Source organism: Phoca vitulina, unplaced genomic scaffold, assembly GCF_004348235.1.
Source record: "Phoca vitulina isolate PV1807 unplaced genomic scaffold, GSC_HSeal_1.0 scaffold2, whole genome shotgun sequence".
NCBI lineage: Eukaryota > Metazoa > Chordata > Mammalia > Carnivora > Phocidae > Phoca > Phoca vitulina.
Window position 1 is genome coordinate 28,965,936 of NW_022589705.1, and position 72,089 is coordinate 29,038,024.

Sequence of the window (72,089 nt, forward strand, 5' to 3'; positions counted from 1 at the left end):
ATTTCACAGCAGTGAGAGCAAAACTATTCACAGCAGTACCATATGCTCCCCACCATCAGGAGCGGCGGTACTGGTCACTGGACTTGGCAGGCAAACCAACTGAATGGAAATTCTGAAGACCACAGTAGGAGTTTTCTCTTTGTGGGTTTTGGATGGTAAAATCTTCAATCTGTTCCACAGGCAGAAATCAGAGTGAAAAATAATTCTACACAAATTGTGTGTGTGTGTGTGTGTGTGTGTGAGAGAGAGAGACAGAGAGAGAGAACGAGAACATGACTACGTGTTGCTTCTGGAAAAGTTAAAGGAGAAGCAGAGGCTGGGCCTTTATCTAGGACTATCCTACAGAGGTAGGGGATCAGACCTGGAGTGCAAAAGGAGAGAAGACTGAGAGAGGGAAAGATGGAGAAGGATTATTTTTAGTATAAATTCTATGTTTTCTGTTTTTTTGTCTAAGAAAAAGAGTTAGATTGAGAAGAATTTCCCAAATGCCAAGACCATTTAATAGCAGAATTACAACTGACGATAAATGCAGCACTTTTTAAAGCTTGTCCTTTCTCTGTTATTAACTTTGTTCTTTCGGTTGTGCCAGAGAAAGCACAAGAGACAGAAATTGGCAGAAATATGGGTCTGAAGAACAGAAATTCAACTCAAATGAAAATACCGTGAAAACCTCTAGCAAAAAAAAAAAAAAAAAAAAAGTCTTTAGTTTAATAGCACAACTCTCATCATCAAGAAAAGGTTTATTTGAATTAAAAGTAAAATTTAGGATGCTCTATTATCTAATCATTAGTCATTCTGGGCACGTATGGGCTATTTTCTATTTCCAAAGTGGTTTGCAATCATTAGTTAATCCACTCAGCATGCTTAGTCTAAATTGTGTTATATGCATATAATAGATAAGGACGGTTGTTGGGGAGAGGCCGCCCGGCACAGCGGGCCGAGGAACAGACCCGGAAGTCAGGGGCCCGTGTGTTCTCAGCAGAACCGGCCCCCCCCCCGCCCCCGCCCCCGCCCCCGCCCCCGACCGCCTCCCCGGGCTCCTCTGCCGCAGGAGCCGGGCCTCTGCCCCCGGACTTCAAAACAACGGTTACGCTTGTCTAAAACATAAATACGTTTATTATATAAGATATCTTTTCCAACAATTGTTGGAAGGCCTGGAGTTTTAATTTCCCTCTGGCATCCTGTGGGGCCAGTGGTCCTCCTAGCGAAAATCGATTTTAAAGGGCCAGTCTCTCCGAAATCTCTCCGTCGAGGGACGTCCACGCGGTTAGATGCTAACCAGGATCCTTTCCACGTGAGGACACTGGCCTGAGAGTTTAGATGCATTGGACCAAATCAGCGGTACAATTTCACATTCTTTTTCTTTTCTTTTGGCCATCGATAATGTTGGTCTGTATTGTTACCTGAGGCTTGCCAACTTCAGTTTTTCTCTTGATGAGAAGAAGGCTCTAAGCGAGATGTGGCTTTTAAGTATTCTGATGTTAAGGTTTCCCAAAGATGAACCAAGGCTTGTGCCCAGCAGAGCTTGTCCACGTCGTGCCCGGATTACAACTGCCTAGCTTTCCTTTATTTTTGTTTGCTCCCACCCGATCCGGACACACTAATATGTGGCTCCGACACTGTATTCCACATGTTTAATTAGCCTCTACATGACATGCAGGGATGTGTGGCTTCTTACCCACGTTCTTCATTTTCTCTCCGTTTTAACTCACAGTCTCTGGGGGCTTTTGGGTTTGTTTTTCTTGTTTGTTTGTTTGTTTTCATTCTTTTTTTTTTTTTTAAGATTTTATTTATTTATTTGACAGAGAGAGACACAGCAAGAGAGGGAACACAAGCAGGGGGAGTGGGAGAGGGAGAAGCAGGCTTCCCGCCGAGCAGGGAGCCCGATGCGGGGCTCGATCCCAGGACCCTGGGATCATGACCTGAGCCGAAGGCAGATGCTTAATGACTGAGCCACCCAGGTGCCCCTGTTTTCATTCTTTTAATGGTAAGAGTCTATCCAGACTGCACTTACCTAACTGCTTCAGGTTTTAGATTTTCTCTGGATGCTACAAATTTAGTTTGGTCTATAAACCCATTAAATTAATTCTGTGCCACCTTACACTGTGTATAACACAGTTGTCACTCAATCAATGGATGCACATGCTAAAATATTACTTAAACTCATGTTAAGGAGTTGCCTTTTGTAAAGCTTCAGGAGTTTTTAATTGCATTTAAAATGTTCATAATTTCACAGTTTCTTTCTAAATAGTTTGCTTGGTAAGATTTTGATTTTTTGAAAGATGTCTAATAAGTCTTAACTGTGTCCTGATAATGAAAACAAAAACATGACCAGGACTCAGCATGACTTCGTTATTTCATTTGGAGACTATTCAGAAATTCTTTACTTGTGCTAACTGATTACCAGTGACAATGGCCCCCAAAACGCCCCCACAGAGCACATGGCCAGCCGTGGGTGATTCACTATGGCGTCACTGGGAGAGATTACGAAGCCCGGGGTTGTGAGGGTGCCAGTCCGTGCCTTCTCAGTGAGAAAGCATGCAGGCTGCCCAGAGTGTTAATCTGGCCACAAAATGGGAGACGGCTAAGTCTGCCTGGAATGTCTGGCTGCTGGTTGGCAGACGCAGCCCTTTCTTCACCTTGGATCTGCTGGGCTAAGGATGCTTTCATAGTAATTTTCCAATGTCTTCCTTGATCAGTAGACTGCAGCATTTTATCATTTTGTAGATTTTGTTTTCTTCATGGGTTATTACTTCCACTGAACTGCACTTAACATCTATTAGCTTAGGTCCCCAGAAGATCAAAGTCCCTCTGTATCTGATTATTCTGCTCTTTGCAATTTGTGTCTCCCCCTCACTCCATCCCCCCCCCCACCAATCCAGGAGCCTTGCACATTTACAGATTTGGTTTCAGTGTCTTCCCCTAAATCGTTTATAGACATAAAAGCATCATAAAGAGGGCATTGTGTCTTTAGAAAGAGAATAAGAGAGAAAAAAAGTGAAGACAGCAGTAGTAATTCTTGCATTATTTCTTTCTAAATATGCATCATTTAAAACTCATGTGTAAAATATTTTAAAACTCATGTTTAAATATTTTTCTTTTTGAACCCGGGTGGGCAAGGGAGAAAGAAGTGCTAATGTCATAGAATTATGCTAATGGTATAGAAGTCAAATTCCTGTTGAAATTTATTCTTTTTCTAAATCACTCACTCTACCCCCCCTCCTTTTTTTTCCAAAGCCCTGTCCAGTCTCCCCACGTTTTTAGTTAAAAACATTTGCATTGTCTTTTTTAGGAACCTGTCCACTGGGCCAACATTCCATTCATTTTATGGTTTACTGTTAGCCTTAATGACTAGGTTCTAATGGAGGATTTTAATTCCTTTCTGAACATCTAGTAAATAAGAATCATCCTCTAAATTTGGTCTCATAGCTGTGATGTACCAAAGATCCTCTATCACATGTCAACCCAGTCTCAACAATAGACCAAAGCTGGCACAGTCGGGGCATTTGCACTGGCCCTAAAAAGAATATTTTTAGAAACCATGCAAGAGGCCTAGTACACACCTATCAGCAGACATGAAGTGGGTGCTTGTGAGTGGAGACAGGTATTAAAAACTCAAACTACATCTGGCAGCCAAAAAAAAAAAAAAAACCTCTAAGGAGATTTAAATCTGAAGAAATTATTGAAATAAATGCCAGGAGCTTTTTTTGTAAGGATATCCCCTTGTCAGAAATGCTTAACTTTGTTCTCCATGGTGAACAGAAGAAGCTGAAACAAGAGGGAGAAGAAAAAGTGTGAGCTAGAGCAAGGCTTTTTGAACTTGAATGTGTTTAACAGAACATAGGAGGACTCTGTTAAAATGAAGACTCTGATTCAGTAGGACTGCGGTGGAACCTGAGAGTTTAACATGCTCCCAAGTGATTCAGATGCTGCTGAGCCAGGGACCACTCTTTAGCAAAGAAGTAGAGGCTTTCTATGTGCCCCACAGCTAGCCTGACACTGCAGAAGGCCCCCCTCGTTTTACCTTGCACAAGAGACCCTCTCTTTGCGAGACGTTAGTCTCTGAGGGTGGATGCTTAGGCGTCCTAGATCAATGGATCTCAAACTTTTCTGTGTACTTTAATTCTCTAGGAACTTTAAAATCCCCAATGCCTGGGCCACACCCCTTATCAATTAAATCAGAATCGCCAGGAATAGTACCCAAGCATCAGTATTTTTAAAAATTCTCCAGATGATTCCAAGGTACAGTCAAGTTTGAGAACCAGTGGCTTGAACAAAATACATTAACTAGCATAAACCAACATGTGTCAGCTGCTTCCATATAAATATCAGGTATTGTGATAAATATATACATTTTTAAAATGGAATCATCAAGTAAACCCCTCTTACAGATCAGGAAACAGGCAGAGATTATGTAGCTAAACAGCTGATGGAACTACTATTAGAAAGGCAAAAAGAGCAATGTCATCTGGAAGTAAGCGTTTGGTGGAAGAGCGGAGAACTTGCTCATTAATGAACATTTGTGTGTGAATCCAAGGTTTTATTTGTATTTTTGACTTTTACCCAACAGTTGGTGGTGCCATGTTTAAAATTCCATCCCCCTCTCTTGCTTCACACCCACCCTCAAAGACCCAAGCCTGTTCCAGACTCTTGAGCTGAGGTTAATTGCCTTCAGTTGCTGGCTCCTGGAGCCTTGACTCCCAGTAGGCTTTGTTTTGTCTCATTTCAGAGATTACTGTGGTCTCTCTTACCCCTAACTGGGCAGCAGGGGGAGCTATGGCTACCAGAAAAAACAGTCTGTGAAACTACCCCAAAACGATAGGACTTTTATGTTATTTCCTAAAAGAAAAATCTCCTAGCAGTTCCTCATGCGAAAGCTAATGCCTACTGCCCCAAACCCCAGAGGATAGGCAAATAGCCCATTTGGGCATGCTAACAGCAGAAAAGTCAGAGGAGTGCTCACGAGGTCCAGAGACAACTGAGAGGAGACTATAATAGTTAGTGTAGTCAAAGATGGCTGATCAGTCCAGAAAGGAGCCATTAACAATCAATGGCATTTTCCTGAATGATGTTCCTCATTCAGAGAAGGCTGAACAACTATAATGTGTAAAATATAAACGAGCTTTTTTTTTCAACTCTGATCAATGATTTGAATAGAAATTTTTGTATCCGTGTTCCTGACTTTAAATGGCTATCTATTAGGTCAATATAGTTTCATTTAACTCAGGTTGTACCTATGTTAGAGGACATGGGTTGATGAGGAGTTGGAATTCCCAAAACAACACTCTCGTGTCAAGAGACTTTGAAGGAAATGTGAAAATCCTAGAGAGAGAAAATTCTCCCTCAGTTCACTGCAGGGCAGGGTACCAATTTACCCCAAACCATAGATTTAGAGAGGCTGATCCCAAGCCTGAGAGCCTTTTCAGAATTGCTTCGGCTCAGACCCTTAGATGATGATGAAGTGCCCAGAAGAGATTAAGGCCTGCTACTATGAACACATTAGGATGTCTAAGAAGAACTAGAAGCTAAATATACCAACTCATTCCATAAGAAACCCCTGCTCTCTTAACTAGTCTTTACCTGGCCTCTACTTCATCCTCCCTCCCCAACCCTGATATAGGAAATCACAAGGGAAAGGGTGATGGGTATCCAATGCCATATTCCATTCACAAAGACAATCTTTTTAGAATTCCTATTCTACTCTTAATTCTGGAGTGTTCATATGTCATCTCTGGGAAGAATTTAAGGATGATGGAACCGGAACATTTTCCATTAAACAGATTTTGACCATTATGATGCTAGGGACCTTCCATGTGTTGCCATGAGTTGATACAGTTCCTGGAAATTGCTATGTAAACTTCACGAAGGGCATCATGGTGTGTACAATCCATGTCTGTACCTGGTCTACACGGTCTGTACCTGGTCTGGAGTCTTGGAGTGTGATCTGTATGGCTTTGAGTCCCTGAAGCAATTGTTAGCAGAGCGATATGAAAATATATTCAGTGCTTAACCTTAATTTCACTCACTGTATTCTTCACAAATGTGTCCTAATTATGTGTGAGCTTGCTTCTCTTCTCCTGGATGCACTCCATCTAGTAAAGGAACCGGGCTATTGCAATGCAAGCAGACAGATTAGTAGTGGCACAAATGCATGCAAAAATACACAGACAGGTCTTTGCTCCATAGTCGAAGTCTCCCTGGTAATTGTCCTGTGTCCTTGAAATTGAGTTGCCAGTTTATGTACACCAGCTAAGGAGTCTGCTTCTCTTCACTGAGCTCTGTCTGAGAGCCCCTGTGTTACTTGACGAGCATGTGAGAGTTACATGCTCCACCCCTGTCCTGCTGAATCTACCTGGGATCATGAGCCAGAACAGGGACATTTGGAAACATATACAGTCCCCCTGCAGGAAAATATTTCACTTGAGGAAAGGAGAAGTGACAATCTTATTAAGAAAGCTGACTCTTTAAACAGGGTTTTTTTTTTTTTTTTTCTTAAAGGAAGGTAGTTTGAGAGACTTTCTGGCTACAGCACAGATCAGGCTCACCAGTTTGTGGGATCACACACCAAGGAGAGAAGGAGTATGGGTGGGTGGTCAGACCCGGAGCTGTCCTTCCTCTCTAGGAATAAAAATTGCAATTCTGCATGTTTTGTTTCCAGGTTAAAAAAAAAAAGTGGTGTGGGCAGTTTTTCCCTAATATCCTAATAGGCTGCCTGAGGCATATAAGCATGAACAATAAACCTTGTTAAATGATAATCTGAAAAGGAAAATTGAGACCTTATTCAAATGCGGTGGAGAAAACACACTCATACACTCCCTGCCACCTTGTCATAAGCAGAGAAAGGCTCTCTCCAGGGAAGCAGTGACAGATCAATGCATATTGGAGGGCCAACCAATATGGGAATTGGGAACATATTCAACTATACTGACCCTTTACCCCTGTGCCCCCAAATGCTGGGTCAAAAACTCTTTCAGGGGCATCACACAAAGAAGAGTTTTGTTTCTTCTTTCCTGGGCTTAGCCTCTCCCATCACACCCCACAGTGAACAAGTCTGAAGGGTCAGAGATAAACTAGGTTTCTTCAGGAATTGGCCCCCATCCCACTTTCATGGATACCGCTTTCTTTTCTCTTCTCCACTTGTGCTTTTTATTCATTGCTGGGTCTACCTCCTAGATAAAGAAATCCGGTTTCCCTAGGTGAATACCTACCGGGGTGGGCCAGATTTTCACAAGTTTAGACCAAAGAAATTCCTAAAGTCCCACTGAATTTGAAGTAAGCTCCCAAGTAGGGGCTTCCTTTCGAAAGCCTCCTCTCTGGCTTCACCTCAGATGCTTTTCTTTCTGAGAAATGATTCACTCTCCCGCTTTTGATGGTGCTCTGTTTAGCAGGTGTGACAGACGCTGTTGATTTGCTCACTCAACACCTCTTTCCAATCCCCTCCTTTCTTGCCCCCCTTCACCATGGAAGCAGGAAAAGCTCCACAGTACTTACCACTCACTTTCCCAGCCTCCCTTGGATCAGGCAGAGGGTGGGGGTGGGGTTTGCAGTTCTGTTGATGGGAGTCCAAGGCAGTCGTGGCACAGCTCCTGGGAAAGTGGTCTTTCTTCCTGACAAATGGTAGAAATAAAGCCAGCACCTACCCTTCTTACTTTTTTCCACTGAATGTGGGTGATGCTTGAAGGTATAGCTACTATCTGGCAATAAGGAAATACTAAGGATATCAGAGTGGAACGATGAAAGGACCTGGGTTCTTGGTGACTTGGTTGAGTTACCATAGCTCCATGCATCTTGTATGGATGTGTTAGATTATCTGTCTGCCAATTTCTTGTTAGGTTACAAAATATATATCTTGAAGCCAGAAATATCAGGTATTTTGTTACTTACAGATTAATATGTCCCTAAGTAGAATAAATAACATAAAAACCAAATCCAGATTAACCTTCCCTCCCCACCCCCAAAAAGCTTTATCCCACTAAGTTCCAAGCTCTGTGTTAGGGGAAGACGTTAACATGATCAGTCCTGGTGCCATGTTCTTATTTTTGCCATTTTACAGATAGGGCAACTAAAGGCTGGGGATCTAAAGCAGCCTTACCAAGGTCACACAGTAAGCCGCTAAAAGCTGGGGAATAGAGCCAAGAGCTCTATAATCCCAGGCGAGGCCTCCTCTGCTCTCTCTCCCCCTCAGCTGGGAAAATGTCAAAGGATTTATCAAAAACAGCCTGAAGCTAGATTAGGTATTTTAATACCCAAAGCACTTAATTACTAATACAGTTTAAGGTACATTAACCTAATTGGAAACTTTCTACATATGGCATAGGTTTTTTTTTCTTTCCCTGAAAAAAAAATTAATAGTATTTTTTTTCAAACTTTTCTACTAGTCCGCCTCATCTTTATGTGTTATTACTGGTCTTCAAAGTTAAAAAAAATCACAGCCAAGAGCTTAATTAATGTTATTTTCTTCTATAAAAGAACAAATAGTATAAAAAAATAAAGTGGGAGAAAAAATAAATATGAAATTGTACCTGATAATTGCATATCTCATCCACTTAGCATGCTGAGAAGTGGGCAGGACTCCATCATCCGAACCCAGGGGTCACCCTTGGCTGTTCTGCTCCCTCACATCCCTCCTCCAGTCCCTACCACATCCTGTTTTGTCTAGAATTTCTCGCCACCTCCAGTGAGGCCCTCAGGCCAGGCACTCCACGTTCTCCTCCGGATTACTGCAATGGCTATCCAGCCAGTCCCTAGTCTCATTCCAATCTGTTCCCCACACAGCAGTTGGAGAGATCCTTATAAAATGCAAACCAGATCAGTCAGCCCCCCATTTCAAACCCTTGAGTGGTACCCCATGGTCCTCAGGACAAGTCTAGACTCCCTGCTATGACTGCTTGCTGTGGCCCTCATTGCCTGTTTTATGTCTAATTCTCCAGTCTTCACTCGATGCTCTGGCCATATCAAACCACTTGCATTTCCCCAGACTGGCTATGCTTTTCCTCCTTTCCAAGCCCTTGCAGGAGCTGACCACTGCTGGGAACGTCCACTTCCTGCTCTTCCTTTCCCTTCCTCCCACCAGTTCCCAAGCTAACTCGTGATCATCTGCTGTCCAAGCACCATTTTCTCTGGAATCTTCTCTGGACCACCTCCTCCCCAGGCGAGGGTAAGGGCCTCTCTAATGTGTTCCCATAGCAACCTGGCATAAAACACACTGAGATAAGGCTGAAATTATTTGCTGGTGCGTCTGTCTTCCCCGGGGGGCATCTGGAGAGAAGAGACTATATTTTGTTCACCTTTGCTTCATCAGCACCTAGCACAGTGATGCTTACAAAATAGATGCTCAGTAAAAATAATTATGAAATGAACGAAAAAATAAGCAAACTCACCTTGCATCAAGGTTTTTTCCCCAGGTGGGCAGGAAGGATGACTTTACTGTTCATGAAGTCACAGAGAGCTTGTTCTCCCTGCGCTTAGTAAGGAAAGCATCCATGTTTAGTCAGGGTCTGGCCTCCAGCAGGCTGGGTGGCGGATTTTTAAATAAAGAATCCAAATAGAGAAACCTGGCAGATCTAGAAGCTGACCACCCTCTGAGAAGGAATGGATGTAGGATATTCTTGCAGATCCTCACAAGCCTCATGCAGGTTGAATGTGGGGCAGAGGGATTTTAGGGTTCTAACTGTACATGCAAAGTTTTGGATTCCTCTCTCTCCTTACCCCTCCCCCACCTCCCCACCACTCCTTTCTATTAATGCCATTATCCTGACGTTTTTAGGGACAAAACCAGAGATGTCTCCAGAATCCACCCCTCTTTTTAAGCCAGATAACTTCATAAATTATCCACACACAGAACCTGTAGAAGCTAAAGCTGACATTTCACACAAGAACATTATGTATGAAGAAACACTAAGTGGGGAATGGATGGCATTTCTCTGCACTCTCTCTTAATGTGCCTTGTTACCTCTAAGTAACAAAGTAGCCCGTGCCGTCTGCACGGATGTCAGCCTTCTGCCAGCAGTAGCTGAACCACAAATGGGTGGCCTGTGTGGAAATACCACGCCTCTTAGGACCTTCAGGGTCTGTGGCCTTTTTCATTACATGAGCATAACAGCCGATGAGGCCACCTTTGGTTCTCTCCATGCCTGTGGGTACGGCAGCTTGTGGGCATGGTAGCCTGTGGTCATCACACTTCTGAGAGGTCAACCTCAATGTCAGGAAAGCTGTACATGGAACTTCCAAAGAAACAGGCAAACTACCTTTCAGAGATCTATTATCTGGAGCTGGCTCTGCTCATAAGGGAAGAATCTGTATTAGAGTGAGTCAGTGTATACAGGAAGTAGACTGTCTATGTGTTTGGGACAGCCATCTTTGTGTGCTTAAATTATCCATAGTGGCTCCTGACTTGAGTTGCCACAGCCAACTTGGGACTGGACTTGTGGGTGTGGGAAGGTAGTCTCCTACAAATATCCCCAAAGACTGCGACATAATCAAAAGGACTATTTAGAAGGTCTTTAAAAGCAATACAGAAAAAAAAAAGGCCCTGGAAGTGAGAGCTTCAGGGGCACATAAAGTCCTCTCGTCTGGAACTTGGTGAGGTCTTAAATGTCAGTCAATCAATAAATATCGAGGGTTTGATATCTGTAGGGCATGACACTCTATGCTGTGGATGCTACAACGTGAATAACACAGTCCCTGTCTTCAAGGAGCTGTCCCTCTAATGCAGGGAATAAGAAATTTACTCAATAAGCTCATATATTAGTGGAAAAAAATTGCATCAGTGAAACAAATAAGAAGGAAGTCAGGAAAAGGGGAAATTACTACCAGCCAGGATTCCCTGGAAGACTCCCTGGAAGTCCAGCCAGTTGACCAGACTTTGCTGGAGAGATGGGGTTATCATGGGACTCATCTCCCTTCCTCCCCCCCCCCGCCCCGTGACACCCTCCCCACCCTCCACACACTTAGGACTGAGGTCTGAGTGGCCATCATGCTGACAGTCCCCTGGTAGACACTAAAGAACATGTGGAAACAATAACCAACTTTTACTAACTTACTTAATGGGACTTGGGGTCTCTGGGAACTCTATCTTTTCTTTTCTTTTTTTTTTTAATTTTTTTAAATTTTATTTATTTATTTGAAAGAGAGACAGAGCACAAGCAAGGGGAGAAGCAGAGGGAGAGGGAGAAGCAGACTCCCCACTGAGCAGGACCCTGGGATCATGACCTGAGCCAAAGGCAGATGCTTAACCATCTGAGCCAGCCAGGCGCTCCTATCTTTTATTTTCTTGTAGGACGAAAACATTACTCTTCTCCACTCCCACCTGAGGAAGAGTTTCAGTCTTCTGTCACATGAGGCTTTTCTGTCTCCCTGAAAATGTTTTCACGAAGGATACCTAGATGCTTCTTCTAAAGGACACTTGTAATACTTTCACATGCAAAGGATAAATTGATAATATCCTCATTGCAACCACTGAACAACGTAATTTGATTTCTTTTCCTATTAGCTTCTCCCTCCTCTCTGCTCTACAGTGCTTTTATCTTCTTCTCCTTCCCATTCTGACTGTGGAAACATTTAAACTTTTTGACCAACCTTGGGAGCCCTATGTACCCAAATCATAAGGCTTTGTTCTTCCTCCCTGGCTCCTCACAGGCCTCATACAAACCTGTTTGCATGTGAGCCTCCCTGCCTTCAAATCCCTTCCCACTCTCCCCTTCACTCCTCGGCCCAATTATTTCAAAAGTTTTGCCCCAATGGCAGAGGATTTTAACCTTTTGAATCTTACCGTAATACTCTCCTGCGTATAAGAACGGGAGCTTAAGGCAGCCTTTCTACTGTTCTTATTTTAACCAACATGAAGGACAGGGAAACAAGGTGCCAGAGTAAAGAGAGGTAGCAGCTTTTGGGGATTTTATGCAAATGGACTTTCTTCTCGGCTCCTATTGGCAGCATTCTTACAAGTTGTCTTTCCCAGTACTATAGTCAGTGGGTACATGTTGGACACATGAATTCACACACACACACACACACTCAGGTGCACACACACACGTGCATACACATTCTCGAACAGCCTTGCCAGGGTCAGAAGTTGAACTAGAATCAAGGATGAAACGCCCTTACTAGGAGGCCTAGTGCTGGGAGCTAAGGGGAAGCACCAAAGCAGCAGAACAGAACACTGAAGAGTATTTCCTTTGTTGTTTCTTATCTACTAGATCTCTTAATTTCTTCTCCTTTAAAGGGGGCTAACAAGAGTGCCTGTCTCATAGGTGACACAAATGAGCATCTGTAAAGCACTAAGAACAGGGCTTGGCACATCACCAGTACCTTAAGTGTTTAGTAAATACATAAGATAAACAAACATATAAGACCGGAGCCCAGCACATAGTACATCCTCTACATGTGATTGAAGAAGCTCTAGTCTTAGCTACTGCTTTAAAAACTCCATGGCCCCCTTAGAGGAGCCATCCGTTCGAGGTTCTTTCCATGAATGGCTGCTAGGTAGTTCTGGGTCCCCACTCACCACCTTCTCCATGTGCTGTAGCTTTAAGAAACCTTTTAGGGATTACTTATATTGAAGCAAGTACAATCTACATCACAAATGGGTAGCATTTCTCCATCCTGAAGTTGGGTTAAGACTTGAATGGTCTAGCCTATGAAAGTGTACAGACACCGGCTTTCTTCCTGAAGCCAATAGACCAGTGTGTTGCAAACTTTTTTTGATAGTGACCTACAGTAAGAAAAACATTTTCTGTTGTGACCCAGTACATAGGCACATGTGTTAATGGTTGACACAACAGCTCCTTAAAGCAATACTCTTGCTATAGAGAACACACTTGGATATTTTCTCTTCCTTCTGTTTCATTTTTTAAAATACTGTTTATGACCACTAAATTGATTTCAGAACCCACCAAAGGGTCATGATCTGTAGTTTGACAAACACCAAGTCAGACCAAAAGTATCTTTAGGAACAGGCTAATGATAAGAAATGGAATCCTATAAAAGACTCTAAAAGTTCTTTAATGGAAGAAAGATGGCTATTGATTTGGGCCTGTGTACCCATGTTTCATTCTCCTTGAGAATTTAAATTGCAAAGATAAATTCTCAGCTTCAGGTGTGTTTCTAAAAAAAAAAAAAATTGGCACTGCTTCACAAAGCAGAAGTAATGGCCCCCCGGGTGGCATTCTGGGACACATAGGTTTCTCCAGGACAAGTAATTATACTGAGGATTATCCAATTGAACTCTGAGTAGGCATCACCATGTAATGGCATATGGTAGAGACAGGGGTATCAACTACTTCTCTTTGGCCCTATTCCCGATTTGCACAAATCTTTGAAATTATACTGACACCTTACAATCGGCAAGTTCTTTCGGCAACCGATAGCAAAATAAATGGAGATGGGACCCCATTCCTACTGGACAAGTTGCCATGGCACTCTGGTTTCCTGTATACCAAACATCAGTGAAATGCATCACTGTATGTTTGTTATACTGTACTCCCGTACAGTACTTGGCAATTTACAAGTGTTTGAACGCATATTATCTCAACCTCATAATAGTCCTGTGAGGTATACTGGGCAGATATATTCATACATTGCATTTATGACTGCAATGCGTTTAAAATTTAATGGTTTACATTTTCATCATAAGGAGGGAGCATTTTGAAACATGTTGCTAGCTAATAACAAGAGGCAGAGCAATGTGGGAAGAACACTAGATTTGGCCTGAGAGACAGGAGTTAAGATTCACAGTGTGCTAATTACCGGGGGGGTGTGCCTTGGGGAAGGTCTCCTAGGCTCTAGCTTAGTGTTACATTTAGCAAGTAGAGAGGCATAAGCCATGCCCACAAGTGGAAGATTGATGTGGTGGAAAGTAACATGAACGTGAGTGTCAGAACTGGATTCACATCTTGTCTTTGACCCAAGCTGTGTCAACTCAGGCAAGCAGTGTAGCCTCTCTAAACTTTAGTATCTTCATCTGTAAAATAGGCATTATAGAGAAATATCACTGGCCAATTAAAACATCCTTCTAATTGATGCAACATACCTGCTTCCGAGTGCCTCCAATTTATTCCATCTCAGTGCCAATTTAAAAAAGTAAATCTAAGTCATTGCTTAACAACTTTACAGAGTTTTCCATTGCACTTCAGATGGACCGAAGTCTTTGCTTTGTGCTCCAAGTCCCCACATGATATGATCTCTGCCCATCTCTCCAGCCTTTCTTCATGCCTCCCTTTCCTTCTGTCCAAACATTTAGCCAGAACTGGTACTGTACTGAATTCTTTATGGCTCCAGGTATTTTGTTGTTTAGAGCCTGTGCCCACTGCTCTTTCTTGTGCTGGAAATGATCCTGCCCATCATGACCCTCATTCCACCCCTTCTCATCCTGTAGGTTTCAAGGTAAATGTCACTATGTTGAGAAAGACTTCCTGAACTCCTAGATCAGGTCAGGTCCTTATGTTCTTCAGGTCCTTACATTCTATAACATCATGGGAGCCTATTCTTGGTCTTTAGAGCTCACAGATGTAATTAAATAATTGATATAATTTTTTGTGTAATATGGGCTCTTCTCCCTGGAGTTTAAATTCCCGGAGGGCAAGAACTATGACTATCTGTTCATGACTATTACCTCAGGGAATGCCTTCTGGAGTTACACTTTTCTTCACTTGAATCCCTGCAGCTGGGAAATCTTGAAAAGTTACTTTCCCTCTCTGTGCCCCACTTCTCTGTAAAGGGGGGGTGGCAGAGGGTAGAGGATTAAAAGTATTTATTCCCATAGAACTATGTGAAGATAAAATGAGAAAACATATGATAAAGTGCTATAGTCCAGTGCTCAATACAGAATAATAGATGTTAACTATTGTAGGTGATAAATATGGGTGGAATTAACAAATTAGTTTATGAAATGAGATAAGCTTGTAAAGAAGCACATAGAAGGCCTGGAATAATAGTAGACAGTAATCGTGAGCACCATGCTTCCCTCAGTATTGAGAGAATCCCTCAGTGGGAGCTCTCATCAAAAGAGTTGAAGGAAATATTGAGTGGACAAAGTTACAAGGGGAAGATACAGGAATTTCTTATCAACCAAGTAGCCGACTCCTAAGCTGCTCGTTGGTCATTTTTTTCTTTAAGATTTTATTTATTTATTTATTTATTTTAGAGAGAGAGAAAGAGAGAGAGCAAGGAGGAGCAGAGGGAGGAAGAATCTGAAGCAGACCCCACACTGAGTGGGGAGCCCAACTTGGGGCTCAGTTCCACGCCCACAAGATCATGACCTCAGCTGAAACCAAGAGTCAGACACTTAACTGACTGAGCCACCCAGAAACTCTTCGTTGGTCATTTCTGAAGGAGATGATTTTAAGGACTCTTACCAGTGAGTGTAAATTCTAGCAATGGATTGGGAAAAGGTGAGCTGAGGGTTTGGGGCCAGGTTCGCAGTATGCATAGCAGTGAAAGGGGCACCCCGTGTGTGAAGGCATCAACAGCCGCGGGAGCTTCATTACTGATGCAAATGAGGACTTGGAACAGAAGCAGCAGGAAGACTTCAGGAGACCTTGGAAGACTAGAAGTAGGAAGTAGGAAGAAAAGAAACAAGCTCCTGAGGGAGTTTGAAGAGTAAGAAGTAGAGGTAGTAGAAAGTCTGACTCTCTGGCAGGATCCATAAAAAGAGAAAGAAGCTTCTTGTGATAAAATGCACAGAACGAGGAGGGTTGCTGGAGTGGGGGGTGGGGTGGGAGGGATGGGGTGACTGGGTGATGGACACTGGGGAGGGTATGTGTTCTGGTAAGCGCTGTGAATTGTGCAAGACTGTTGAATCTCAGATCTGTACCTCTGAAACAAATAATGCAATATATGTTAAGAAAGAAAAAAAGAAGAAGAAGAATGTAGCAGGAGGGGAAGAATGAAGGGGGGGAAATCGGAGGGGGAGAAGAACCATGAGAGACGATGGACTCTGAAAAACAAACTGAGGGTTCTAGAGGGGAGGGGGGTGGGGGGATGGGTTAGCCTGGTGATGGGTATTGAGGAGGGCACGTTCTGCATGGAGCACTGGGTGTTATGCACAAACAATGAATCATGGAACACTATATCTAAAACTAATGATGTAATGTATGGGGATTAACATAACAATAAAAAAATTTTAAAAAAAATCCACAGAACGAGGGATGAAACCTGTTTTGCCCAGACTACTGCAGACATTGCTTTGCAACATGAACCAGCAGCGAGTGTGTGTGGAAATTAAAAGAAAATGGGATAACTTGCACAGGTGTTAAGATGCTCTGAGCTTGCCTGGTGTATTGACATGGATAGGGTTTGACAGCTGGACTCATTGGGGGTTTGAGCTGAAGATCATGAAAGATCATAGCTCATCAAGGCAAGATGGAGAAGTGAAGGTAGAGCTGAAGAATTGCCAGGAGGGGTTGAATACAGACAACAGCATTAAGGAGGCAGCTGATGCCTAGATAAACAAACAAATAAATATATAAATAAATAAATTTTTGAAAGTCAGCTGAGAATACAGAAGAGATCAAGGGAAAAGATCTTTGATGTTATTGCCCAAGATTCAAGGTAAAAATGCACATATTTGCCTCAACCTTAGAGACTAAACAGAGGTGATTCTATGACACAGCTTTGGGCCTGGTAAGATTCATGTGTATTCTCTCCAACCAAATCTTCCTACCTCACAATTAGTTCTCATCTCCACCAAAAGTCCGCACTGGGGACTTGATTTCTCAAACGCAGAATACCATTTGGCAGCCGGAAAGGAAGGGGTTAAAGAAGCCTGGTTGTGACACAGCTGGGAGCCATTAACAATTAAGTTCTTGGACAGAAACCCAGCAGGAAGCTGACAAGGGCTGCAGAGACACAATGGCCTCTAAAAAGTAAAAACTTGATTCAGAAAAGAATGAGCTGCCTTTACCAGTGAACCTTCAGCAATATCCAAATCCCCTAATTAAAAATGAAAAGTAGATATTGGTTAAGAGTTTATATTATGCCTAGCTATAAATCAGAGTTCTTAATAAGGAAGATAATGAGTAAGTTCATAACTTCTAGAGATACATTTTTATTAAAAAAAGAAACCAAAAAACCATATGAGATACAGGAGTGATCCTGACCTGACCTCAAAATGGGTAAGTCAACATAAGGTGCCCTAGTGCCTTCAGCCATTTGCCTCTCAGTTCTGTTTCCATTTCGATGGCAAGAGGTTTGATTTTGGAGATAGAGTAGTAAATCTAGTACTTCAGGGTTATATGAGCTCAGAGTTCCCAGGCTCCATACTTTTCAGTTTACTTTCTCCCTGCCTCTGATCACCTTAAGACCCCATCTTCCTACTGATCTCTGTTATTTCTCTCTAACCCACCAGAATCCATACCAGACATTCATGGTTCCCTAATACTCTCTGATAAACTGAAATGCCCCAATTCATGACAAATTGGCAGAAACCTATGGGTTACTTCGGTCTCCCACCAATATTCTGTGAGAATCTTCTGAAAAATTCCAGCCAATCCTCATTTCTTCCTTCTCCTTGCTTGTATATTCCATCTCTACCATCCCTATTGATCCAATCGGATCATATTCAATTTGGCACTTTATTTCATGTTGCCTTTGAGCCATTCGGTTGTCTAATGTATAAAGTATTACCTTCTACTTAATGATTACAAACCGCTTGACAAGCGGGGGCATGCCTTGTGATTCATTTTGATCTTCTATACTGCTTCAATACAGTGCTATTTACACAAGAAAACTTAAAGGGTAGTAAGTCCTTTTAGAGCTGAACAGCATCTCCATGTCCCTGAAAACTGTCCAGGCTGCTTTAGAGGATACAAGGTAGAGAAGGAGCCAAAAAGTGTGCTATCAAAAACCCTTCTCTGAATAGGACCCTTAAGAAACATGTAATATAAAAAGTCAGATGAAAGGGTAACCAGCCAACATAATTGATACTGTTTACATAAGACTTGAGACAAAATGAATGTGAGCATGAGAAGCCTTTCCTTACTTGACCACCATCACCATCACGGCCAGCTAGCACACAGCATAGAGGATTCAAGCATATGCGCTGAACGAATGAGTAGATGAAAATAATTGGTCAAGAACCAATGGTAATGTTAGTAATTGGTTGGATTAATGAAGGAATATTTCCCAGGTAAGTTGGGAATTACATAATTTAATTTTGGGTAGAGTCAGGGAAGGAGACTGCTTAGGCAAAAGCTATGGCCTAAGAAATGGTAGGGAAGAGAAAGCAGTAGAACGCTTTTTCTTTTTAAGAGAGAGGGTTAAGGGATGATGCAGGAAGGGAGATCATGTGCCCCAGTGGTGAGCATTGGAGAGGTGAACATAGAAAGAGCTTGGGTAGAGAATAATTTAAGATGGTGGTGTCAGAAATTTGAGAGGCCATCAGGAAGTTATGGCAGTTAGGAGAGATTAACCCAAACAGATTATTTGAATAGTCTATCATGAACAGGAAGATATGGGGGGTGGGCAGAAATACAGGGGTGGTAGGGGCTTGCTTTGTCTACATGTCTACTTTTGACCCAATCATACAGACTTCTGTGATGTTAAACTCAAGCTGATAAGTCCCTGGAAGACTTAGAGGGCATTTTACTGCCCTCACTTGGAAGGTGAAGCCATTGAACGCAAATCCTAGAAATGTGTTACTTTGTTCCCTTAATAATAATAATAATGAATTTTCAGAGCTAGGAGTATACAAATTCAAGATGCCTGGACTGAGTTGAAAATACTCTCCAAAATGGACAGTTCAGATGATGATTGAACGTGGAAATCGGTGCTAATGAGACCAGTTTCTACCAACCCAAGGAGGTCATCTGACCAGTTTTCACAGCTCAATAAGAGCTGAAAATTTTAGACACATGGTCCCCTGATGATTAGGTCACTCATGAGCAAAGAACTAGATAAGAAGCCCCATTTCACTGGCACCGAGAATCATCCTCATCTTGTACCTCTTTGAAATATCAGCTGGAATTTTCTAAGTGGACATAAAAGAAGATGTAGTTATGCTGGGCACCATCAATTCATGACCAATGGTCAAGATACTCTGGAAGAGGCGTAAGTGGGGTTGATGCACACCACTTCTCGGATAAGATTTTTATCTTTTTTTTTTTTTTTTCTTTGAGAGATAGTCCCCAGTTTTAGCAGAATTTTTGGCTAGAAGGAAAAATACAACCTCACATCTCTATCAATTTTGATTTATATTCGTTTTTCTGTGTGAATATGACACACATTTGTCAAGGAAAATATTTCATAGCAGCATTTTTTTAATGCTGTAGGTAGAAATTGCCTGTGCTTTCTAATTAGACCCTATAAAAAGCCAGTTCCCACGTGCACAAAAGTTCCCTTGGGTTACCAATAGCAAGCCTCGTAGGAATGTCGGGAAATTCAGGCAGAATCGTTGGGGCCAATATCATGCCATCTGCTCAGCATCCTCAAAAATGCTGTTCCAGAAGGCAGTTCTTCGAGTTCTTAAGCGTCTTTTTTGACTTGACTCAGTGTGGCTGATAAAAATAACCTTCATATTTTGAATCACAATCCCATGCACACTTTCCTAAAAAAATTGGGCAAAAATTTGTCAGTCTCTCTAGTCTCACTCATTGTCTGTCTCACAAACTGTGCTTAGCTCTAAGAACCACTCTCCTCCTTTAATGGCTGTATATTAAGAGATGTTGTCATCTTGTTAAAGGGGGTGCCGGGTGGATGTCTCCGTTTGATCACCTGTCCTCTGTTTCTATGGACTTTGCATTTCAGCGATCTCTATTGTTTGAGCTATAAGCCCATAGCTGGTGAACAGAGTGCTTGCTGGTAGGGTGAGCGGAATGTCTTTAACTATTTATTATCACTTTCTGTAAACTCAACTCAAATATAGAAGGAGGCAAGCAGAAACCAAAAAGAAGTCTTCTTAAGATTCATAGTGTTTCCTCTGAAAAGAGCATATTCTTTATCAAGGACTGAGAAAGTGTCCTTTTCCCTTTTTCCTTCAGCATATGAAATATTTACTTGTTAGGCTGCTCTGAAATAACCATTTTCCATAGAGCTACAGTGGCCCGGCCCATCAGTGTGCTGGTTAATTAAGTGTGACCTAAACCAACTTGACTTGAGCTCTGCATTAAATGCACAAAACCCATTTGAGCTGACCAGCAGCAGAAGTGGTACTCAGAGAAATTGGAAAGGATTTCTCCCAAATGCTTTCTACTTACTTACAGCACTCAAGTAATGGTTGAAGATTAGCATATGACATGACAGATTACATTAAGTCATGTCTTTCCAGTGCTTTATGACAGCACTATCACATTAGCTTCTTAGCACTGGCACATCGAGGCATGCAAATGTTTTCAGACCCTCTTATTCAAATCTACAAGCTGACATGGCAGCCCTGATATGATTATTAGTCATTTGAGAGACTTTAATTCACGTCATCAGATAACAGGTTCTGCTAAAAGGTTAGAGAAACTGCTTTTAATGAAGCTCTCAAAAAAAGACCTTCAAAAACCCTGTTACTCACCAAGAGCCTGGTTTGACTTTATTGACAAGACCCCCCCCCAGAATGAACTTGAGTGGAATAACTAAATAGGCACCCAGACATCAGAAATATTGTCTACTTTTCAGAGAAGACCATGTGCGATGGTTGTGGTTTTCTCCTTTTTCACTGCACTCCCCTCCAGCCCATTCTAATTTGACCGTGGCCTCCAGTGCAGAGCACGGGCGACACTGAGACATTTTTAGAAGCTGATATCCGATATGAGTCGAACAGGCATAAAGATAATTATTCCTAGAACATTCATTACACTTTGGGCATAAGCACTGCTGTAGCTCACAGTAATGGGTTAATGGTGTCTGGCCAAGCATGGCATGACTAAGTGGTGATGTGATTGAAGATCATTGGAGTTTGTAATCCATAGTTTGTTTGCTGTAAATCCGTTTTGTAGTCAAATGTTTTGTTTTATAATGCGGCGATCTGCACTTAAACCCCCATAGAAACCCTCTTTTCAGAAGGCTTTTGCATATATCAATGGAGTCTGGCACAAATGATGATCTTGTTAGAATAAAGGAAGATGGCACTGGGAAGTTGTCCTGGTGCACTGTGATGAGCAGAGAGCCAGACAGAGACCTCTCTAGGTGGAAAAGGTGTTTGATGATGAGCAGAGCGAAAAACACATTTTCTGAAACCTGGAAAAGTGAATGCAAATGCACTTTTTTTTCTTTCCTTATTTTTATTAAGGACCCATATGGTGGGTACTGAAAAACCATTGCAGGGGACCTTCAAAAGAGCAGACAGTGAAAGTTCTGAGCAGTCTCGAGAGCCTGTGTTTTGTTCTTTGGTGGTGTTTTTGTTTGTTTGTTTTTTTAATGTTCAGTGTCAACTCATTCACTTAGAATTCTGAAGGAAAGAAAGATATACTTACAGTTCATAGTATGCCAATTTTTAGCCATCCTACTATTCAAGAAAAGAGTCAAAATTAATTTGACTTGTGGTTGATTTCATTTCTTTCTATGCATAACATATATTGCCTTAACTGAATTATGAATTATGAATTTAGTAGGACTCAGCTTACCTTTTCTCCAACTTTCTTTTCCTTCTTTCTCATATATTAAACAACTGTTTTCGAGATCTTGTATCTCTGTCCTTCCTTGTAGCTTTTCTTCCAACCTAATTCATAATGTTTTCTAAAATAATCTTGGCCAAAGGGGTGAGTCAGCTACTAAATATGAAGGATACAGAGGGGCATGGATAAACTATAGTGTAAACAAGTTCTGATTTAACTAAGAGCTGCTCTAAAGAAATGGTCTGACAAGAGCCAAGAGATAAAGGAAAAGGCATTAGATTATATAAATTAAACCATTCTCTTCCCTCCTTTCCCCATCATCCTTTTTTGCCCCTTTTGCCCCTTTATCCTGCCAGCGTGAGCCTTCCCGCTACCAGGCAGAGTGTGGATGCGCACCACGTGTCTGACAAGGTGGCTCTCTGGAGCATTTCAGTGGCCATCAGGAAAATGCTGCTGACCCTCCCTTCCCCTCCCCACCCATTGCACCCTGTCACTCCGACCCACAAAGCAAGGTCTAGGTGGACATTTCAGCTGTGCAGCATATAGTGAGTATCTGCCCTAAGCCTCATACTCTATTCAATGCCAGACATGCAAATGCTATGCATTTGGCCCCTATTACTCTTCCATTCAGGCTACAAAGCAGGGAAGGGGAGTATCTCTCTTTTCTGCAGGCCAATTAGACTTTGTGAAAATTCCACTTTCTCCATGTAATAAAAGCAATAGCAGGCCTCTCCTTAGTACCCCTAAATTCCCTTTCCATGTTGGTTGATGTCTCCTCCCGCCTTCAAACACATTTTCTTTTTCTTCTTTCAATTAGAGCTGACCTCCTTTCACTTTCAATCACACCATTAAAAAAAAAAAAAAAAAAAGGTCTTCCTCTCCTCCTTTTAGTGCTTTTCTTCTGAAAATAACTCCTCTAAATTCTGAGTACCCCAAGGATGATGGTGCCTTATTCATCTTCGTATGCCCACAAGCTAGTACAGTGCCTGATCTATGGCGGATGATCAATAAGCATTTAGTGACTGAATGAATGAGTACCTAGAGAAATAACTTTGGACACTGTCATAACAATACAGAGAGCTGTATTCTGCTTCCTGGTCATGTTCGCCTCTGGCCCTGCAGTAAGACTGTCTCTGCTCACAGCCCCACGGCCCCACTGCGATCCTCACCTTATGCCTGTGTGTGTTATGTGTGTATGTATGCGGCCGTGTATTGCGTATTTGACTTCCCTTTTAATGTTTTTTTCCATATTGAAGATTAGGCATTTCATAATTTTTTGGCTCATAGATACTTGCCCAAGAATTATAGTAAAATGATGAGCAATGTACACCCAGCTACTGTTGCTACTTTAAACTCTTCTTCCTCCTTGGTGTAGCAGCCGCCATTAGAACTTGGACCTGGTCACCTGCACAAACTCCCCTTTGATGGTGCCTGATTCACCCAATAGTTTTTAAATAAAGGATTTAACCAATGTTTTGAATATGTTCTTGGCTCACCTGCCTCTTCTGTGGGCCTCAGAGACCAAATCCTGGCTCTCTGGTCTCCAAAACATATCAAGAGTATACAAATAATTTAAGAATATCATTTGGACGCCAACATTGAACATCCCACAAAATTTGCACTGGCTTAAGCCAATTTCCCAGCACAGTGTTCTCCCATTTCTATTCCTCTCCATCTCGGGGTTTTAAAAGAAAACAAACATCTGCATGCATAGATTAGAACCCTCCCATAAACACATGTTCCTATCAAAACCAATCAGAATGGAAAAAAGAAAGAACAGAATATCCTACATTTTTCTTTAGATCTGATGTCTGATTTTCATTAGGTTTAACCTTATTTCTTTTAGATCCTAGGCAGTGACCCAGTATTTATTTTCCTGGCTGGGCCCTGTTCTTGCCAATATTTCACTCTGGCTCCTGGAGGCCTTGCTGGGGAGTTCAAGGCTCTCACACTCCCTCCTCTCTTCTGCTGCCCCTCCGAGACACACATTTGTCACGTGGATCCTTCGTTTCATCTCAGAGTTAATTCCAAGCCCTTTCTTTCCTCCTATTCACTGCTTCTTAATTTCTCCCTTTCTTATTGGATTTATGACTGAATACTTTAATTTATTCATCATATAATGTCTTTGTAACTCGTTTTTTCTAGTAATTTACACTGGACCATATGCTTTCTGTGGCTGCCTCCTATTATATTGATCTGTAAAGCTTCTGGGGGCAATGATTAGCATGAAAGAAGCTCTGCAAATGAAAGTTATATTGTATCCTATTTGTTCTCTTTTGAACAAAATATATTTCAGAGTTCTCCAAGTGGTATCAGATGTTCTTTAATTTTGCAGGGTTTTGTATGATGTTAGTGATATATATGTGTGTCGCTATGTGTGTGTATATATATATATTACAGTTATGTGGTGTGTGTGTGTATATATATATATATATATACACACCTTTTATGCAACTCAAAATAGAACATTTTTTAAATTGGACATTGACTTGAAATTAATACAGCCTTCAGATTCAGTTCACTAGGTGCATTTTGTAGACAGTGCTGATCCATGAAGCCAAAACTTCTAAAATATCTTATAAAACAAGTTTGAGCCACATAGCAATTAGCTTGTGTGCAGAACGTATTCCCTGTTTCATATGTCTGATCTGTTTGCATAGGTCACAGGAGATAACATATAGGCTAGTACTTTGTTAATTGTAAAGAGTGCAAATACCAACATCAAAATTGTCCTCCAGGGGTGGCACTCGCCTCTTTGAGCCCTGATCTTCTCATGCATAAAATAAAGATGACATCAGTGCCTGTCCCTAGCAATATCCTGATGATCACAGGAGCAATATATGCAAAAATACTTTATCAATAGAAAAGAATTTTATGAAATATCGATAAATATTATTTAAAAGGCAAATATTCATCTTCTTTGCTCTTTGTTCATATTCTTTGTTCTTTAGGTTTCATAGGGACTAAGGCATGTTCATTTGAATTCTATAAACAAAGCCTTGACCGGGGTTATTTGTGCTAACAAGTAACATGCCATGACAACTTAAAGATGCCAATCAACCAAAATTATACAGTGCCACTATTTCTAAACAAAATCTTGGAAAAAAAATCTGTGACTTTCCATACTCAGCAAAATGATATAGTCAACAAGTAGTCCTGTAACCCCTAAGAGGTCTTTCATGGGCTGTAACAGAATGCTGGGAATTTTGCATCTCTGGATCATTTTAGGAATTTACCTGAAACTCAGCCCATAAAGCTGAGGATTAACTTCCTCAAACCAGAAGGGAGCCAGATAAGCCCTGAAGCAGGTTGGGATGACAGTTGAACTGGGCCTCTGTGACCAGCTTTTGACATTTACCTTGAGCCAGCTTCCACTATTAGTCTGTGAGAGAATTGGATTGGCCCAGAGGATCTCGAAGTCTTTAATCAGTGAGACACTGAGTTCAAATGCAGTGTACATGGAAGCCCGTTTTAGACAACAGATACAGGCGGAACTGCTGGAATTGAAATGCGGATGGGTGTCCAAAGCCGTGCTCGCATGAGTTCTGCTCATCCTGTGTCAGCCTCCCCTCTGTACAATACAGAGGCACCTCAGAAAACCATTGGTTGAAAGCACTTGCCCTATTCCTTCTGGCTTCTTCCTACAAAGGCATTTTCCCTCTGTCTTATATCATCCAAGGTCTTGCCCAAAGTTTTTTCTGTTGCGTCTCCTCCAGTCTCCCCCATTCTTTTTTATTTTGAGAAGTTCAGATATTAAAAAACCCAGAAAAACAATAAAACAAATGCTCATATTCATACCATCTAATATGGGTAACATTTTGTCTTATTTGTTTTTAAAATTTTTAAGAAATAAAACTTTACTTATATATATTTAAGAATATATATTACACATAAATATATAATATTACTTCTATATATTTATTAAGTAATAAATTATTTAATTAAATATTAAATAATATTTATTTATTTATTTCTCTCTCCCCAGAGGCAACCATCATCATGAATTTGTTGTGCATCCTTTTCATCTATATTTTAAGACAAAACCAAAACAAACCTTATATATACTTCCATAAATAATATATGGCATTTTTTTGCTATGATTTTATAATAGATGCAATGTTCTGTTTCTTGTTTTTGTTTTCGTTTTCTGTTTTTTGTTTTAATTTCTGCTCAGGATTATGTAAACGAGACGTAGCCAGGTTGATTTTTTTTTTAATTGTTGTGTAATTTTTCTTCGTATGAATAGTCTACACTTTATTTACACATTTCCCTATTTATGAGCTTTTAGGCAGTTTTTTCCCTCCATTCAATCTTAAAATGTATACTTGTATAGCTTTTCATAGCTGTGCCTCCACTCTCTCTAGCTCTAAGGGTCTCTCTAAATTGTACTACTACAAGTGGTCTTGTTGGACCCTAAGGTACTTACTTTAAATAGTTTACTAGAAGATGCCAAGTTCTCCCCCAAATGTTGATAACAACTCATTCCTTAGTGTTCTCATTGCCAATATTTCATAGTCTTGAATTTTTAAATTGTTTTACATTTTGATTAAGAAAAAAGCTACAGAAGAGTTCCTAATGTTGAGAAGTTAACACTTTTATTGGGGGATAATAATTTATATTTCCTTGATTATCACTGAGCTTGAGCATTTTAAAAAATATTTGTGGCCCTTAGGATTTTCTTTGCTGTGAATTGCAATTCAATATCTTGTCTTATTTTCTGATTTTGCTGTTGTTTTTTTCTTACTGTTTTTAAAAGTTCTTTTATGTATTCTGGAAGTTAATTGTTAATCGATTATCTACTATATGTTACAAATATCTCCTATGGTGTGTCATCATTTTATCTCCATATTATTATTATCCTCATTTTACAGTCAAAAGTATGAGATAAAGGAAACTTGAGAAATGAACTCTAAAAATTCATGTGGAGGAGTAAAAGTTTATGAATAATGGAGAAAATTTAAAATGGATGATGGGTTGCCTCGGTGGCTCAGTCAGTTAAATGTCTGACTTTGGCTCAGATCATGATCTCATGGACCCCACATTGGGTTCCATGCTCAGCCAGGAGTCTGCTTGTCCCTCTCCCTCTGCCCCTCCCCCTGCTCATGCTCTCCCCCCGCTCAAATAAATAAAAATCTTGGGGTACCTGGGTGGCTCAGTCTGTTAAGCATCTGCCTCTGGCTCAGGTCATGATCCCAGAGTCCTGGGATCAAACCCCCCATTGATTCTGTGCTCATCGGGGAGCCTGCTTCTCCCTCTGCCCCTTCCTTTCCTCTTGCACATGCACACACTGTTTCTCTTTTGTGCTCTCCTCTCTCTCAAATAAATAAAGCTTTAAAAATCAATCAATAAATAATAAAAGTCTTTTAAAAAATAAAATAAAATAGATGATCAAAGAGGTCGTGTGGCTGTGGCAGTTTCTTGCAGATGCAGGACTGAGGTCCTCATATTTTTGCTGGCTATCAGACCCAGGGGCTAAGCTCAGTGTCTAGAGGACACCCATGCTTGGCCCTCACCACATGGCCACATCCAAGTTCAAAGACAGTAATGGAGACTCCACCTTGCATCAAATTTTCCTCACTTCAAATCTCTGACTTCAGGAAGAGTCCAGTCTCTTTTAAATGTTCACCTGATTAGGTGAGGTCCATGTAGAATAATCTGCCTATTTTAAGGTCAACTGATTTGAAACCTTACTTACATCTGCAAATCCCTTCAGCAACGCCTAGATTAGTGTCTGACTAAATGACAGGGAGAAGATGTGTGTACACCAGGAGGCCAGAGTCTTGGAGGTCATCTTTGAATTTTGACTACTATGGAAGGTCCTTTTTTCCATCCCTTTCAGTATAATTCCCTTTAAATCTGTGCTTCTCAGACAGGGATAAGTTTGCTTCCTGGGGATATTTGGCAATGTCTGGAAACATTTTAAGTTGTCAGAACTAGGGGAGATGGTGCTACTGGGGTATAGTGGAGTAGATACCACAATTCACTGGACGGCCTCCCACAGCAAAGTACATCTTCCCTAAAATGTCAGTAGTGCTGAGGTTGAGAAATCCTGTTTTGTGTTTGCATTGCTTTGCTAGTAGACTTTTGATATTTACCTGATCCATATTCTACCATACCTTTATTTTCTATCTTCTCTATCATTTGCTTTTAAACTGGTCTCTTAAAAAAATCTTGTATCTAGATTTTATTTTATCCAGTCTGGGAGTCTTTGTCTCTATTCCAAGAGTTTGCTGCTTACATGAGTTATTATTACTTAGATATTTGTTCTCTCGAAATCTTGGCTTTTCATCCCTTTGTTCTTACTTTCTGGTGGATAATAAGCTTTGCTTGTTTCATTTTTTTCCCTTCTCTCCTCCTTCAAAAGTTAGATTTTCCAAGCTCATTGTTTTACTGTTAAACTTTTACTTAAATTACTGTTTTTTAGATGCATTAGAATAAATCAGTATTTTTATTTTCTTGCCAAATAAGATAAAATTCCAGCATATTCTAAACTTCCCTTTAAATTAACATCTTTCTAATGCACAAGTTATTATCTATTTTTTATTTTCTAATGAATGTTATTAACTATAATAAAAATATTAACTCTTGTTTTACCATAATTATCATTCCTTATTATTTACAAATACTAGTAGTAATAGTATGTTTATTATATTCATAGTCATTTCTGCTGAAGATTTACCACCTCGCATTTGTCAGTGTCCTGGTTCATCTTTTTCTTGTGTCCCACACTTTCCTTTTAGTATATTTTTATCTCACGGAAGTAATTTTAAAGTAGTTACTTGAATGAGGCCCTGTGGGTAGTTAACTTTATAATCTCTAGGATGTCTGTTAATATATCTGTTTTAATCTCATCTGAAGCGATAGTTTGGTTTGTTTTGGAATTCTAGGCTGATGGCAAATTTTGCTCAAATTTTCTAACATATTAATTTGATTATTTTCAGACATATATGGTTGTTGATGATAGGTCTGTTGCTAAATTTATTGTCATTCCTTGGGGATAATCTCTCTTTCCTCTACTGGTTTTTATGATTTTTTTTCTTTATCCATGATATTCTATAAATTCCCTACAGTGTTTCTAAGTGTAGGCTTATTTTTAATTCTACCAAGCATTCAATGTGTCTTTTCAATTTAAATTCCTGTTTTTGTCATATCTGAAATGTTCTCAACTGTTTCTCATCAAGTATTATCTACCAACCATTCTTTCTGTGCTCTACTCTCAAAACTCTTATCAGAAGTAGATGCACCTCTCCCTGTTTCTCCTACTAAGTATAGCTAAAAAATCCTGGACGTAGCATATGAAATAAACATCAAAAAGACTGAAAGGCGATGAGAAGAAGGCAGACTGTTTAGAGACTGCAGGACCTCAGACAACATGGTAGTGAATCCTGTGGGCTTTATTTTTACCACATACATCCCAGACTGGGTGCCGAATGAGCCCGCAACCCAGAAACACCTAGGGCGTAGACAAAAAAGCCCCAAGAAAACTCAGCTCTTTCTATCCAAAAGACTAGGAAAAGAGAAACTTGGCAAAAGAGAAAAGTTACAGAAAGTAACACCCTACTGCAGCCAGACAGCACAAAATCTGTGATTCAAACCCTACCTCCCCTAGCACAGCCCTAGTGAGGAGTCTAGACTTCCATCCTTGCCTGACTGGAATTAGATGATTCCCAGCCCCCACTCACCAGGGTGATAGGCGAGAAGGCTGATTGCGAAGCCGGGACTTAAACCCAGGGAAAGTAACAAGGAAACTCCCACCTCTGTGCTATCAGTGGAGGCCACTGGGGAACCTAGACTTCTCCCACCACCTAATGGTGGTGTCAGAGGAAGCCTAGTGGAGAGCCAGGACTTTGGCCACCTTTCAGAGATAAGAAAGTATGCCCACCACTATGGTGTCAGTGGAAGTGATGTGGGGAGTCTGAACTCTTACCCCTTCCTAGCCGTAATGAGAACCCTCGCACCCCAAAGGCCCAACAGGGAACCTGGACACCCAGCCTGACCTGGCAGTAATGTCAAAGTGGTGAGCCTCCCCCACTTGCGCGGCATCAGAAAACTCTGCCAGTACAGGAGATTTGCATAAAATCTAGAGTCACAAAACATAATAACCGAAATTTCTAGGGTAAAATCGAAAATCATTCATCATATCAGGAAAGAGGGAAATCTCAATTTGAATGAGAAAAGAGAATCAACAGATGCCAACACTGGGATGATACAGATATTAAAGTTATCTGACAAGGATTTTGAAGCAGTCATCATAAAAATGCTTTGAATGAGCAATTACAAAGAAACTTGACACAAATTAAAAAATAGAATGTCTCATAAGAGAAATAGAAGATCTAAAGAAGAACCAAAGGGAAATTTTTTAGTTGAAATACACAAAACTAAAATGAAAAACTCAGTGGATGAGCTCAGCAGAAGACTGGAGAGGACAAAGGAAAGAAAGAGTGAACTTGAAGATAGAACAATAGAAATCACCCAATCTGAACAGAGAGAAGTAGACTGAAGAAAAAGAGAGAGAGAGAGGGAGAGAGAGAGAGAGTGCAACAGACCTCAGGAACTAGAACAAAAGATCTAACATTTGTGTAATCTAAGTCCAAAGGATGGAGAGAAGATAGCACTGAAAAAGCATTTGATGAAAATTTCCCAGATTTAGAAAAACAAAGCCCCATAAATCTGTAGATTCAAGAATCCAACAAAATACAGAGTAAACTCAAGGAAATCCATGCCAAGACACATAATAATCAATCTTCTGAAAACTAAAGGCAAGGAAATAATCCCAAAAGCAGTGAGAAAGGGCAGTTTACCTATAGGGGAAAACTATTTGGATGGCAGTGATTTTATCAGCCGAATCATCAAGGTCAAAATCAACAGTGATAAGTCATGTTGACAGTTTGTACTCTTGATATAAAGTGATGAAATGGCACTTTACTTCTGTGGATTTCTTCTTAAAATTCACAAACCCAGTCTAATCATGAGAGAAAGAATACACAAATCCCAATTAGGGGACATTCTATAAAATATCTGACCATTACTTCTCACAACTATTAAGACCAACAAAAACAAGGAAAGCCTGAAATACTGTCATAGCCAAGAGGAGCCTAAGGACACATGACAGCTAATGTAATGTATTATCCTATACGAGATCCTAGACAGAAAAAGGACATTAGGTAAAAACTAAGAAAATATGAATAAAGTGGACTTAATAATAAATGATATTGATTGATAATTGATAATAAATATTGATATTGATTAATTAATTACAACAAGCGTACCAGCCCAATTTAAGATGTTAATAATAGGGGAAAATAAGCAGGGTACATGGGAACTCTCCTATACTACCTTTGCAAATTTTCTACAACTCCAAAACTGTTCTAAAAAATAAAGTTTATTTAAAAAATAAGTAAATAATCTAAATATACCAGTTAAAAGACAATTTGGCAGAATAGATTGAAAACATAACTCAAGTATATGCTATTTATGAGAAACTCATTTCAAAGACAGATTTCCCCCACTATCTAAAAGTAGTGGATTCCTATGAAACCTTTTGTAAGCAGAGAAGTATAAAGCAAAAAATAACCCTTGCTTTCCAAAAGATCACATTACACCATTCCCCCTTTCTGAAAGATCTACATTGGAACCTGTTTTCACTAAGTGAAAGAAATTTGAAGAAGAATTTTGTTTTCATGAAAAAAGCCACTACTCTATTAACATAGATCTTTCATAAAAGCAGAATGGTGTAATGTGAACTTTCAGAAAGCAGGGGATACCTGTGTATAGATTTAGGAAAGCTGAAAGTAAAAGATTGGAAAAAAATATATACCATGCAAATATGAATCCAAAGAAAGCAGGTGTGGCTATTTTATTATCAGAATAAGTAGACTTCAGAGCAAAGAAAATGATGAGTGGCAAGGAGACATTCACACAATTATATACACATATTGTACCAATGTTAATTTCCTAGTTTTGATATTATATTAAATTTAAAATTTAAGATGTAACCATTGGAGGAAACTAGGAAAGGGTATATGGGACCTCAGTTTACTATTTTTGAGAATTCCTGTGAATCTATAATTATTTAAAAATTAAACTTTTAAAAAAAACTATTATTTATTGGAGCTTCTCATTCTATTTTTCAGATTTCTTGATTTTTCTTTCATTGGTTCCATTTCTCATTTCTTTGTGTTCTTTTAGGGGAGATTTCCTCTGTTCTATCTTCCAATTCTCTCTTTAGCTATCTTTTTACCTGTCTATTCAGGCTTTTTCTTTATTTTATTCTTTTTACAGTTTTATTGAGAAATAATTGATATACAATACTATAATTTTTAAGTTGTACAGCATGATGATTTCATTTACATATATTGTGAAATGATTACCACAATAAGTTCAGCTAACATCTGTCTTCTCATATAGATAAGATAAAAACAAAAGAAAAAAGAAAAAAAGAGGGGGAATCCTCCTTGTGATGAAAACTCTTAGGATTAACACTCTTAAATTTCCTATGTGTCACACAGCAGCGCTAACTATAGTCATTCTGTTGTACATTACATTCCTAGTGCTTATCTATCTTACAACTGGGAATTTGTACCTTTGACCACCTTCCTCCAATTCCCCCTCCCCCTATCCTCCACCTCTGGTAACCACCAGTCTAATCTCTTTTCCTATGAGTTTGTTTTTTTGTTTTGTTTTGTTCATTTTATTCTGTCTTAGATTCCACGTATAAGTGAGATCATACAGTATTTGTTTTTCCCTGTCTGGCTTATTTCACTTAGCATAATGCCCCCAAGGTCCATCCATGCTAGTGCAATTGGTAGGATTTCCTCATTTTTTAGGGCTGAATAATACTTCATTTCACAATTTCTTAATCCATTCATCCACTGATTGACATCTTTTTGCTCCTCTGACTAGGTAATTTCCAATGCCCTGTCCTCCAGGTCGCTGATTCTTTCTTCTGCATGGTCAAGTCTATTTTTGAAATGCTCTTGTTGACTTTTTTAGTTCAGTTATTATATTTTTCAACTCTAGGATTTCTGTTTTTTATGTGTTTGTTTTTGATGGTTGCTGTTTTCTTGTTGAACTTCTCCTTTTGTTCATGTACTGTTTTTCTAATTTTGTTTAGTTGTCTATGTTTTCTTGCAGTTCACTAATCTCCCTCACAAGGATTATTCTGAATTCTTAGTTGGGCAGTTCACAGACCTCATTTACTTAGGGTCAGTTATTGGACCTTTATTAGTTTTCATTGATGGTATCATATTTACTCAAAATTTTGTGATGCTTGATTCCTTATGTTGGTATCTGTGCATTTGAGCTTACCTCTAGTAGGCTTCACAGGTTTGCTTTGGCAAAGTCTTCTCAGTTTGGGTTTTGGGGTGTGTCTGCTGGTATTGTCCTAGGGCAGGTGGGGTTTGCTAAAATGGTCTATCTTGGAGTGAGGCAACTGTTGAAGCTCTGAGGATAGGGTTGTTCCACTGCTGAGAATGGTTGGATAGGACTGCTGGCTTGATTCCCTACCCACGTGAAGCTGTAGGATAGGCTCCGTGGTTGCCTGGATTCACGGGCCAGGCTTCCTAGATGGTTGGGACTGAGTACTATATTCAGTAGTATATGGAGCCATGAATTCGCTTCCCTGCCCTGACACAGCAGCAGGCTAAGACCCAGGACCCACAGAGCTGGCTGTTTGTGGACCTGAATCAGGCCAGAGTGTGCACAGAGTTCCCTGGTCAGGTGAGGGCACCGGTTTTGCTCTGCAGACAGAGAAGCCACAGGCTTTCCTCTCCGTTCAAGTGACACGATACATCGGGCTGCCGAATGGGCTGTGCTGCTTCCCAGATGCTCTGGCCAGACAGGCTGAAGGCTGTCTTCAGCGATGAGTGGGGCTATGAATTAGATCCCCTGATCTCCCTCCCAGCGGGAGAAGCAGCTCTGAAGCTGGTAAAGCTCTTTGTTGCCTTAACTCAAGCCGACCTACACCCCAAGTTCCCTGACTGAACAAGGCCGCTGGCTTTGCTCTGCAAACCGTCAGCTCTGCCTGCCCTGTTTTGGCGCAAGTGCTGCTGGGCTTCCAGGAGTTGTCTTTAGCTTTTCTAGTCAGACGAGGGAGGCACGGATGGGATGAGGAGATGCTCCACAGCAGCTGGGACTAGGTATCAAATCCCTTGCCTGGGTGGGCAGGGGAGGGGCTGCTCCAGGCTACTCTCAGTTTCCCAAACAGGCTCTCCAGTTGGGAGGACCCGGGAGCCTCGGCTCTGGCTATGAACTCATCGCCCAGCCTGTATATATCATGGAACATTCTACACCTGGTCCTGGCTTTGCCCTGGTGGTGATCAGCTGTTCCCACTCCCCTTCCAGTTCGAGCAGCGCTGGAGCCCACGGCCTCCAGGAGTTGCCCTAGCAATTCTGTGGGAGCAGAAGACACTCCACCGTAAGGGCACTGCGATGCAGCTCCTTGCCTGGGCTTGGGCCAACCCGGCTCTAGCATTAGTAAAATTCCTTGTTTGAGGATCTGAATCAGGCAGATCTGCACCTCACCAAGTTTTCCGGCCAGACGGTGCCCCCAACTTGGTTCTGCAAATGAGCAAAGCCACTGGTTGCAGTTACTGCTTTGGGCGCTCCAGCTATGAACTTGGTTTCTGCCAAGACCCGTGTCCCGGTTGTTGCAAGCCTCTGCTGTTTCTCCATCGCGGTCAGATGCCCCGGGGTTGGCGTCCGCGGATTCCCCGGCAATCCCTGTGGTATGAGTAAGGGCTCCGGCAAAGCAATGCACAATGCGATGGCGGGGGTAGGTGAGGCCTGATTGTCCCCCCGGGGTCTGTTTGCCCACCTGGAGGAGCGGGAGGTGCAGGGGAGACCCCTTCACGTGGTGCTGTGCCCGCCTGGGGGAGGGACAACATGGCCAATATGTAACTGCTTCTCCTACCTCCGTAATGCCATCTGTCTTGGTCTCTCTGGTGCAGAGGGAGTGCTTCAGCCTTAGCCCCATGTTCTTAGATTCTCTCACTGGTGTTTTGTTCTTGAATAGTTGTTAGCTGTTTTTCCCCTGAGAGGGAGGAAAGTGAGGAGCGACCTATGTCGCCATCTTGGTGACCTAGATTTTTTTCAAACTGGCTATGTCGTCATCTCCATTTCCCTGATTCTTTTTCAGGTCCACCTAATTGCATATACTTGTTTCATAACCTCACTATTATAATGTATGTATCTCTCTTATCTGTAATTCCCTAGGAGTAAATTTTTCCTTCTGTTGCTCATTGTCTCTCAGCGATTATGGAATTCCCCATTTCCTGGGCTTGCTTTCTTCCCCATGTGGCCTAGCTGTGTGGCCTCCTCTTGAGGGGGGTTTGTAGTTGTTACATAATTAGGCTCTACAGTTTTCTAAATAATGTCTGCTCTTTACATTCCCATACCAAATGGCTCAAATTCAAGCCCAGTTCCTGACCATGGATTTCCACCCATCACAGATCATTATTTATATTTGTGGGCCAAGGTGGGCCACTAGCTTTAAGCTTCAACCCAGCCAGAGGATAGATCTAGTCCAGTTCCCTTTTATGGAAGTCAGCTTGTTCTTGGCTCCCAACTTGAGAGTGATCCCACTTTCACTTCCCTTTATACACAGTTTGTGTTTTAAACTGTTATCACCATGTGGTTGTTAAAACTCCACTCCTAAGATTTTCCTTTATAAGCCATTTGACTTCCAGGTACTACTATGGATTTTTTTTTTTTTTTTAATGTAGCTGGTACGTAAAGGTTTCCCTTTCTTGCATTCAAGATCAGCTTTGTGCTTTTGAAAAAAAAATAACAGTTTAATTTGTTATTTCTAAACACTTGAAACAGAAGATGAAGATTTTTAATATGTTCTTAATATCACCGGTTTACCCCAGAATGCTTCTAGATTACCTTCTACTATGTATTTCTGGGTTTATCTGAATGTCTCTTTCCTCTTTTAAGGCAGGAACCATAGCTCATCAAACTTTGTATCCTGATGACACCTATAATATTTCTTGGTCCAGAGTAAATCCTTGTTGAATAAATGCATTAATTAAGGGATTAGATGACTGGACAAGCATTTTCTTGCCACACCCTACTTTTGATGAATTCCTCTGTTTAGACATAAAGCTCATATGAGATTTATTATCGCTAGATACCTGAGATTCTGTTAATGAATTTGTCCAAGACCACAGAGGGATAGAGCTGAATAAAAACACAACAAAACAGTCACAAAGTTATTAATTCTATCCACTCACAGGTTTATACCATGGTTCAAACTGGCTCCATGCTTTCTATCTGACAGCAGTCTAGAGAAAATTGTCCTTACCTGCTGATGGCAGGTAAGGGACATTAGGTTTCACAGTTAGTCGGGAGGGGACCTCCAGCCTCAGGAAGAGGCACCTGAAAAAATAAAGGAATATGGAAAACAATAAAATGAAGAACTAATTCTGTTTATCTTGATATTTCACAATGTGAAATATAATTCAAACAAATATCCATCAATATGCTATATTTCCTGGAACCTTCTTTTCTCTTCTCAAATATTCATTTTCAGGAATTGTACTAAAAATAAACCCAGGAATTTGGTTTTGACAGCATGCTGTGATCCTTATCCCCTTCAGTCATTTTATTATATAAAATAATTCTTAGTTGGCTCAAGATTATTCTGGCCTGTACAAGGCTGTCCTCACCTGACTCAGGCCCTTTCCAGCCTCATCTGCCACTATAAAATATACTCTCACATCTGACTTCTCAGAATTGGCTGGACAAGTCAGGCATCCTTCATGTCTCTGTCCTCAAGCATTTCACTCTGAAAAGAGACAGTTTCCCCCTTGTCTGCCTGGCAAATACCCACCCAAATTTCCAAACCAGTCTCTAAGCCTATCCTTTGTTGCTTCCTTCTTAGGCAATGTTAAATATTCCTTAGAAATCCTCCCGTTTGACCTTTATTAATACCTCTAGTTTAACAATTATAATATGAAATAGCATTATGGGCCTTTCTTGGGCATTAGGATAGAAATTTTTAGAGACAGACATTTTTAGGGTAATGCTTGACACCTAGTATCAACCCAACAATATTTGGTAAAACAAAAGTATTTCCAAAAATATGTATGCATAAGGACATCTTCTCAGTGGAATCCAACTCTCCAATGAATAAGTGACTGACCTAGGTTGAGAGCTCAACAGCGGATCCCCTCAGTTTGCTCGGGCCCCTCTGTTCTTTCATTAGGACTCGTGGTTGCCTCATGCCTGTACCTGCTCATTTCTGCCTTAGCTGACCAGTGAGTACCTGGCCCATTAGCAGAATGACCATACTATCAGTCACAGAATGAAAGGAAGCGCTGTTAATAATTATGCCAAGACAACAGGTATAAACTGGGATTGTCCTGAGCAAATTGGGATGTATGACCAGTCTACCTATTGACTGCTTAACCTCGTATGTTTTGCCAGAGGTTTACAGCCCAGTATTTTTCTAATTGAAGGTCATATTCTTTTATAATAATAACCACCACTTACAGTACACCCATTAGAGACTAGACTCTATCATAAACTACTTCTTTTTGACAGATGAGGAAATTAAGGCTGCAGACTAAGCAATTTGGCCAAGACCACCCAGGTAGGGATTGGTAGATACAAGGTTTGAACCTGGGTCTCTCTGACCCCAAGACATCTTTCCTCTTTGGCATGCAGTCCTTATTTTATACCACACCCAAGGCTCATAGAAATTCCATTGCTGTAGGCAATTTTTACTGTGTAAAATCTCCCTTAACATAAGTGAGGCGTTTGCTAGGACTTGGAAACATTTGGAGGATTGAAAATTTTCTTTGTTATGGTAAGACTTAACTTGAACAGTTTAGATTTTCATTTCTCATCATACCATTTTCTAGGGGCTCCACACCTGTCCCTCCTTTCTCTCTCTCTCATCGGACTCCTTTAATCCTTTATCCACTTTTTTTCTCCTTCACTATTACAAGTGCTTTGTGTGACCGAGATGCCACGAATTTTTTATTCAGAGAAACACGCTTAGGTGTTTGTTCAGCTTTTCAGTATGTTAATACGTGGAGCTCACAGCAATTTGACACCCCGCACCTGATGAACTAGAGGTTGGGTGAATTGTAGTTGTTACGTTTCCCTAGGTTGTTATCAGGTTTAACACTTGCAGACGAGAGTGCAGCTCTAGGGATAAGACCAGTTTTTCCAAGGGTTCGAGAACCCCTGGGCTTCGTCTAGAGGAATCCCCCCTGCTCTTCCAGGCAGGGCAGCCTTCAGTGCGAGAGCTTTCCACCAACAGGGATAAGCTCAGGGACCTTGACTCAGTGGCCACAAATTCCAGGTGCGATGTGGGGGAATGTCTGCGATAAGAGACAATGAAAGTGGTAGAAACTGTGAAAAATCTCTTGTACGGGAGGTGAAAGGGGAGAGATTAACTCAGGAAGTTGTCAGCTCATTTTCTTACTGTGCTATCATGAGCTTTAACTAAAAATAAAAAAAAAAATCTGTTTGATCTCCTGTATTGGAGATGTATTTCAAGGCCTGTATCTGTCACTGAAATCTACAAAGTGTGCTTCAGCTATAAATCTCTATCCTTGAATGTACACATGCAATTATCTTAGAGAGATCTGGCTTCCATAAAAATGACAATTGTCATTCCTGGTCTTGCTTTCCTTCGTATAAGTATAATGTTTATGTTTAAAAAATAACCTTCAATTGATACGTAACAGAGAAATTTATGCCATTATCATATTAAATGTCATATCCTTAAATGTCTTTTAGTAGACAGGAAAAAAAAAAACAATCCTTTTACTTACACTTTATTTCTTCCAGTGGGCCAGCGCTAAAAAGTCATCAGTAAAACGACTTTACAAATTAAACACTGTGAGATGCCATGGGTTAACAACAGTTTGGATTTGCATGCATCCTGTGATGTTGTTTCTAATTATGAATATAATACTGGTTTGAGACAGCGAGCTGTTTCCTCCAGGCTGCCATGCTATTGTCCAAAAATTGTATAAATCCTGTCATTGTCAGACTCAGTTTTCCAAAGCACCCCAAGTTCTCACTGTTTAATGTCTGTGCTCTGTATTTGAGGACCAGTGGTGCCTTAAAAATAAACCTCTGAAAAATCAAATGTAAGTCAGTATGGTAGGAACTAAGAGTCATGGCAGACTCTCATGAGTTTTGCCCTCATGTAAGTCGGGCCATCGTTCAGTGGGGCAGGGATCGTGCCTGGCATACTCTGTGCCACACTGCAGATATTAATAAGCATTTGTTACGGAGTAAATGCTATTATGACAGTAATAATGACAGGTAACATATATTGAGTGCTTACAAGACACAGGACCCTGTTCTCTTTGTTGTACAGACATTATCTTGGTTTCTTTTCTCATTAAAACTTTATGAGGTAGATTCTACAAATGAGAAGGTTGGAGCACAGAGAAGTGTAGTAACTGGCCCAAATCCTCAGGTGAGATAGAGAGTAGAGCAAACACACAGAACCATGGCTGAAGTCCAAAGCCCGTGGTCTCAGTTACTACACAATGCTGAATGCAGTTTTGATGTTTCTATGTGAACTAACTTCCAACTTAAGAGGTTTTGTTCCAGTGTTAAAGGTAAAATAATAAGTGTTTGAAGTTGATATTCAACATCAGACTCAGTACAACGTCCTGGCCATACTTACCTCACTTTGATCTTTCACCAGCTCAGAGGTTGCTATTACTCTTCTGATGAAACTGATGAAGTAATGAACTGTTGAAGAAGTCAAGAACTAGCCCCAGGTCATATCACATAAGTGCCAAACAAAGGGTCTGATGTATATAAAAATATAATGTATATATAATATATATGATAATAGAACTTATATATAATTATCATAAATAATATTAACAATAAAATATTAAGAGTAAAATTATATATGTTAGAATTTATTTTAAGGACTTAATTGTCTCATTGCTATTATGGGGCTGGCCAGTCAAGTCCAAAGCCTGTGAGGTAGGGAGGCAGGCAGCCTACAGACCCCGCAGGAGCTGACCCTGCGGTCTTGAAGCCTAGGCAATGGGATTGATGATGACGACCTGCCTTTGATGTCCGCCAAAGAGCCCACCAAAGTGCATTCAAAGGAGACTCTTCAGAGACCCACGTGGATGGTTTTCAAACTTTATTTAGTCTGTACTACTCTAGACTTGGGCAAAAGAGGCTGTGGCCCAAGGTCCTGCACTTCAAAGCACCTTGCCTTGGTGCTTATAACCTTCCCCATGAATCACAGCCTGGGGTCTGTGGGGCTGATGGGAATGTTCCACCAGGATTCTATTCCTGCTGTTTAGACCATGGTCTAGGTACCCCAAACTCTGGAATTCTTTGCTCCAGTGGCTTGAACCCAAACAGTTCTCTCCCCCAAGCTTTACCATTCAAGGATGTAACACATGCAAGTTTGCAGAGACTGTGGACAGGGTTTCTGACTGTGAGCTTGGTGCCCACAGAATCCATGTGAAGTCCTACTGTAGGAGATGGAACTGGGAATGGTAAGAAAATGTGAGCAGACTAGAGGCTGAATACCAGGGGCAGAGAGCCAGGAGTTGGCCTGATCTCATTCCAGAATTTCCATCACAAACTCAGGAGTCCACTAATTTTAGATTTGAACATGTTCTCGATCATTATCAATATATATTTGACAAAGTAGGAGGATAGAATGTGGGTTTTTAAAAAAGATTTTTATTTATTTGAGAGCGTGAGAGAAAGAGAGAGAGAGTGTGTGGGGAGGGATAGACGGGGAGGGAGAGGGACAAGTAGACTCCATGCTGAGCACGGAGCCCTAAGCAGGGCTTTATCTCAGGACCCTGAGATCAGGACCTGAGCCAAATATCAAGACTCAGACGCTCAACCGACTGAGCCACCCAGGTGCCCCAGTAGAATGTGTTTTATTTGATGACGGTTTAATTTCATTTATAATGATTCATTTAAAATATTTAGATGTGTGGTCTCCATTTATGCTCTGTCCTCAGCTCCACAAATGTCAAGGATAGGTTTAGCCTCAAGACCTCTTAATGATCCCTCAGGAGATCAGAGGAGATGAGAGGCTGTGTATACACAGAGTTCATGCTTCCCAACCCCATCTTTAGGCAGAATAGTGCTTTTACTTGTTTCTCATGTCAGATTTTATTGGAAAAATAATAATTCTGCTGGCTTAAAGTAAATGTTTAAAAAACATAGGCAATTATAATAAAATTTCAAGTGACTTTAGAAGTCTTCTACTGAAACTCCTTGATTTTACTAATGAGAAAACCAAGACTCATAGAAGATGAGAAAACTCCAGAGTCCTTGCCTAGTGCTCTTTGCTATCTTGGTTATGTCCCGGCTTTGCCAGGCTCGTTGGAGATGCAGCCAGGGGTGGAAATATAGCATAGTTAAGTTTGCTTTAAGATACCCAGCACACCTTTTCAGATACTCCCAATTTCTGTAGCTCAGTTATCTAGAGTTCTCTCCTCTTGCACCAGTATTCACTGAAATGTAGACACAACAAGGCTCAACCATTTAGTAAGAATAAAAAATATATGGTACTGCTCCTAAGGGCGATGGCATTTTAAGCCTGTTTTCCAATTGTAAAATGAAGTATTTCATAGTGAACAAATAAGGGAGGCTTTCTGTGTGTACACTGGACTTAAAGCAGGAGGCGCTTTAGGGTTTGGGATCTTACACAATATTTGTACCCATTGGGCTCCCCCTGGAGGTAAAGTGTTATTAATAATATAGGTTACCTAGGAAGAGTTGAAGTTTCTCACTTCTTTCTCTCTCTTCAGGTTGCAGAGAGAATCTAAGAGTAATAACCCCACCTAACAGTGATCTCAGATTTACCATCCCTCTACCCATGAAACAGTAGAATCTCCTTGGAAGATTTCTGGAGCCTAGAGGTGGGCCTGTCTTACAATAGCAGAATCTTCTGCTTCCTGCTCGAGAGACCAACACCTTAGAGTCCATCCTCCCAGGACTGAGTACAGTGGCACAACCCCTACTTTTATCAATCTTCACAGCCCACCCCCCTTTCTGATACCAACCGTTGTTTCTCTCAGTCCTTCTCTGCTCCGTTTCATAGCTTCCAGCTTCCCTCACACATGGCTGATGTCTACCCTCAGCAGGGCTCTGGCGACTCATTGTCGCGGCATCCACCCTATCAAGTTTCTATCTTCGTACTTGTAGTAGCTCAGTTCTCAGTCCCTCAGGGTGGCGACCGAGCTATTGTGGGAGTGATGCTGGCATTGTCTAGAGCTTCTATGTCTATATCGACAGTTTGGAATCCCCCCGTCCTGAGGCTGAGAGGACACAGAGCCCTCAGTGGATGATTTTTACAATCTGGGCTGGAAGCAACTCCATATGTGGCTCAAGGCAGCATAGTGTGGGGCCTCGGAGGCCAGTGGGGAGAGCAACGTGCACAGAGTAATGTTTCAGGCTTGCAGTAAGCCCCACATGGAGAGGAACCCTAGATACTAGTTAGTGAAGTTTAGGACATTATCTTCTAATATGTACGTCAGTGTGAGTAGGTAACCAGGATCTAATGAGATATGCTAGAAAAATCTGCTGCTGCTTATAGATTGATTGATTATATACTATTGATTACATACTATTTTCTCTTTCTGTTCAGGTTTCAGAATTGCTTGCTCAAGTATTATAATTTTTTTAAGCTGCAGCATGATTAATTGCCCTCAACTTAAAAAACAAACAAACAATTAAAAAAACCTGAATACATATCCAAAGTGTAGTGGTAATGAAAGATACTCTTAACAAAACCATATATGTATTTTATATACATAACTTTGAAACTATGATATTTTGCCTACATGTATTATAAAATATATAATATTAATAATATATGATTTGAAATAATGCATAATTTATTAAATAGAGTATAGGTTTGCTCTCTGAATTTGAAGTAAGGTTAAGAATAAGCTAGGGGACAATAAAGCTGCTAAAATAATTGGATTTCCCCCCACATTTCAGGTGGAAGAGAATAGAACCCTCCCCTCCTCTTAGAAAATCACCTGGCTTGTTAGAGATGTAAGTGTTTTGTGAAGACCGTGGACTCTGCAGCCCTATCATATGGGTTCAAATCTCAGTTCTATTACTTACTGAGAAAATTACTTAACCTTCCTGTCTCCTCAAGTGTAAATGGAAATAACAGCAGAGCCTGCGTCATAGGATTGATGTAAAAAGCTAAATCTCTTACATATTTTTAATTAAATCAGTTTCCCTTTTCTCAAAATGATAGCAGAGTTAGGAACTCAGATAGTAAGAAAGTTGTTTGATGTTCTTGCCAGGGAATTCCATACCTTATTTGTGATGTGTTATGAACAGAGATCACTAGAATCCCATGGAAAGATTAAATATCTTTAACTGAAGGCTCCCAAATTCTAGACTCAATAGCTGTCTATTTATCCCAGTCGAGTCGCAGATTCAATTCAAAGTTATTGTGAATATTGTTTTCTATTTGAGTAGAAAGCCAACGGTTGGATTTAGCTGGGACTGTTAATAATTGAAAATGTTATTTATTTGCACCTAAGATTATATTTCTTTAAGTTTCACATTTTATATATATAAATGTAGTGGGTGTTAAAAAGAAGGTTAAAATAGTAAAAGTGATATATATATATATAAATTACACACACACACACACACACACACAGATGGAAGCAAGTAGTAAAATCGAATACTCAAGTCTATCTGGGAAACCTGAGAAGTAAAAACTTCCACAGAAGACCACAGCCTGGGCACCATTATTCACCTGGTGACAGGTACCGGAACTGTAGAAATGGTATCTGAAAGGAAATAAACAGCCTTACATATGCAAGCCTTGCAAACAAAATACTAAAAGTGATGGCTGTTGTCATTTCTCCCGCAACTCAAACAAAATTCTTGCATTCCGCTGAATTAAGGGGGAAGAACAGTGGGAATCCTAGATTCTAGCCCTGCCTTTGCCTCTGAGCATCTCTGTGGTTTTAGGCTGGTTACTTCACCTGTGCGAGCCTCAGTTTTCTTATGGGGAGATTTGGCTAGATGATTTATAAAGAATCTTCTGGTTCTAAGATTATATGACTCTGAATTCCATACATGTGAGGAGTTTGAAGGAAGATGGAGACAGATCAACTTTAACAGGAACTAGAACTGGTGTGACTTTGAAATAAGAGTGCCAACAGAATTGAAAGAAAAACTTTTTAGGAATATATAATTATATAACATCTTTTGAAGATGCTATATACTCTTGCCCCATAATTTCTAGTTTCATACATATTTTTCAGTGACACCTGAAAAATATATAGAGCTTGGCCAACCACTAACAATTGATCATGTTTACACTTCTCTCTTTGTGAATGTTGATATAAGGTGGAGGGGGAGGGATGCTCCTTTTTGTGACTTGACTACAAGTCCCAGAGTGTGTCACCAAAAAAAAAAAAGAAAGAGAAGTTTATGGTTTGGGTTAATCTTTAAACCTGGTCTTTGTTGTTTGAATATCTAAAGTTTCTGTAATTTTTATGTTCTTAGATTCCTATTTCTTGATAACTAGACAAGATATTGGAATTTTATGGCCAAAAGTGTTTTATGGCCTCCTAATTGAAAAAAAAAAATCTCCATGTTATTGTCTGACACTGTGCTAGGCACTTTAGTCCTTGCCATAACCTATTGTAAGACGTGCTATAAAAACCCATTTGACAGAGGAGGAAGCTAGAGTGTAGAAATTTTAGTCACATAATTTGTAAATGTGAGAGTTGGAATTCAAAAACTTTGTCACTGTGGCTTTAAACGCTATTCAATTTCTTTAACGTCATTGACAGGGCTGTAAATGCTCACTTTCCTAACGTTTAATTTAAATATGTACCACGTTACTGGAACGCTTTATAGTTGATAGATTTTGTTCTTCTGAGCAGTGTATGTATTCTTTCCTTTTATGGCGCTGAACCTGACAAGCAAACGTCTTCTGATCGGTGACTACATCTTGATCGTACAGTCTGCCATTGAACAAATGCTACCTCAGTGCACTTATTATATATCCTACACACCAACATTTTACAGATAGCAGCGTAATTAATTTTCATTCTAATAAAATGACCAAATCCAATTATTATATCAGTTTTATGGATGAGCAAGAAAACTAAGCAACAGAAAGGACAGGACACTGGCCCAACATCATACGGCCAGTGAGTGACAGGAATTGAAACCCAAATAGTCTGGCTCCAGTCTGGGATTTTAGCTAGTTTATTACACTTGATTGTTTAAAGAAGTTTCAATACTGTCTTCTCACTCCCCAGTTTTAAAGGTTCAAGCTGAAATGAGCTGCTCTGGCTCTGGACAGGTACTCACCAGCTCTCCCGGGACTGAGTAGTCAGCTCACACAAGGATAGCCAGAGACCTTCCCCAGCACTTGAGAATCTGCTGCCTCCCTCGTGCTGGGCAAATACCACAGGCAGCCCAAGTGACAGAAAAACAAATACAGCTCTGTCAGCCTTAATTATTGCACTTGATTAACATCACAGCCAGTTTTGTGGGGGTCTTCTTAGATAGTTTTACAGTGACAAGAATCCCAGGACGGAAAGTGGCGAGCATAGAGTTCAACTTTGAAATTTGTTCGTGCTAGTTATTAAGAGTTCGTTTGTCCTGGCATGGCAGCCTTCCCCAGAGGCCTAAACTTGAAGGTGGAGTTCTTGGTTCTAGGCTGTAGATGAGCTCCTTATTTTAGAAAGTTCAGCTAACATGAAGGCCACTGGCTCACTGTTGGGTGTGGGGTCCCGAAAGGTGGGTAAATTTGGCAACATACCAACTATATCAATTGCCCACCCCTGCTTCTTCTACCCTCTACGTTCCTTACTCCCCATAGGGTGCCTAAGAAAACAATCACGTTATATTAGCTGAGCTTTATGGAAAAACTCAACTAACATATTTAACACACTGGCTATGGATTCATTAAAAACCGCCTTGCAAAGTTGGCCCCAATACTAAGCAATATGAAGAGGAAGAAGCAAACTGTATTGAAAATCAGGAATTTCCAGCTGTTCGAATGAAACACCCCAAGGGCTGTGGAAGATGTAATATCTCCAGAATGGAAAGAAAGTGCTGACAACTTTGCATTTCTGGTGGCACCCACACTTAGTAGACATGCAGGTGATCCTGATGAGCTAAGGCTTCCTTCCCAGTTGGGGGACAGATGCTGCAACTGTAGTCATAGTGGGTGCATAAAGAGACCCCAGCAAGAATGGAGGGGAAGGGGATGGAGCTTTCCCAAAGACATGACTATCAAAGGGGGATGCCGGTAGAGGACATAGTCAATCAGCTTCGCTGGTGATGGCAGGCTCCTGCTGTGATAAAAAAATATGAGGCAAAATATGAGGAAAATCTGATAAAAAGCATATTTTTAAACTGCTGTGCCTGAGACAGCATGGTTTAGTGCTTGCGCTTTCTCCATAGTTCAGTTTCAAACGGAGCTGGCTCTGAGTACCTCTCCCTGCTCGGGAAGGCTGTTCCTCCAAGACAGGGCTGACATTTTTGGCGTGGTAGTCTGGAGAAGTTTGCATTGGCACCCTCTGGGTTGAAACTGGACTCTGGATAAACAAAGTTCTGCAGTTCCCAGTGCTGCCAGACCCTTAAACTCCATAAACATCAGTATTCATCCTCCACCCCTCCCCACCCCATGAAAATGAAAAGAAAATGAAACTGCATTGGAGATTGTTTCCCTTGAATAAACACCAAACATACTCTAAAAACCAAAGCTGCTCTCCTCTCTGATATTAAACCCAGTAATTACGCTATGAAACCTCAGCCTATAAATTCAAGCTCGGGAAGGTGAAATTGTGGAGAGGGAGAAACCCAGGAAAATGTGTCCACTCTGCACATATAGAGACCTTTTTCTTTTGAATGCTCGTCGGTATGATAGATACCTCACTCTGTGGCAGTGACAATCATTACACCCCACCATTTCGACGAGGTACCTCTCTTTCATACTCAGAATGCTGGGCTCAAAAGCATAAGCGTTCCAGATACAAGGAAGTCGATGCCCTTAGAGTTTATTTTGTGTGTCTGGGCATGTGTGTTCACCCCCGTCTCTGAACTGATGAGATCTTTGAGAATAGCCCCGGAAGCCGCAGCATCCTGTCTGACAGGTAGCTGGCTGAGCAGGGGGCTAAGTGTCTGGAGAGAAGCTCTGTTGTTTTAAATCAGGCCCAGTTTTTGGTTTGTTTGCTCAGGTGGCCGCTGTCTTCCACAATGAAATAATACCATTCAGGCCTCCTCAGCACTCTGGCTACAGGGACTCTCTCCCTTAGCCACATACAGTGATGTTCAGGCCACAGTGCTTTAGAACTGATGACGATGAGCTGGAAAGGCTGGGAAGAAGATTCTTTTGGTCTTATCTCTTTATCTTTGCTTCACCTCTTTCTGAAAGTGGCATTCGTTTGCTAATCAGAAGAGAAGAACCTTGGGTTTCAGTTCAGAATTCCCTTAGTTCATTGAATGTTTTAATATAGAGAAAGGTTTGGAATAGTTTGGACCACTAAAAGAAAACTTTTTAAGAGAATTTTTCTTACGCTCGAAAAAAGAAAGACCTCATCCCGTTTAGTGGAATGCTTTATATGCCAGAGAGGATAAAGCTAATATAGCAGCAAAATAAATGCACTCTCAGCCCACTTGGCCAAATTTATCCTTTAGAAGTGGATTCCTCAATTTTGTATTTAAAGGGAGTTTGTCTACTCTTCAGGATATTTCTTTGTACTTTTGTCCTTTCTCCCCAATCTATTCTATTAACAATATCTTTCGCTCTCTTTCCAGAAAGATGCGATTAGGTTCTTATCTTGCTTTTTTAATGTGGCTTTCTGCTTCCTTAATTTAGGTCACAGCTACATTTGTGCCAACCAGGGCCTTGTACTGGACCATCTTGCCACGTCTATAGCTGCACTTGGTGGATTGCAAGGTCAATGCCTCCCAGTTCTATGTGGGGCATACCCCTTCTGCTGACCCAAATTGGAAACAATTTAAACTTTGCTTGTGGCCTTTTCTTTCTCTTCCATGTTCTATTTCTATGTGTTCTCAAGCCTTCTTATCCTCAGGCAAAGATAGATGAGAGTCACCACTTTTTATTGTCATGGTGCCAGAGGGTGTTTTATCCTGCAGATGATAGTCTTTCACACACCTGTGAACACACAGATAAGCAGGATGGTGCATAAAAACTCTTTTATTAAAGGCTAAGATATGCCAGAGACACAGCTATGTGGGGCTGTGGGTTCCCATGCCAGGAAGGTTTCCTTCGCTCTTTCCTCCAACTTCTTGTGTGTATAGTGAAGCATTACTTTCATGTTTAATTTTTACAATTGTCTCTTAAATTCTCTGCTAAAATGACACACTACAGAATCTATCCTAAGAGCAAATGGAGAGCAAAATTATAAACCCAAGCAGATAGAAACCACATTTCTGAGTCAGACAGATGTTTATAAATTGGTAACAATTAAAACATGCAAGAGTGGGACAATAGTTACGTTAGGGGCAATTTTCAAAAACTGTGCTGGCCAAATGACAGCAGGGCGAGAGTTTATCATGGAGAGCAGGACTTGGGGAAAACAGGAGGGTGAGAGGAAGAGAGGGAGAAAATAAATTATTAGAAAGGCCCACAGACTAGTTAAGGTTTGGGGGTCTCTGTGTCACTATGTCATCACTCAGTAAATAAATCCTGAAAAATCAGATGGGGTAAACGTGTATGTAGGGTCTCAGACACAACCAAGAACACAATATGATCGGTTCACTTATTAATTTCAATTGGGGTGAGCAGAGCAAAGTAGGAATGAGCACTAATTGTTGTCCGTCAAACTCACGATGGATAGATTTGTATATTGGAACACTTGCTCATCTGTTAATCCAAAAGAACAGGTTTATCTGACAAAAAAATGCCTCTATTAGCTGTGTGGAATTGTCTTCATCATAGAAACGTCTATTTGGGAAATAGAGGAATGAGGAAATAAGGGAATGAATATTCCACATTCCAATGAGGAATGAATTTGGATTATCTTAAAGCTTATTGTCATCAAATAATGGTCAGGTGGCATATGTTTTCCAGTAGAATCCTAAACAAGTAGAACAGACCATAACAACGAATCACTACCTAGAGTCAGAGTGTACTCACTCTACTGGTTAATGCTGGATCACAATGCATCTGCATTTACAAAACTTAGCAATTTTGAAATGACTGAAGCACGGGTTATAGTTAATTAAAATTTAGGTATTTTACATTATTACTCTTTAATTTCTTTATTAAGCCTTAGGAGTCACCTCAGAGTCATTAATGGCCAATTTACAAACAACAGAGGAATATCTTCTAAACAACCTGTTTCCAGAACTCTATTTGTACATTTTGATTTTGTTAAGATGAACTAAAGGGCACATCCAGATTTCTAAGCTATGAATTCATGAAAAGGTAATTGTTAAGAATCAAGGGAGGAGGGGCGCCTGGGTGGCTCAGTCGTTAAGCGTCTACCTTCGGCTCGGGTCAAGATCTTGGGGTCCTGGGATCTAGCCCCGCATAGGGCTCCCTGCTCGGTGGGAAGCCTGCTTCTCCCTCTCCCACTCCCCCTGCTTGTGTTCCATCTCTCGCTGTGTCTCTCTCTGTTAAATAAATAAAATCTTTAAAAAAAAAAAAAGAATCAAGGGAGGAATTAGAGAAAAATTACAATAATATCCTTCTTCCCTTGCTTCGCAGAGAAAGTAGTGGGGAAGAGGCACAATTTGCTCAGTTACTCTGAATCTTTCTGCAACTAATTCCCCTGATGTTCACCCCTCCCACTCACCTGTTCTTAAAATATAGGACCCTAAACTTGACACTTCTTTAGATGGAAAGACCCACTCTTACTTCTAGTATTTCAAGCTGTGGATTTCCCTCTTGTATTTTGCTGGTCAATCCAACACCATCTGCTTTCTAATTTCCAAACATTTCTCATTTTTTTTCCTGGTCTATTTCTGCTCCTTTTTTGAGTTTTACTAGCACCCTATGGTATATGTATATATACATATCCTGCACTAAGGGGAACCATGAGAGGGAAGGAAAGTAGAGTCTCGTACTAAGTCCCCTATTTTAAACAGGCTCTTGTAAGAAAGATTGCTTGGAGAAAGACTTATATCTCAGTGTTGGGATTAAAAAGTGGAAGTTAAAGGATAGTGCTGTGATTTTCTTAGTAGTTCTGTACATTTTCTATTCTGCCCTATTTTCTGTCCATTCTTCTCACATTAAACCATTTTCTGATTTTTACACCTTTATTTTATTCTTATCTACTAATACGAATTCCTTTCATTCTTCTTTATTTTTTAGTTATTAGTGGTACTTCTTTTTTTCCCTAAGTGATTTTGATCTTTTTTTTTTATCGATGCAATTTTATTAACTCTGGGTACATATGTAACTGGTCTTCGACATGTAAAGATAGCGAACAATTTTATCATTTCAAGTGACACATATTTTAAGTTATTGAACTAGATTTATAAGAGGTATAATAATATTCCGCAGCTTTGGGAAGATGTAGTCATGGGACTTAATTATAAGGAGGGATAGAGGATGTGTTGGGGAGATTTTTCAAACTTACAAAAGACATATCTGAATTTATACTGTATAATTAAGATTATAATAAATTTAGTAAATATGACAAATCACTTTATGTATTCAAGGCTTTTTGTTTCTTTTAGTAAAATTTTATATTTCTGGGTTTTTTATGTATAACCTTATATTTTGAGAAGCTTATTTCTAGGTATTTTATATTTTTGTTTCCTATTAAGAATTATATATTTGTTTCATAATAATTTCCTACTAGTTTTTATTGAAATATGTAAAAGTTACTTTTTTGTATGTTTATTTTGTAACATACTAAAGTAATTCATATTAATTTAAGTATGTTTCATCGATTCTTCTGAGTTTTTTTTTTCTCTTGGGTTTTCTAGAAGGAAATTATAGGTTAAAAATTGTATCATAAGTAAACAATTTCCCCATCTCAATATTTATGTCTCTCATTTCTTGTCCTTGCTTTTTACAGAAGCTAGAATTTTCAGTGGTGATAGTTTTCATTCTTGTCTTGGTCTTTACTCAATGATATTGCCTTTAGATTTAACAAGTAGGCATGATATTGGCCAGATTGATTGATGATTGATTTTATTCTTCCTCTTTGTCAACATAGCTGAGTATTACAGAGATACAGAAGGTAAAACAAAGACCATTGATAAATCCCATGCAATCCCAATAAAAATACTTGGTGACAGAAATATGATTCTGAAATTTATGCAAGAAGGAGAATTCTTAAGAATATCCAAAAAGCTTTTAGAAAAGAATAACAATGAGAATAAACTTCCCCTGATTCATGATAAATATATTTAAAAATACAATAACAAATATAATTACAAAATTATAATAGAGTGTTCATTCATTCACTCAGTATATACGGCCTACAGGTTTGCTAGATTTAGCAGATAAAAATATAGGACACCAGCTAAAATTGTATTTCAGATACAGTGAATAATTTTTTAGTGTGTGTCCCATGCAATATTTGTAACACAGTTATACTAAAAAAAATATTCATTGTTTATTTGAAATTCAAACTTAACTGGAAGCCCTATGTTTTACATGGTACCTTAATTGAATACCTATATGTACATAGATTTATTATAAGCAAATAATTTCCCTGTCCCAATATTTATATCATTCCTTTAACTTGTTTTTTTTTTTTTTACAGAGACTAGATTTCCAGTGGTGATAGTTTTCATCCTTGTCATCCTTTTCATCCAGTGATAATGCCTTTAGTATTTAACTATTAAGTATTTAACCATATATAGTATATTTAACTGTATTTATATATATATATACATATATATATATATATACATATATATATATATATATATATATACACACACACACACATACACCTATATATATCCATCCCCTCTATGCCACCAGGAAGCCAAATGGGGAAATGAACAAAAATTCTGCCCTCATTGAACTGTAAGAAATAGCAAAAATAGCAAAAACAACTCAAAACAGATCTGGGTGTATTCAAGCACCTAGTATATAATAAAGATAATATGTAATGTTAGTAGAAAAGCAGATAAATTATTTTTAAAAAATCAATGGTATGATTGGCTTTACATTGGAAAGAGACCTAATAAAGCCAGACTGTTACCTTATACTACACACAAAATTTAAATTCCTTCCAGCTAAAAAAAAACTGAAGAAAATATGAGAATATTTTCTTTTTTCTTTATTTTTTTAAGATTTTTTTTTATTATTATGTTCAATTAGCAAGCATATAGTAGAGAACATTTTCATTGTCTTAGGATGAGAAAGGTGTTTCTAAACAAGATGCAAAACTAAAAATATACAAAGAAAAATAGTGGGAGATTTTACATTAATTGCAATTTCTTTCAACAGGTCTGTTAAAGACAAGGGATATATTGATTGTTAGAAAATATTTGAGCCTATTTAAGAATAAAATATTAAATATAAATATTAATTTATAAATAATCCCTACAAATCAAAAAGAGACGTAAACAAACAAAAAGAATTACAGAGAAACTACACAAGTAGGAATTTTTAAATCTACTAATAATGAAGAAAATTCAAATCAACAGTGACAAGTTGCCAATTTTCACTTTTCAAATTGATAATAACAAAAATAAAATATGTGATATTGACAAAAATGTGGGAAAAGGAGCACTCCGTGAACCATTTTAGATAATATATAGTGATGTGGTACAATTGTTTTAGAGACTACTTTGCCAGTATTTAACAATATTTTGGTACGTGTTCTCTTTGGTTCTGAAATTTCACTTTTAGAAATCTCATGTAGAATATTTACACTTGTGCACAAATGTAAATTTCAATGATCATAATTGCTGCATTGGTTATATTAAAACATAGAAACAACCCAAATATCCACTGTAATAGGCTGGCTCCCAAAGTGATCAAGTTCTAATGTCTGGAACCAGTGACTGTTACTTTCTGGGACAAAAAAAAAAAGACTATAATTTAGTGATAAATGTAAGTCATAGCTTATAAATTAAGGTATCATTTAAATTAAGGATCTTGAGATGGGAGATTCTCTCCGATTATGCAGATGGGCCCTATTCAGTCACAAGTATCCTTAGAAAAAGGAGGCAGAGGGAGATTTGACCCACACACAGCAGAAGGCCACATGAAGATGGAACAGAGAGACATTTGAGGATGTTGGTCGGAGGTTGGAGGGATGTGGCCACAAGTCAAGGAATGCCGGCAGCTACTGTGAGCTGCAGGAGGCAAGGAATGGATTCTTCCCTAGTGCCTCTGGAGGGAGTGTAGCCCGCCAACAATTTGATTTCCGCCCAGTGATACTGATTTCAGACTTCTGGTCTCCAGAACTATGCAAGAATGAGTTGTTTTAAGTCATCTGGTTTGTCCTAACTTGTAACAGTGGCCACAGGAAAATAATAGCCCCACAAAAAGAGGAACAGTTATATAAAATGTTATGTCCATAGGTGGGAATTTAATCATTGCAATAAAGGGTGTGTCTATATATGTACATGGAACATGTTCTAAGATATAAATTGCATATTATTTATAGCATAATCTCATGTATGTGAAGAAAGTAAACCTATATGTGTATACATATAAATATGTAGGTAGGTCCTTATCCGGATATTATTTTTAAATATAAATGCAGAAATAACCTATAGAAGAGTGTCAGTTGCGGGAGGAAGAAGGGAATTTTCATAGTCTTATACTGTTTAGGTATTTTGCAGCATGCATGTATTTGTTATATTATTTGCATCCTTTTTTTTATAAAGGAAAATGTGATAGGGGTTCCCCCAAACTACATTTTTACAGATTCTAAATATCCAGTCTCTTTGAATGCTTATTTAATGTTTGTCTCCTTTACTAGACTTAAAGTTGCTTGAGAGTAGGAACTTCACCTGTCTTGTTCACTTTTGTCTCCAGCACCTAATGCACTGCTGTCACATATTATACTCTTAACATAATATGTGAAATGAATGACGGGCTGTAAAATCTATCAGTAGCAGCCAAAGGTGAGCACACTCACAAACTGACAGCAGATGAGGGCAGAGCCTTAAGAAATGACAGCACATACCTTCGTTTCTTCAGTCCTTCCCTCCAAAAATATGACGGCAGCGGCAGCTTAAGCAGGAAGACACACCCAAATGTTCCACCTCTGTATCCATCAGATAACTAGCTCACTGTCACGAGCTTGGAACATTCTGAGGGGATCCCGGCTGGTGCTGCCCTGATTCCCACGCTGAGGACGGGGCCTCGCCACTCAGAAGCAGTATGGGGAGTCAGTGCGTGCAGGCACAGGGCAAATCCAGAATGGCATTTGTAGAAACAAGTATGGCTCCCTTCCTGCAGAAGTTTCCAGGGCAGATGCCAATGCCTTTGCCATTCATTCACCCTTGAGGAGCAAGGCTTGCTTGGTGAAAGCGATGTAGGGACTCGAGCCAGTTGACCTCCTTGGGTGGTTAGCGTCCCCTGCTCCCTGTGCCTGGCATGGACAGGGTCTCTGATGGATGAGGACGGAGAGGCTCTGGTGCATAATGAGTTTAAGGAAAAATTAGCCTGGAAAAAAAATCACTTAGCTCTCAAATGTCTAGTGATATTTATAGAAGTTGTGGGTTAAATTTCACTTCACTGACTTTGTCCTTTACATTGACAAGCTAGATAAGATGATCTCGTTTTAAATAATCTTTTGTGTTTAGGTATTTCTCTGGCAGTTTTGTATTACAATTTAAAAATAGACTAGCCTATGCCTATACTCATGTTGGCTATGGTATTTTGAACTTGATTTCCAAGGCTGCTGACAGCTTTTGAAAGATTTAACAACTGGCAGCAAGAAAAACTCCCATAGAATGTGTTCTATGAAATTTTTTCTCCTGGAAAAAAAAAAAAAAGACATCATTTAGCAGGTAATATATTGCAATAAAAATACGGTTATGCAATAATGGTTCATTAATATGACAAATCATAACATAACCTTTTCTATTAAATGTAAAATGCAATTTATTGAAATGAAGACATCTTCTTTCCTATGGTGCATTTCCATAGTCATTGGTTTGAAAGGTTTCTTTTTTATTATTATTCAAAACAGTCATTTTGATTTGCACAGGAGATAACAGTTGTTCATGACATTTTTATTTCTGCGTAAACAGATTTCCATTTTGGCGAAGGTTAATACAGTAGGAATTTGTTTTTACTTTTGGATATACTGTGATACGCAGCTAGAGCACTTTGTTTGGTATGGAACCACTAATTTATCCTTTATGCCTTTACGATCTTGTCAGAGCCGCATGTCTCCCTTAGTTTTTCTAATCTAAAATAATCCCAGTGAAATCCTTTGATTGTCTGTTTGGACCTGCTCCATTCCTAAAGCAGGAATGTAATGGGCTTTATGGCACTTACTTGGGAGTAATTTATCCAGCAGAGTGACTATAGATACTTGTTTTAATAAGAATATGCTTTATGGTAAGTGGGGACTGCTATTTAATTAGCCAAAGGGAAAGTAGTTCATGATACAATCTGTTCCAATCATCTTGGACATTAAACAAAAAGTCAGGCTAAGTTATTTATGTACATGCACTTTATTTGTAGTTGCTTTGAGCAAACCTCTTCTCTGAACTTTATAGCATTTTCTGAGTGAGCTGAATTGTGGTATGGGAGGAATTGGGGAAGAAAAGGACATGAGAGCATCCTATAAAATTTTTGAAAAAGAAACAGAAGGTTTACTTATTGCTCTCAAGGTTGTGAGTACAGGCATACCAAATGGAAAACAGACCGAGAACTGTGATTTATCCTCTGCCATTGGGTGCATTTGGTGGGAAGTTGCCATCTTTAGTGCATAGTTGGTGGAAGAATGTTGTGGGATGTGTAAGGTATTGTATGTGTGTCCCTTAGATTTCCAATTGCTTCCAACAGGAGCATGTTTCTGAAAATTCACAGTTATGGTCCTCTATATTTTATTATAAGAAATAAGGGAAATTTACGAAATTCAATGAAGACCTGATCATTTCAATTCTTAGAGCAAAATTTAGCATATGGGCACATTTTAAGAAATCTTCCCTTCCTAATAAAACTATAATAATGTTATATAATGGATGTAAGTGGTATTCATTTCTAATTGGCCAACCTTTGGGACAAGTAAGTAATTGACCATTCAAAAGATTGCCACAAATGTATCTAGGGATGCATAAAAAAAAAAAAAGAAGAAGAAGAAAGGAAACAAAATATGAAACTATATTCCTAGGGTATTTCCTCCCAGGTTATTGTTTGCTCAATAGTTGTATATCTTTTCTCCCTTCCCTGTGTAAACTGTTACAAGCCCAAAGAAGTCACCTATTGTAAGCACAAAGAACCCAGGAGCTAGAATCTGAGACAAATGTGGCTCCACTACATTTTACCCCCCTTCCCGTCCCCCCCTGTGGACTTCGGAAGCATGCTTCACCTAGTAAAGTCTATTTCCCTATGTGCCCTTTCCACTTTGTAACACTGCAGAGAGAATCACATGAGCTAGTATTTGTAAGCGTGTTTTGCAAAGTGAAGGTCTAGTGTAAGTTAGCACTTGCTCGTACAACTCCTTGAGCATTAAGGTTTGGGTTATAGTCATGTTTGCACATCCCTGCACAGGGCTTTCTACACTTGGCGGGGCTCAGAACTCGTCCTTAGTACTCTCTAAATGGTGTATAGTTTTCTGTACCTGTTTCCTCCACCTCTATTATTTTGTCCATAGTAGATATTTCTTTCTTTTCAAAATGACTTTAAAAACTACAACTCAAACGAAAGAGCTCTAAATCACACACTTTGTCTCTGTCACCTAAGCAACCAAAGCACTGTCTTCATGACTGACCTATCTCTCAGTGGTGGTGCAAAGATATGGCGCCATGCTAGTGTCGTAAGGAGATCACGGTGGGCAGAGGACTCTGGTGGCCGTGCAGTAAGTCAATGTTAAGGACCTATATACCATTGTATTATTTTCATATAATTTTTACTTTACACCCTTAGTTTCTCTTTATCATCGGCAGGTTTTCTCCTTCCCTCTCCTGTTTTCCTGGGGGAAATCTTCTCAGTTGCCTAAACAAAACCCCCAAAGATGGCCGCACATTTGAAGTCATTTCCTGGACAGCTCGGGGAGGTTACGAAAGGTTTTGGAGTCATTAATGGTTCAACCATTGACTGCCACACGGTCCGAGTCATCAGGAAACAGGGGCGGTGCCGTCGCCCCTTGAAATGAGAGCCTGGTTGAGCCTGTGGATAGTACTCTTAACGTAAGGAGACAGAAGAGGAAGTACTAAAGACCGAACTTTCCTTCAACTCTGTGGTCTCACACATCTCTCAGTGCCTTGGAAAGTTTTCTGACATGAGACAGTGTGCAGAGCGAGCTAGTCACTCCCCTTCCTCCTCCTGAAGACATGCAAGCAGCTGGTGCATGCATTCCTCTGGCTGGAGAGGAGTCAATGCACTAGTGCTGTTAAACAAATATAGGCTTATACCAGGAACTTGGAAAATACTGCACATACAACATGACAAAGGGCCCAGCAGCGTTCCTGGTCACTTCCAGTGTTCAGTGTCAAGTGTTGGGGTATCAGAGTCAATAGTTTTTTTTAAAAGGCTGTATTTGTTTCTTCTTTGGAATTCTTTAGGTCCTTTTGCTACAGTTTTCTCCACACGGCATTATACAATTGTGAAGATAGTTGGTCACCATAATGCTAGCGTTCCTCGGTTTTTGTTGATTTTCATTGTCAAAGGTCGTTCATGCTATTTTTAATCTTATGTTGAGAAATCAACGAGACCTCATTTTTCTCTCAACCCATGTTTGCAACTCATTTGTACCAGTGTGAGCTCAGAGGGTGAGGAGAGTGGTAAAATGAGGGTGAGCTCAGCTTCTGTTAACTACATTTTTCTCACAGCAAGTACTTGGTGTCCAAAGGTCTTGACTATGTAATAGGGAGCTTGGGTACACAGTTAAGACCTAAATGCAGACATCTGATTCATCAAGTAACTCTTATGAAACAAGTCTGAGTGTCACTGATCTAAGTAGTAAGTGGAGGGAACTAAACACACTGTCCCAGCCCTCTAGGACAACGGCAGCCTTGCCATTGTTGTGGCTGAATACTTGTTATGTGATAGCTACTCAACCAATCTGTTGACAAAATTGAATGAAACGTATAAAATAAACTCAAACTCAGGCAAGCATAGAACACAGTAGGAATGATTTAGATAGGCTAATTCCTCTTTTATCACTAACTTTACAATGCTGGAAGTTCTGGAATCCTCAGGGTTTCAGAAGAGTGGAGTAAACGTCTATCTGTATATTCAGGATGTATGCTTGTGTTTACCATTATGGCCGTTTTCATACTGTGGGGCTTACTTTTGTCTTTCTCACCAGACTGCAAGTTCCTTGTGGGCAGATCTCATGTCATTTTGACATTTCTTTTCTTTATCCACACCAGCTTCTCCAAGTTCTGTAACAGGATGGGTGCTCAACATTGGATAAATGATGGGTGAATGAGTGAATGACCATTGCTAAGTCCGGAGTAGAGCCTATGTGCACCCAATTCTAGTTGTTCTTTCCACTTTCTTGGGTTTGTTCATACCCCAGATGATACTCTTTTTCTCTATAAGTCAACTCCCAGAAAAGAAAATGATGTTATAATCACACTCAAAGTGGAGTTCAGCCTGAAATGGCTGCATTGAAGTGATTATCTTGCATGAACCTAAGTGTCTTAAGAATAATTAATGTCCTACATCAGTTGGTGCTTCTGCTTTTCCTGTTTGAGGTCCCTTATTATAGATTTCCTAACATTATTTTTTAATGAGAAAGAGGAAAGTATAAATTATGGAAATTAAAAATACTAATGTTTCTATTTACATTATTGTACACAACCATAACCTGATCCTTAAGGTTCTTTGCTAAGAGCTAAGTATATAATCTGAACTCTATTTGATTTGGTAAAGCATTTTGCTCTTTCTTATTTGGGGAGGGTAACAAAAGTAAGTCCACTTACCTGTGAGAAGCTGTTAGAAACAATTTTTTAAAAACTATTTCATGTCAAAGCACTCTTGCATCACTTCCTTCCTTTCTCACACCTCAGCCATGGGCAGTGGACAGGACAGATCGTATTATGTCCATTTTGCAGAGAAAACTGCGATTCATGAATTTGTGTTCATTTAGTCCTTGTGTAGGACACTACCTATGCATTACCCGCAGGAGTTGCTAGAGCTACAAAACTAAACAGAGCTTCCCCTGAAGAAGCTGACAGCCTAGTTGAGGCAATATTGCCCTTAGACTGAGGTAGCCAGGGCCCCTTGTCTAGACACTAAGCTTTAAAGGGCCCTAAGTCCCTCTTCTGACTATTCTTCTCTCCATGGGGCCACGGAGATGTGCTCACTCAGAATTTGAGCCACCCTCTCTTCTAGACCACACATCAGAGACCCAGAATTCCTTGCCCAGTGAGGAAGCCCTACTTCCTGGGCTTATGCACAGCCTCTTCGCCAGGTTCCCCCTCTCAAGGGCACATCACTGATCTCTAGGCCCAATCAGTTCCAGCCCAAAAGGCCTGCAAGGTGCAAAAAAGAACAAAGGGTGAGAGGAGAAGAATGGACAGCTCCAGACAAACGTTAGGGACAGGCCTGACAAGGGGAGGTAGGGAAGCCAGCAATTACAGCACTACCCATGGTTAAGTGGTATGATGGAAGTGAGCAGAAGACGCTAGGGAAAGACTGAAGAAAGACACCAAGCCAGTTAGGGAATGAGAGTGGAAGAAAGGGATGTTGGCAAGGCTCTTAGAGAAGAAACTGAGCGGTGGGGCTGGGTTAGAATTATGTTATGAGGGCAGAAAAGGAATGAAGGGCTTTTCGTAGAAGGAAAGATCACACAGAGTGAGATCACATGGAAATTCATGGACCTGCAAGTTCTTGCATGGGGCTGAAAAAACAGAGAAAGGGCAAAAAAAAGTTATAGGGGAGAGATGGACAATTGTTGATATTTGCTGTCAGCATTTAGTCCCCTGTCCTAGGGCAACATGAACCGGATTTTATTTGGATTCTCCCCATCGGCTACTGTTGGGCAGGGCTGGGGGCGGTGCCCTCCTTTCTGTTAGACTGAAGGCAAAAAGAGTGGCAAAATGCTGAAAATCACGGAAGTCCTTCTGTTTCTAGAGCATTTCCACATGGAACAGTCAAGCAGCTTCTAACTTAGAACTCTTTTGGAACAGCCTGGTATCTCCCTGTGTGGAATCTTGTTCTGCGATCTTCCTTTCCAAACTGTCAGCACTGCACAGCCTTCTAGCAAATGTGATTTTTGATTAAGCAAGTCACAGTTGGTGTCATTTGGTGGAAATCAAAGAGCACTAGCTGATATTAGAAGAAAGCAAGGTCTGCCTATTAAAGGCCTTGAAAGCCACACTGTGGCATTTGGACTTTATTTTGAAGGCAATGAAGAACTGTAAAAAAAGATGCTAACATGAATGAAACAGTTAAATTATTTGCCAAAATGTCTGGCTGCTCTAACTTACCAACTTCATAAGGATCTGGAATTCTTCATAGAGGCAATATGTTAAACAGGTGGCCCTCAGTAAGACAAAAAACATGGTGGCTCTTATTATTCCTATTCTTAAAGAACTGTAGCTCTCCAGATGACTTAATTTTGCTCATAAATGAATAAATATTGAGTTCATAGCACTTTCTATACCTTCTCTTTTTAATATTTGGATCATGAAACAGTCATTGTTACCTAGATTAAGATATTTATAAATAGATAGGAGTAGTACTATGTATCCTTTTTCTTTGTGATTTTCATACTTTTGCACATTCTGAGCATAAATATTAAGAATAGATTCTTTAAGAATTAAGTGAGAATAAACTTGTCCATTCTGAAAGCATGTGTTGAGTATGATTTATCGATCCACCTTAATCAAAAATTATTTTTATACATTTCAAAGGGGAAAGACATTTGTGATATGTTTAACTCGAAGTAATTTATTCATTCATTTAACAACTGTATTTAGGTATTTTAATACTAGACACATTTTCTGATGACTCACTCAAGTAGTTCCCAAACATATAATGAGAGACAAACCAATTGCGCACTGTGCATTGTTTTACAGTTACTCTGACAATTCTAAGATTAGTCTTTTTAAATAAAATCTCTTCAAACTTTGAAAATACAAATGTTCCAGTGGTCTGGCAAATCCAGGAGATTTCGTGTGGCTGTCTGTCAGGGAGAGCATGTGTGTACCTTTGCAGTTTTGGCAAGTTGGGGACCTACAAGGTAAGAACGAGACCTTGATGCCCTTATGACTTTATCAGCTATTGTACTCTGAAGACGACAAGCCTACGTGTTTTGAAATTTACAGTTTCCTGGAGCTTTTCCACAAACAGTTTTGACGTAGTATAGAATACTTGATCAACTGTCACCCAAAGCGATTTGAAGGAAATGCAGGAAATGGAAGGGTCTATTTTGAACCTTGAAAATGCAACGTCTTCTCTTTCACCACAATGAAGAAAAATAAACCTTTATAGAGAAGATCTATGGAACACTGAAGTTGAAATTCCAAGCTCTGCATTACTACAGTTTCTGGACATCGTCACAAAACTGCTAAGCAGTGTTTGTGGCCCTTTGCAAAGCTTGTCAGTAGGACAACTTTAGTGAGAACTGGAATTTTATGATCATAGATATTACACCTGACGCTATATCATGGTTAAAAATGAATTTGGAAAGATACAAGGACTCAATTAGTAAGGCAATGACGAATAAGCAGCATTCCAGAAATCCTCACTCTGTGGTACTTTGACTTTTATAGCTGCGTGACTTTAAGGAGGATGCCTAATCTAATTCAGTCCCAGTCATCTCATCTTTAGACATAGCTAAGAATACCTACTTCTTAAGATTACTAGGACAATTTCATGAGATAACATATATAAAGTGCAAAATGAAATTCCTGGCATATACTAGGAATTGACTAGATGCCGTGTCCTTTCTATTCTTGTTAGTGCTGTATGCGATTTACTCCCAGGAGAAGGTAAAGCTCTTTTAAAAATGGCACTCATTTTAATGATAATAGAATTAAAAAGTTATCTGCCAATTATTGGAGACCTACTTTGTTCCAGATTAATAATATATTATGTTTATATCACACAATTACGTGAAGTAAGTCTTATTGCCTCCATTTTACAGATAAGGAAAATAAGACCCAGAGAGGTTAGATGACGCGACCAGGGACATATAACTAGTAAGAGAAGCTGCATGTGATTCTAGGCTGATTCCAAAGTCCCTACTCTTTCTATTTGTGCACATATATCAGTCAGGAGGTGATAATTAGAAGCTGATCAATCACTTACACAAATCACTGTAAGAGTGGGTACAAAATCAAAAATCCTTCACCATTAGAGACACCTTAATATTCTCTGGGCATTTTTTTTTCTTATACCTTTGACCTTTATTAATTATAAAAATTTTATTTCTTAATTTCCTTAAAATCACTTTGTTGAAAATTTTCTATTTAAAATCTGATATTTACAAACACGCCCATTTGAATTTTTTAAGGAATTAATTTTCCCGTGATGTCTCATTTGCTAGGGCACACATACCATCGCTGCAAGCACAGAGTATTGCAAGGCTTTCTGGTCAAATATGAGCAGGATGGGGGATGGATTGAAGCTAGTATTTATACCTTAATTCTCTGGGCTGGAGTGTTAATGTATGACTATCACTAGGCCTCAGGGCGCAGTCTTAGGAGGGCGTTCTCAGTTAATTTCACTGTTTCATAAAGACAGAGTCAAGAATGTCTTATCCCAGGTCTTTCCACAGGGATTTGTCTTCCACTTCGTACTGTCAGTAGCCTTTACAAGAAGGCTTGATAAGTTCTCATCAGTGATTACGATCTCTTGTACTTGTATTTTATTGTCAATAATTGCATATGTGAATATATACACGGATGCCCACCTGCATCAGATGAGAAGGGCTGCAGATTTATTTTCCCACATGACTTTTCCACATTGGAGTCACCATGGAGAGCAGGAAGCTCTATTTTTCCCTTGCTGTTCTCTGTTCCTACCCATCTGGTGAGAGAGAGAGTACCACGGTGTCGGTGGGCATCCTCTGCAGTCTCAGCGCTGAGAACATTGGTATGTTGTAACTTGCCATTTTCCCCTCTTAAAAGTCTCCCCCCCCTCAAAAAAAAGTCTTTCTGTACTGCATTATAAATACCAATCAAATGTTAGTAGAAAAAAATACATAAATTCATGTTATTTTTTTTAAAAGATTTTATTTATTTATTTGACAGAGAGAGAGATAGCGAGAGAGGGAACACAAGCAGGGGGAGTGGGAGAGGGAGAAGCAGGCTTCCCGCCGAGCAGGGAGCCCGATGTGGGGCTCGAACCCAGGACCCCGGGACCATGACCTGAGCCAAAGGCAGACGCTTAACGACTGAGCCACCCAGGCGCCCCCATGTTATTTTGTTTTTAAAGGCCTTATAAGAGTTTGAGATTTTGGGGTAGGGGGAGAAGGGGACAAGGAGGAGTATTGTTTTTACTTAATTTCATGTTGACCAAAATTTTTACTGTGAGTAAAATTAAAATATACTTTCTCCTGAGCCTTACCACAGTATATATTTATTAATGTTAGGCATTCTAGAATATATACTGAACTCTTCTAAGGGCCAGACCAATGGACAGATCATTTTTGCTTGAAGATACAGTTCCTCCACCATCATCCATTAGCACTTGCTTATGATGACAAATTTAAGTTTAGGACACAATGATTTCTCTTCACTTATTCTCTAAGGAGAGAAAATGAATTTTCTTTTTGGACATCTGAGAAATGTATAAGGAACCCAATCACTGGGCCTACTGCAGTTGGTGATGATGTCATAAGTCAACTAAAAGAAACATGGTGAACGATGAGATTCTTAAGTATGTTGAAGAGATTGACTGAATATATTAATGAGTAAAGTCTAATTATAAATGTGGCAGGATTTGATTCCTACATCAAAGAAAGCAGCGAGATCCTACTCATTGCAACCTTATTCTGTTTCTTATTACTGATGATCATTACGCCAACCCTAAAATGGAAGTAATGTAAGAACACAGTACTGTCTCAGAATTAAAGCCTTGGGGTGGTTACTTCTTGAAAGCAGGAAATCTCATTCTTTGAAAATTCATGAAAAAAATGTTGAACAAATTTTTTGAGTTATTCTAGGTACTTTTTAGACCAGAATGTGTTAGATGACATGAACGTACTGTTCTTAAAAAATTAGAACATTATAGAGTAAACTAGAGGTTCTGTAATCTCAGAGGTGACCACTATTCTGAGTTTAATGTGTATTCTTCTAATCCTTTTCTGCTCCCTAATCCCTCTGATTGTGTGTTGTGCCTTTTCGACTAAATGTGCAAGTATGATTATGGCAAGAGCACTGATTTTCAGGTGTGGCTTATAGAATTAGTCTCATTACTTTAAAGTCATAGCTTGTATAATTCATTTTTATAGTTCTGTTTAGTATTTCCCCAGGCCTTCCAATACTTAAAAAGAAACACACAACAGGGGAATAACTCCTGAGGCAGCACTCAGATGGCGGGAATTCTACAATCACTTATTAAATTGGCCTCCTAAATCCTGAGCGGATTTAGTAAGATGGAATTTCAAAGGGCGTTACAATGTATTGAATACCACTTTAAAGAAAACTGGAGTTCAGAAAATTAGATCTAGTGGGGCTCCTATGGGAAGCCTCCTTTTCCTTCTACCCCTCCTCATCCCTCCCCCTTAATATCTTGCAGAGAAAGGCAAGAAGAGCCACACATCAAACTAAAGAAATCATCCAAACCTTTGTTCTTGCTTACCCGACTTTAGCCACTCTACTCTTTTATGATGCTGCTTGGTCTGAGTTATTATTAGGATTTATAAGCAGTCCCATGATACACTTAGATTTTTTAGGTGTTTATAACTGTCATAAAAATTTAGTGTGGCATGCAAGGTCTCAACCTGGCAGTAAATTTTACAATAATACTTCTCCATATTGTAAGAAAGTTGTTTGTCCATCTTCAAGGAGTTGGGAAAAGGGTGGAACAGAACAAGAATTTCATTGTACTAAGAAAATTTTGTCACCGGGAGGAAGAAGCTACTTTGTTTTACAGAAAGAAAGGGTTTTAAGTGCCATAAGGACTGATACCATATGTCAGAGGAGATTGGAACCCAGAGCAGCCTCTGTAGTTACCAGCTACTTTACTTTGGGCAAATTGTTTCGCCACTCTGTCCCTGAAAATTCCTTATTTGCACAATGAGGGTAATAATAGTAACCACCTTATAAGGTTTGGGGGAGCATTGAATTAGTTAATATATGGCAAATTAGAATAGTGCTAGGTACATAAAAGAACTATATGTTCCTATTTAATCTTATCTTAGAGAGCTGGCTAAATTTTCTAAATTCTTGTCCAGACATACTCACCAATAATGAAGTAGTGTTTTGAGGTATCTAGAGGTTAACAGAAAACATAATTATTATAGTCATTATGCATCATGGGTAGTCAGAGAACGACTATAAGTAGAATACTCCACTTTTATATTTTTGCTAGGCACAGTCTAGGGATGAGAAACAAACTCTATGGAATGCCATCAGACTTACAGAAAGGGAGATGCAGACAAAGCTGAATCCCAAGGGGGAAAGAGGATGCACTCTGGACTGAGGGTAGCATGTCCAGCAAAAATCATGGTTTTGGTCTTGGTTAACTTGAGTCTCAAGATATTAGAGACTAATATCTGAGACTAATATTAGAGATACTAGTCTCAGATTTTATTTCCCAAAAGGTCTTATCATTTAGGATTACAGATGGTTGACTCTAAAGAAAATCTGAAGGTTCTTCTAAACAACTTTCCCCAAAGATAAGAATCCGCTTAAGTGGGTAGACAGGGTACTTTCCTAGCAGACCCTTGGTAGTCTGACTTTTGTAAGAAGCTGTTCTTTGAGCTCTGTGACTGTTGAATAACAATCTCTTTTTAAAAGATAGCCATAAATTTTAGCATGACATGTAGGAAGAAAATAGGGCATAATCTTTCTAGTTCCCACATTTGAATAGTGGCTGTGTGTCTGTGTGTCTGTGTGTCTAACTGTTCATAGGTGGCACGTTCACTTTTGTAGTGAAATTACTGAGTGAGAAGGAGAATTGAAATTTACTGACTGCCTTCTCTCTCCTAAGCCTGCGCTGGGGCTATTATACATTATCTGTTTGATACTTGAGACATTCTTTGAGAGATGTTCTTATTCCCATTTAAAAGAAGAGAAAGCCACGGTTCAGATGAGATGAGCTTGCAGAGTATGTAAGAAATGGAGCCTAGATTTGAGTACAGGTCCTCCTCCAAGGCACCTGCTCTTGATTATCCCATAGAACTCACTTGTGAGGTGGAACACACCTTTAGGAATTCACAAGTTGCTACACGTGGAAATAGCCACATAGAATAGATAGGTGGGATTTGCTCCTGGTGCTCCCTTCATCCATCTCCCTGTCGTCATCCTTCTCAGTCCTTCACTGTGATATCCATTTTTCTCATTCTGTCCTCAACTCACCAAATGCAAGTTCAATACTCTTTAAAACCTGATTACCTAAGTCTCAGTTTTCAGGATCATGCTTGGTGACTACAGCTAGCCTGATAGACCAGTTCATACTAACTCTACTCATCTCAACTTGCAGTGATGCATTTCTGGCCCTTCCATCCAGCCTACTCTGCTGCTTCCAGACACCTTCAGGACCCTGTAACACCGAACATGCCAGCCCAAATTTAAACCTGACATGAAGCAGAGACAGGAAGGAGCTCTCATGTATTTTCCCATAAACAATTTCCACATTAGTGTGGTACTATTTCCTGCTAATTCTTCCTGAGCCAATGACGAATTCTTATTTGACCCTCTTTGAGGCTGAAGACTGGTAGCTTCCGTGTTCAGGTGATGTTTTGCACCTCTTCTCTTCTCCATGTCCCCCCTTTATTGTGTGTTATTTGTGCATATCCCTCAATCCCAGTAGATGACAGGTATGTTTGCAGACAGGGTCTGGTGATTTTATGAGCCTTTGAGTCCTGTCCTTCAGCATCAGTGCCCTGCATGAGATGCAGGGAAGCAGAGGTTAAAGCCAGGGCATTTCAGGGCCAAAATCCCTGAATTCAAATTCTTGCTGTGTTATTTATTAGCAATGTGATCATAGGCAGATTATTAAGCATTGCTGAATCTCAGTTTCCTTATAGGTAAAATGGAAAGAATACTAGAACCTAGTTCATGGAGTTGTTGTAAAGATTCAATAAGACAATTTATACAAAACACATCATACATTGTGTCAATTCTATCTCAATAAAACTGGGGAAGAAAACACTTTATACAGGATCTGGCACATAGTAATTTATCACTATTATATGAGGCAAAATTTTAAAATTGTCAGACAGAAGCATCAGGCCTGTGGACCAGTGAATTGTAAAGATTGAAGTAAAACATTGAGCATAACATGAAATGCACATGATGAAATTAATATGAACTCCAGCTCATTCAACTTTTAATCTAGTTTTATTCCTTAAAGGGAACTTATAAAAATCATGTAGATTCTTGACCCAAATTGATTAGTTACCATTATTTAGTTTTATTCACAAATAACTATTGAATACTTACTACTTAGCAGGTATTATTTATCAGATGAATTGTGCTCAAAAGATGCAGGTTAGTAGACATTATCAAAAAAGGCATTTAAAAGGTAATGTTCTTCATTTTATATAAATCTTTCCATTTTTTTATTTTAAAAATTAATGCCATGTAAATTGCATTCAGGGAATAAGAGCTTTTGATCTCATTAGAAGATACAAGTTTTTCTATTAGGAGGCAGAGTTAATTTTCAGTCTCTGGTCAGCTTGGTGATTCCAAAGTGATTTTTACCACTTGGGACAATTCTCTTAAATCCATGTGTTGTGAGCTATAGGGTATTGTTAGATAGATTCTAATATATGGTACATCCATCATAACTTGCAATGTGTGCTGCAAGAACTCAGAGATTTTTGTCTGTTTTGTACACTTCTGAATCCTCAGCACCTAAACCAGTTCCTGATACACACTGATAATGAAATTTTTTTGTTGTTACATACTAGATTTTGTGCTAGGTTCTATTAACATAGATGAGAAATGGCTCCTGCTAAGATCACACTCACCATAAACTGGAAGAGAAAATAAGTAAATCAATTGAAATAAAGTGAAAGATATATGCTTGGTGTAGAATAATGGCAATTCTGCCTATAGAATTTAGAGGTAGGAAATCTAAGTTTTCAAGTTAGTTGGAGTTTTCCAGGTGAGCATAAATTGAAGTTGGAGGAAGTATAGGCAGAGGGACAGTCTAGAATGATTGAATTTCTGGAAAACCACAGCACCATCACTATTTTCAAATAATTTGGAATGATCAGAGCCCATGGTGTGGAAGAAGAGTAGCAAGGAGTAAGTAGGAGATGAGGGTGGTAGCCAGACTCTGGAAAGTCTTTGTGCCATTAAGGAACAAACTCTTATGTTGTGGGCAAAGGGGAACCATTAATGTAGAGTTATCAAAATGGAGTGACATAGTTTTTGTTTCTTAAAAAGATCAATCCAGCAATGGTATGAGGATTTGTTGTATGGTCAAAAGACTGGAGGAAATGGGAAATGTCCCATAATTTAGGAAGAGACAATGGAAGTATTAACTAAGGCAGGATAGTGGTGGCAGCTTGAGGAGACTTTAAAGGCTAGAGTGAAAGAAACCTATTGACATGAATGAGGCAAGCAAAGAGGGAAAGGTCAAGGTTTCTTACTTGGGTAAAGGGTGGATGGTAAAACCATTAATCAAAAATGTAGGATTTTCATGTGGAGCTGTCCAGTAGGTAGTTATTTCATATATGGGTTTGTAGCTCAGAAGAGAAGTTTGGGTGGTAATATATCTGCTAACTTCAGGTTTTATAAAATCATCCAGAGAAATTATTAAAAATTAGAAAAACTATGAGACCTCTGAAGAGCTAGAGTTCTCTGAGCAATTGTCCTAAAGTAGAGGCCTCCGGTGGACAAGCCCCGCCTACATGCCCAGGCTCTCCAAACAGCTCCTCCTGCTCTCATTCTGAAGAGATGAAAGGAGACCTTAACATTAAGATAACTTAAATAAAAAAAGAAAAGAAAAGAAGAAGAAGAAGAAGAAGAAGAAGAAGAAGAAGAAGAAGAAGAAGAAGAAAAGGTATGAGCCAGAACTTCAGATTTATCAGTGAAGACAGAAGTGTCCAAACTTGGATGTGTGGACACGATCTACTCTGCAAGATGGCCCATTGAAGGATGAGAAGAAAGTACTGCAGCTTCCATGTATATTTGTTGTCCACATAAATAATAAGAGTGAAATTAACCTTTACTATATTTAATAACAGATTAAAATAGTGCTCACTCCCTCCACACTTGAGAGGACCATGTGTCATCTAAGGGTCTCTAGAAAAAGACTGTTAATTCTGTAAGGTGAAATGGTTAGTGGAGTCACCTTCAACTCATCTGTTTATTTTACCCATAACATGGTATATTCTGGTTTATGTAGGGCCAGGGATGTGAATTTATAGATTGTGTTATCAGATTTTACTGAAAAAACTTGCTTAAAATGGACAAGTGGTTCACAAATTTTCTGGCAAAGAAATAACACTGATTGAAGATAGTACCCTTAATGCAAGCACAGATGAATATAGGGAACATATAAAGCTGACACTTCCACTCACAGAAAAAACTCTGTGAGCTGAAAACAATTAAGATTTATTTAGATCTTCCAATATTCTTCCAAATGAGTAAAAAAAAAATAGTTTTAAAAAAGCTACTTGAAATATGGGTTTATCATCCACTATCATGACAATTAACCTCAAATGGAACATATGCACTGAGACATCAGCTAATGATCTTTAAAAATAATGTTTATTTTATCCCATTCTCATAAATTTATATTTTGAGCATATATTTTCATCTATTCAGAGAATATGAGGTAATAGAATTGATAAAGTACATATATAGAAGGTTGGTTTGGTAATTTGAATTTTTTTTAAAGGTAGGAATGATCAATAAGATTTGGAGAGCAGTGAGTTAAGGAGTGGAAGGATTTTTGAGCAGAGTTAAAGACAGCCAAAATGGATGTCCATTGCTTTATCCTCTTCCACATAAGCTGAGAAAGGGGTTCCCTGTATTTCTCTGTGTAATGCATCCCTTTAAAGAAAGCCACAATCTCCTCATCACACTATTGATTACATTATTGAAATTAAATCTCTGAGCCATAACAGGGTGCAGAGGCAAGAGGAGGAGAAATTTTAGCAATGTGATGATTTTATTAAATGTTTGAGAGCCTCAGCGCCAGAAATTACAAGTGCAATCATTGGTCCTAGTTTCACAGACCATTAAGCAAACAACCTGTTTCTGTTTGGACTATTTTATTTGATTCAGGTAACATAAAAGACTTTCATAACAAGAAATCCATGAAAAAAAGTTTACTTATCAATATGCTTCCATTTAATCATGCAAACTTCCACTTGAATAATATAGCTATATATTGCAAGTTGTGGCACTGACACGGGATTATTGGCCATTCTTCAGATTCATGAGTTTTTCCATAGCCATCTGTTGGTTCTGGGGGATCAGAGAATGCAATCTTCACGGGAAATCTTAGTTAAAGGTTTATAGAAGTAAATCCAACATGGAAACTGTAATGTGAACCCCATTTACTGTCGATACTTGAATTGCTTTGAAGGATTGTAATTCCCAGAATGTTAAGGGCTAAAGGAAAATAGTAATAGCACATTCAGTAAAACCAAAAATCAGACTTTCAATGACGGTTATACACAACCACTAATATCCAGGAATTAGAAGATATTGATAAATGAAATTGACAGAGTTTAAAGGCAAAAACTTTGCATATAATAAATTTAGGTTTCTTTTAAGGAAACGAGTATTTTTCATAACTTGGGGGAAAAATAATACAAACTCTACAAATCTGGAGAAATAAATGAATAGCATTTGTCCAGTAGGTAAAATATTACAAGAATTAGTATTTGGCATCTAAGATTCTTGGTGAGCAAAGGACTGGTATGTCCCAATGTGAAGAAGAATATGGCAGTGATGGGGTGTAATGGTAGAAGAGATTAAGGAGCTGAATAATGCTTATAAAAAGCATGGTGTAAGAATATTAAGAAACCACCTTCCTGGACCCATTTTATTTTATTTTATTTTTTAAAGATTTTATTTATTTGACAGAGAGAGAGAGAGCACAAGCCAGGGGAGCAACAGAGGGAGAGGGAGAAGCAGGCTCTCTGTTGAGCAGGAAGCCCAACGCGGGGCTCGATCCCAGGACCCCAGGATCATAACCTGAGCCTAAGGCAGACGCTTAATGACTGAGCTACACAGGCACCCCATGGATGCATTTTAATTACCTCTCACCAGTGATGCAGGCAAGTAGTTATAAGAAAAATTTCACAATCATCACAGGGATTCAGAGTTTTATCTAACCATAGTATTTCTTAACTTGTTCCCAAGTTGGCTCAAGAAGTTGAGGTAAATAATCTCTCTCCCAGAGAGAAATAGTAAACCTACAATTTGTACCTAATTTTTCCTGGAATCCAAGTTCTCTGGGCAGGACCAACAGTGAATAATGAAGATCAGAAGAAATGATCATTCAGCACTGGACCAAGTATGGGATACACAATTACAAACACTTACTTTCACCAAGGGGAAGAAAAATGGTTTGTTGAATTAGAAACACTTTCAGGAAACTAATGAGGTGATATGGGAGCGAAATAGAGTAAGAGTAAGAAAGCCGTAGTTTTCTGATTAGAGGAGGGCTTCGAAAGTAAGAGAAGGGGCACCTTAGTCTCAGCAAAAACTGCCTACAGAGAGGCTCCAGATGGAACATGTCTTTGGCATCTTGTGTTTATCTAAGCAGGAATTCATGTGCATCTGGGGGCAATTTTGTGAGTCTATTGCAAAATTTGCATTATGTACAAATCAGTCATAATCAAATAGCAATCAATTTCATCTTCAATATATATTGAATGATTTTTTAGTGGCAATTGGCTGAGATTTTCTTTGGGTTTAAAAGTGGACTATTTTGCTCTTTATCTTTGTTACTGTTGTGTACCCCTCCCAAGTCCCTACACTGAATGCAATATATTAAAACAAAACCACCGGCACTTGGCCTCCTTACTTCATGCTGAGTCACTGACTAGTTCTCCTTTTGCTGGCTTTTGATCCCAGGTGTAAGTCCAAGCCTCTGGTCCCCCTTGGTTACTCATCTTTCTTAAGGCTAGCTTTTCATCTTCTTGACATTTATGCCTCCTCTTCTTCTGCCTTCTGTTCTCACCAGCATAAGGGATCTTCTGGAAGTTTTCCAATTTTCTTAGATTTCCTCCCTCTCACACCTCTCTAGATGCTGCGGCTAATACTTGCCTGTCTTGGACCCATTTCATTTGCTCTTTCCTTTAGATGATATAGTTAGAGAAGCCTCCTTTACACTAAGATCTGATGAGCCAGTTCTTCTTGCACCTTCTTTGGTAT